General features: G+C 40.8%; 2 protein-coding genes and 1 long non-coding RNA gene across 3 annotated transcripts; all 3 read right to left on the bottom strand.

The window, feature by feature from the left end:
• Positions 1-24,785: 24,785 nt before the first annotated feature.
• LOC135281423 (fatty acid-binding protein 5) lies at positions 24,786-29,502 on the bottom strand. Its single transcript, XM_064390267.1, has 4 exons — positions 29,184-29,502; positions 26,252-26,424; positions 25,184-25,288; positions 24,786-25,050 (listed from the first exon to the last, which is right to left on the bottom strand). The coding sequence occupies exons 1-4, from the start codon at positions 29,257-29,259 to the stop codon at positions 25,000-25,002; spliced, it is 405 nt and encodes a 134-aa protein (XP_064246337.1). The 5' UTR covers positions 29,260-29,502; the 3' UTR covers positions 24,786-24,999.
• Positions 29,503-30,945: 1,443 nt separating this feature from the next.
• On the bottom strand, positions 30,946-33,236 carry LOC135281417 (uncharacterized). Its single transcript, XR_010348075.1, has 3 exons — positions 33,095-33,236; positions 32,562-32,685; positions 30,946-31,325 (listed from the first exon to the last, which is right to left on the bottom strand). It is a non-coding gene; the product is annotated as an uncharacterized LOC135281417 (long non-coding RNA).
• A 6,563-nt stretch (positions 33,237-39,799) lies between these two features.
• On the bottom strand, positions 39,800-43,123 carry MRPL53 (mitochondrial ribosomal protein L53). The gene is made up of 3 exons (XM_064390261.1): positions 42,966-43,123; positions 41,906-42,018; positions 39,800-40,221 (listed from the first exon to the last, which is right to left on the bottom strand). The coding sequence occupies exons 1-3, from the start codon at positions 43,052-43,054 to the stop codon at positions 40,094-40,096; spliced, it is 330 nt and encodes a 109-aa protein (XP_064246331.1). The 5' UTR covers positions 43,055-43,123; the 3' UTR covers positions 39,800-40,093.
• Positions 43,124-72,089: the final 28,966 nt, after the last annotated feature.

The raw sequence follows: 72,089 nt of genomic DNA, 5'->3' as shown, positions 1-72,089 counted from the left end.
GGATTTGGCCTTTGGCCCACGTTTGTGGGGCCTTTGTAAGTGCCAGAGTTCAGTCCAAAAATACCTATAGAAGAAGGAAATTTTTGGCATCACATTCTTATACTAAATGTCCCTACAGAAGGAACAGTGTCACCCATGACCTAGTGACCCATGTTTTGAGGGACAGTCACCTGCCCTGGCAGCTCCCCAGCCCACAGTGCACTCAGTGCCACACTGCCACAGCCCCATGGGCCTGCCAAGGAGCAGATTTTCAGACTCATAACTACTGAAATCAAGTCCAGTTTTCACTGGCATAGCATAAGATATTCCATTTCAATGGAGCTTATGTTTGACTCACTCCATTATTTTAGAATTTTTGGTCCAGATTTGCTAAAAAAAAAAAAAGGGCAAACATTGTGAAGTTATTTTCTCATACTTCCCATAAAACTCAGCCAACACAAAAGAAATACTAGCATGAGTAATGATTTTGTTTTTTTGTTTGAAAGTCCAAATTCAAGGCATTTGAAAATAGAAAGATGAATGTTTTTGAGAAGTAATAATTGTTCCCCTCATGAAAACAGAAGCATGGAATGGAAATGTATAAGCAACCGCAGGAGTTACTGATGCTCCAGTTACATTCCAGTAAAATCTAGGCAGATTTGTTGGCGTGCACATGTGTTAAATGAAACTTCAAGTGAGTATGCATTTTCCTTTTAGATAAATTTATCACCTTCCAGTAACATGTATTATTACCAAAGCAAACCTGATTATGGAAGAGATAAATATACTTTGCTGGTAGATTTCTCTCTAACCCACAGTGAGCACATTACATACACATCTGGTTTCCTCTTTCCAAAAAAATCAACATTCTTGAGAAAAAAACCCCAGTGTTACTTTATCCACAAGAACCTGCATGCAGCATGCATGAGATGTTTATTGACCTTCCTGCTGAAAGACACACAATTCTCCAAGGTGTCAGTTCCTGCATCAGTTCTAACGTTCCTTCCAAGTATATGTATAATACATGTGCAAGCTACTCATCAGCAAGGCTGTTTTAGAAATAAACTATCCCAGATAGTATGCCAGTGCCTAGAGCTATGTCTCCAACCCATTTGGATATGAATGAAAGGGATGAGGAAAAAAATGTTTGATTAACATTAAACTACTGGAATAAAAGATTGGAAAAAAGAAAGCATCTCTATTAGTGGAGGTAAAAATCTACTATTTTGTCACCTAAAATTAACATCTGAATTGCCATCAGCAATGCATTTAGTTGTATTACATGCAACCAATTTTATTCAGAAAAAAAATAAAGTTTTTTTTTAAGTTTAAAAATACTTATTCTTTATATATTATAATTATATCTTTACAATTTTTCATTTGGAAATGATATCTTGACATAAGATGGAGATAATTGTGTAATGGGTGTCTAGCTGTGCTCTGAATGTATAAATCCCTTCATGTTCTGCAGATATCTACCTGGTACAGTTTGTAGAGCCTGTGCTGCTGTTTAGCTGGCCAGTGAATAAGGGTCTGCTTTATGGTGAGATGAAACACCAGGCTCCACTGGCTGCGTTGACTTGAGGTTCATTTCAGGTGCCTAAAACACGCATGCAGTGCCACCACAGGTGCCTTGGGTACCTGCCTGGCCTCCAGCTGCCTCCAGCAATCCACAGAACTTCAGCAATTTCTCTGAAAGTTTCCAAAATTTTTATTCATTCTTGTAAAAATTGAGTTAGCAGAAAGCAAAATTATCTCCTTGATGTCCTAGGGAAAATTTCCTTCAAGAGAATCTAAATGCTCCATACAAAGCAGTAAAAAGACCCAATCCAACAATCTTTCCAGAACTTTACTGTAAATTTGGAATGCATTTTAAATACATTTCAATGATCTATTTTCACTTGCTGAAAATTGCCAAGCTTTTTCTCAAAACTATTACAAAGTAAGTATTTAACTTTTTAAGCTACTGCTTATGATATCATCTATTCCCCTGCTATAATACGAACACCGCTTTTGTTTTCTACCTGTTCCAGTATTGTAGCAAGGGGTGCTTTTGAAACATTGCAAAAGCCACACAGCTCAGTTTACAATCACACCCATTTAAACCTGCCATTGATTTTAATAGGCACCAAACAGCTTGCAGCCTGTTCTGGAGTCCTGAGATGTGTCTGATCAGTCACCCTCACTTTCACCATCCGAATTTACAGGTGGTTGCAGATGGCTAACTACACAGAAACATACTCCTTATCAAGGCAGAGTTTCTTCTTACATAAGAGTTAACCAAAAGATTAAATTTAAAGATTTTGTTAGAAGATATGGCTGAATAAGCCAGGTGCTAAACTGGAAGACAACCACAGCTTAGAAAGACGTTTCCATGTTTTGGCTGGAGAACAAATGTTATACAGAATAAATACTTTTGGAAATAAGTTGTGTAATTGCAAGTGGTTTTTCTCTTTGTTTTGATTTCTTTAGGAAAAATGAGTTTTGTCAAATAAACATGTAGATAATTCAGAACACACCTCCAAGAAGTACTCATGGCCTTGCTGGAGGGCGAAGGCAGTGCTGGCAGGACACAGGAGGCAGAGTGGGTGTCCTAGACCCCTGGGGCCAGGGGATCATGTCTGTGGACACAGGAGTGAGTGCACAGGCCTTGATCCAGTGTAGCTGCCTGGAGCCAGAGCAGTGGGTGCCACCAGACCTCCAGCAGCACCCAGGGCTTGTCCCTCTCCTGTCCCAGGTATGCCAGCCCATGGCAGTGCCTGCACAGGACACCCAGGCAGTGCCAGCTCCCAGAGCTCTCCCCCTGTGGATCAGCTGCAGCCAGAGGTGTCTCGGGCACCCACGGGCACAGCGAAGCCAGCGCTGTCTGGAGATCAGCTAAAATGCAAGGAGTGTTTGCTGGGGCTGCTGGACCAAGAAGGAGGTTTCCAGAGTTTCCATAGCTATTCAGTGGAGCTTGTGCTCTGGAGACCACCCAGCAGTGGGTGAGGGGCTCTTGACCCTCCTGCTGTTCCTTATTTCCAGGCCAGCATGCCGTCAAGAGAAAACAGGAGCCTGAAAGTGCCTAAGCAGGAGTTTTGGATGGTCTGTCTCCAGGCAGTCCCTCTGAGCTGGAGCTGACCCAAGCCCAGCTGTTTTCCCATGGTCTCCTCGAGGGCCGAGGTCCAGCATCCATATCCAGCATCCAGCAGCACACTAAGCCCTGCTGGTCTCTGCTCTGGGTGCAGCCATCTCCATCCACAGGGCTGGTGATTCCCCATGCCAGGCACAGCCATGTCCCTGAGTGCCAGCTGGCAGTAGCAGTCAGTTCCCTATTCAGCACTCATGTAGGCTTCATGCCTTTCCCTTCTCAGATGGGAAATGCCTGCATGGCACTGCAGCAAGGAGGGACGTGGTAGAAATGGTGCCTCCTGTTTAGCAGCTTTTCCACAGAAGGTTTCCACAGAAAACTACATGTTTCTGTCATGCATGGACTTGAGCACCAGTATGTGTCCCACAGGTCAAAGTGCTCCACAGCAATCTCTCTATGGAGACAACGGGTCTCCATAGGATCTCCTAAATGGGGCACATTGGCATGAAAGAACCTGCTCTCCTCTTTCTTCCTTGGATGCCATAGCTACACACTCATAACTAGGTACTCATCGTTTCATTTATGGATATTTAAATAGAATTTAACTTCAGCAACAGGACAACAAGGTTAAAAAATCTGAGTAAAAGAAAAAAAAATTTCCACTGCATAGACAGAAGAAAAAGGAGCTAAACTCAAATAGCCTTTTTCGAGGACAAATCTCAGTTTGAATGAGTTCAACAAAAGTGCATCTCCAGAGAGATTAAATGTTTCTTTCTAGACAGTAATTGCCTTATTTTTTTAGTAAAGACTGAGATTCTGGCATTACCATAAATTCTGACCAAACAAACCCCAAACAAAACAACTGAATAAACCCAGGTGACTTTTTGTTGCAATCACAGGAAATACTTCACAAATTTGCTTGTAGAAAGCAATTGGAAAATTAATGCTATTTATATTTCTCAGAGATCTGGTTGAAATTGCTACTCACTCAAGTTTTACCTGCCTGTGCCATAAAATGCAATGTTGATGAAAAAGTCTGAAAGATTGATTTCTGAGGCTTAGAAGTATTTTTGTGAAGGAGGTAAATCTCATTTTCATATCATCAAATTCCTCATTTTCTAACTTTTACAGGCCGATTAAAAATTAAGTGTTGTTTGAATTCAAAATATCAAATTAATTTGACACAGAAGAATGAGTGTCATGGCAAAACAGAGTGATCATTATAATTTTTATAATAAGAAATTATATATTAAAATATTCCTGAATATAACTATTTCAAAAAGTAAAAAAGCAACAAACAATATTTATTGGAAAAGCTGAGCAAAGCTATCTCCATCTTCAAAGAGGGCAACTTGGAGAACCTGAGAAAACACTGACCAGGCAGCCTCACTGCCATCCCTGGAAAGGAGATGGAAGAGATGGAACAGGATATTCTGGAGGTCATCAACAAGCATAGAGATGAAAAGAAGGTCACCAGGAGTAGTTAGGATGGATTCACCAGGGGGAAATCATGCTTGACCAATGTGATGGCCTTATACCATGGCAGGATGGATAGACAAGGTGGGAGCAGTGGATGTTGTCTCCTTCAACTTCAGCAAAGTTTTGACACTGTCTCCCATGACATCCTGCTAGGTAAGCTCAGGAAACATGGGTCAGATGAATGGAGAGTGAGGTGGATCAAGAACTGCCTGAATGGCAGAGCTCAGAGCGTCATGATCAGCAAAGCAGAATCCACTTGGAGGTCTGAAGTCAGTGGTGCTCCTCAGGGATCAGTACCGGGTCCAGCCTTATCCAACCTGTTTATCAATGGCCTGGTATAGAAGGCCTGATGGTATAGAAGGTACTCTCAGCAAGTTTCCTGGTGATACTAAACTGGGGGAGTTCCTGATGCACCTGAAGGCTGTGCTGACATTCAGCAGGACCTCGACACCCTGGAGAATTGGGCAGAAGGAAACTCAATGAGGTTCAGCAAGGGCAGGTGTTTGGTGCTGCACCAGGAGAGGAATGACCCCAAGTACCAGCACAGGCTGGGGGCTCACCTACCAGAGAGCAGCTCTGTGCAGAAGGGCCTGAGAGTCTTGGATGGCAAGTTGACCATGAGCTGGCAGTGTATTCCTGTGGCCAGGAGGGCCAGTGGTGTCCTGGGGTGCCTCAGGAAGAGTGTGGCCAGCAGGCCAAGGGAGGTGACCTGCCCAGCCCTAGCGAGGCCACATCTGGAGTGCTGTGGCCACTTCTGGGCTCCTCAGTACAAGGAAGACAAGGAGCTACTGGAGAGGGTCTGGCAGAGACCACAAGGGTGATGAGTTTTTTGAGGGTGTTTTCTGGAGCTTGTCTTATGCAGAGAGACTGTGGAAGCTGGGCCTGTTTAGTCTGGAAAAAACTGAGACAAATCTCAATGATACATACAAATACATCAAAGGTGGGTGTCAAGAGGATGGTGCCGGGCAGTTTTCAGTAATGTCCAGCAAAAGGAAAAGGAGCAATGGCTACAAATTAAAACAAAATAAATTTCACCTCATTTCACTTTACATTGAGGTTGGCACAGCACTCGAACCTCCTGTCCCAGGAGACTGTAGAGTCTCCCTCTCTGGAGACATTCAAAACCCAGAAACCCACCCAGACACATTCTTGTGTCACCTGATCTAGGTAGCCTTGCCTGGGCAGGGTATTTGGACTGGATCTCCAGAGGTTCCTGCAAACCCTAACAGTTCTGTGATTCTGTGAAATTGTTTCTAGTCTTACAGCCTCAGTTTAAAAGTTAAACAGGCATAGGCCAGTTGTGGGGAAAGGTTACAGATATATGATAGCAGCTCTTCTTTTGTCCCTAAGATGGTATTCTTAATTTTGACTCCTTTTTATATTAGGAATGGGACCAAAAAATGGTCTATGTTTGTTGCTGATTCAGAAAATTGGCAATAACCTGAAGGCTTCAGGTATGGAGAGCAAATTTGAGAAGTGACTGGGAAGAGAACACAGTTTTACTCACTCTCTATACACAGAGGATCTTGCTGGGGCTGTATAATTTTTCCATATCACCTTTAAGATTAATTTTATCTGTGTTATGGAAGGCAATGTGTTAAGGAATATACACTTTCTGACTGGAAGAAATCTCTGCTGCCCAATTTTTGTGGAATTTGTGAAGGAAGATGAAAGTCATTAGGAACAAGAGAAGCATTCAGCAAGGCAAAACTGGAGTTTGAAGAAACCTACTGAAAGTTTTACATGTGACACACCTACATTATAAATGACATTTTTCGTTCACAGAGGAACACACAATTCAGTAATTCAGCCCCCTCCACCATAAGGCATTAGAGGCCAGCACTGCTTGTCCATTCATCCAAAAGTGCACATTCTCAGAAACTGGGAACTGTGTAGTTTCTAGTGGGCTGTCTGGATGATAATAGTAAGCTGTTTCCTTCTGAGCCCACTTAATGGCAATTAGTACAGTTTTGGGGATGGTGATAATAATTTATTTATACTGTTCTCCAGTGAAAAAAGAGCTTTTAATAGTATTTACCAGAGAGCAATAGCTGCAATAAGCGGGTTACCTTGGGAGACCTGCACCTCTTGCACAGACCCTGACTACAAAATGCCACAGAGTTTTATTTTGCCTAGAAGAACATTGGGCAGACTATATTTGACAATCCCTAGTGGCATATCACTTTCACAATAATTACCACTAACTACCAAACCTCCACTCGTCTTTGGATAAAATGTTCTCTGCAGGAAAGAGAGCTCTTGCTTCTGGGTTTGGCCCTTGCCTAGCAAATACAACTGAAGATGTTTCTTATACAGCATTGTACCTGCTGCCCAGCATAAAAACAAATCAGTCTGGGTGTATTCAAATGGAGTTACGACCTTGGACTTTTCAAGACCCAGCTAAAACAAATCTATGGCTGACTTGACACTAGTAATGTGGTACCAGTGGCGAGTACCTACTTCAAGCAGCAGGTTGGACTTAATGACCTCCAGAAGGGTATCCACTGCTGGTATGAAGCTATGAGATGTTCATAAAAGCCTTAGATATTTAGAACATTATAGTTTTGCATTTGAATTGGAATTGTTTTGCAACTGAACCAAGAACCTTGTATTTAATAATGTTGGTGCTAGTCCAACAGTGTGTTCAGAACTTCCGATTATACACACTGTTGCACATCATACTTTTGTAGCTTGCCTATGCATTCCATGGATTGCAGAGGTCTTTTGATTTCAAAATAGTAAAATGAAACATCAACAACTTAATATGGTTCCTCCCATGCAAGAAGGATGTAATTAACTTCAGTCACTGGCCTGACCTGAAAACAGGGGATCATGAATGGCATCACAGGAGCTTCTGGCAGTGGGTAGACTGGAGGAGGAACTTGCAAACAGCACAGAAGAGAGCAAAATAAGTTCTAAATATAGGTTAAGTAGCCTCCTTGATTCCATGAAAATGCTTTGAATTCTAAGTACTGTAATACCCCCATTGTCTTTTGATTATTGAGGTATCATGTGAAGTGCTAACAATGGCATCAGCCTGAAAGAAAAAAATGGTAAAGTCAAGATCCTTTCACACTGGGCACTTTTAGGGTAGTTTTGGTTTGGGCCTTGTTCCCTGAGGCTGTTGTGTCAGCAATACCTGGAAGCAGTACTGAGCAAGGGAAACTTCCCTTCCAGGAAAGCTGAAGGGAAAATTTGTAAATATAAAAACTCCCTTGTTTTTCATATCTAAATCTGAAGACAAAAAAAGTGTCTGTTTCTGCACATGCCAAATTAATATTTTAGTTAGTATAGGGGCAAAGAATATAATTTAAGGTGGGGCTAATGAAGGTGGGGGAGAGTTGTATATTTTAAATAAAATTACTGGGAGGAAGTTATTAGCATCGGGTTTTTTACAAATTACTAAGTTGCTCTCCTTCTTACAGCCTTTTCCCTCAACTATTTCTATGACCCCATTTTTCTAATGTTGAGCATCCAGTAAGTGCTTATGAGGTAGAGAAGTATTATGTCTCCCAGATTAGAAAGAAATGCACAGAGGATAAAAGCACATGTTAAAAGACACTTAAGCACATGGCTTTGTATGTCTATGCCCAAGTAATTCTATTTGCTGAAAGCAATAGAGAAGATTAGTGTCAGTGTCTTCCAGTCTGGCTCACTAATCACTTTATAGCATTCTCTTTTATTGCTCAGCGAAAGGACATAATTACAGGACCCTCAGTAGTTAAAAGCACTTGCTCATTTGTCGTTATGCTGAGTTGTTCTATTTATAACCATTTTTGTGCAATTTACTTGCAATAGGAAATATGCTAGCAATGCATTGAGAAATCAAAATCTGACCTTGTCTTGGCTCTTTTTCATTGTGTGAGTCTGCTCTAAAAGCCAGTGGGAAATCTGAGCACAAACTTTGCATTGTGTCATTCCCCAAGGCAAAGGCCAAGAGTGCTCCAGATTGTAACCCTGCAGAATTTAGGGCACAGACTAAATATTTCTCAAATTGCAGAATTACAGAATCTGAGTGACCTATCATTTATATCTTCTTTATACCAGTTTATGTCACCTATTTCCAGCAGGCTCAACATTTGCCTGTGTGACATTTCCCTGACTGGCCTCTGTTACTAAAACATCTTTTAGTTTTGCATCTACAGTATAACTTAATTTTCATTCTTGATTTTCATTCTTGATTGCAAATATTGATTTATATATTTTTCAAATCGAGTCTTAAAAAAAAAAATCACTTAACAACTGTCTTCAGAGGAGATATTCATTTTCAAGCTAATGAAGTGTAGCCCATTTATTTAATATATATACTCATCAATCAGCCATTCTTTGAGTCTCTTTAAATTATGTTTACATGTACCTGTGCATACTATCTTTTTTTCTCTGTATTTTTTAAAAATTTAATTCTCACTCATATTCCAAAACAGATTTGACTTTTTTATTTATTTATTTAATTCTCACTCATATTCCAAAACACTTTACTTCTTATATTTTCCCCACACACCAAGGCAAGAGCCTCCACACCTGTGCCATGTCAAGTTCTCCTAAGAACAGACATGCCTCCAAAACCTCTGTTCTGGAGGTGCCAGCTGAATCTAAATTTGACCCTGGTGTTTATCAACATCTGATACAACCCTCTGTGTTATATTTTGGCTACATCCTTCACAATCTTCCTCTGATATATGGGCATAATATTGCCAGGGTCGGCTGTTACTTGTCTCTGCCCCAGCACGGGAAAAAGTGGTTCTGGGCAGGCCGCGCTCTCGAAGAAGGAGTCTGGACTCTTGCTTTTAGGTCTTCAGTTGAGTTTATTATTTCTTATCTACAAAGTTTTTCTGTCTGTCCAGCCGAGGTCTGATCAGCAAGACAGCCAAAGGCACTCTCCCCCACCCACGAGGCGGTTGTCTCTTTTATAGTGAAAACTACGTATTAGATATTTACCTTTAATTCCCAATACTTTCTGCCCTTGTTGGCAAGTGTACTTTCTCTATGAACCAATCCACACATGCCAACATCATCCTGAACATGGATGCCAAGGAGAAGAAAGAAGAAGGACAGGGCATGCCCAAATTCCTCCATCTTGGGACTCCTGATCCATGCACAGAATTCTAGATCCCCCTGTACAACACATAAAATCCCTCTGTACAGTGCATTCTAACTTAAGTTCTAACAAGTGAATAACATCCCCTCACCATTCAAACATGAAATTCTCTCATTTCCTCACCTTCAGGTGTCATTTCTTTAAAAGGATCAAAGTCAAGCCACCAGGTACTTTTGGCAACATTCCAGGGCCTCCGAGCCCCCCAAGGGTTGTCTCGGTAGCTCTGGACATCTGGAGTGATGTACTGAGTTCTCACATAATATCTCTTGTGTGATGTTTCAGCATGAAAGACAGCACAGCCTCCTTACTTACTTAGGCGTGAAGAGACTCTGGGAGGTAACCATTCAACCACTACTCAAAATAGGGGCAGCTCTGTCTTCAGACCAGGCAGCTGAGGGCCTTGATCCATCTAGACATCAAAATCTCCAGGCTCAGACATCTTAGAGTTCTCTGGGCAATTTCTTATACTGCATGGCTGTTCTCAGAAGGGAAACATTTTTATTTTTATCCAGTTAGACACTGCCCTATTATGATTATGATAATTGCATTCATTATCCCACCATGCAAGTTAGTATTGAGATTGACTCCCTTTTCTAGGTAATCTCCTCAAAAATATTGTAAGGGACCACTTAGGTGCTCCCTAAGCCATCTCTTCTCCAGTCTAAACATGCTTCAACTGGGTTATGAAGTGCTCTAGCTGTGGGATTCAACTCACTTTCAAAACTCATCCTCTAAAACTTGGGTATTTCAGATAGGTCTTGTCTCCACCTCACCAGTGAAGGAAGAAGGAGATATTCTTGGGGGAATATCCTTTTACAAAATAGGTGTGCCAGGGAGATAGGATGAAAATCCTATCCTGTCTGCAGATGTTGGAGATTTCCTGCTGATAAGGCAAAGAGACTATTACTTAGCTAAAAGCAGAGAACTATCCAAATGGCAGGCTTCAGGAGCAATAAACCCTGCCAGCAGACACACAGACGCTCCTCTGGTGTTTGACTGCTATGTTAGTGTGGCACTGGCCAAGCAATGGCACATCTTCATTCTTTGTTTCCTCTCTCTTAGAAGAAGAGAATGATGACTGATTTCAGCCTTTTGCCAAGTGGTTTGATTTTCATACACAAGAAGTTCCACGTGAATGGAAAGGGCGCAGATCCAGGATGAAGCCATAGGGGAATGAATTACTGGGCAGAAATCATAATCCTTTTAAGTGGCACACCCCAGTGGTAGCAAAATGTAACATTCTTCTTTCTTTCAATTATTGTTTCTGGTTGGCAATTAGAAGCAGCATCCCTAAAAAAGGCCAGGCCCCATATGTGGAGATAGACATAGATTTCTGCCTGGCAAATGCCTGTTCTTCCCAGAGCACTGGGCAACAAAAGTCTTTCCTTGTTGCAAAGGTACCTCCCTAATCTTATCTTTGTCACTGCACCTATTACAGTTCAGGACACACCTTCATTTAAACACAAGTAAAGTTCAAAATCTTTCTGAATCAATCTGATAACTTATTTAAGTGTTGTAAGAAAATGATTCAACACTGCAATTACCTCTTGCCATAATTGATTGTATTTGTTTACATGGTAGGTTATTAACAAAATATTATCTGGAACTGAGCTCTACCTTTAAGCACAGTTTAGATTATTGCAGCAATACACCAAACATAATGTCATAAAGGTGCAGCAGGTGGCTACTTAATTACAGTTCATAATATTCAGCATTCATTCAAAATAGTGCATTTAGAACCAAATTAGCTGTCTTGAATGAATGATTAATTTGACTGATAGTGAACTGTATGGCATTAGTAGTAAGCATTATGCAGCTTTAGTAAGAAATAACTCACAGCTACATGATGATGTCAATCATTATCTTTGAAATACTATTTTAGAAAAGGGGTGAATGGTCTTTGCTTCTTTCAGGGTGATGCATTCTATTCCAGGAGCTGAGGAGCACTTTTCAGTGCCTAAATTCACCATCTGGTATAGCCCAAAGCCATTATGCCATCTTGCCATCTTAAAACAGCAGTATAATAGACCATTCCAGATTTATAATACTGTCTGTCTGTTTGGATGTCATGCAGTAATGCCACATTTGATCAAACCCCTAACTGCATGTAATATTTAAAATTACCGTGTATAAACTGTTCCAATTTTGAGAAAAATATTTTTTTAAAATATGGAAAAAAGAGGAAAGATATAATTCTGAATCTGCTCAGAACAGATCCATGGAAGCATTAAAACCTTTCATCAAGCCTGTTTCCCACACATCTCCCTTTATGCTATCTAACCAGTCAAAAATGCTAGAATAAATTATTCCAGTGATGTGACAGATAACAGGATACAGAGCCATTGGCATGCAGTTTACAGAGAAATTTTGAAATTTATGGAAAGGGTCTTACAGGAATTGAAGAGCTAAGAAGCACAGGGAAACACAAGAAATCCAGTCACTACTGCAGTGCCTTCAGAATCTTGCTGCAAAATATGGGATGATCTTGAAGATTATAATACCAGAAGCAGGATTGTCATTAGACTAATATTCATACATATTATATTATAATATTCATGCTCCTTTTGACAAGGACTCCTCCTTTTCTCATCATCTGTGCTCATCTCCTTCCACCCTGTGCCCTGCTGCAGCTCCAGACCTAACAGATGTAAGAAGGTGTCACTGGGAAGCTGCAAAGGTTTGTGCCTTCCACAGGACTCAGCTGTATTGAGGCCTTAGGTGGAAAGATTTGGGTTTTCCTCCACTTACATAGAAAATATTCTCTTGTGCTACTTGTTCAGTGCACAGTATAATGGTGCACTGACCCATGCCTCCAAAAGCACCAGAAGGACAGGCTGTAGGTGGATGTGTTACGTGCTAGGGGAGTGCTGGACGTTTGTTTTTAGGTAGAAAAGTACAACTGGAAATGGAAACACCTATAATTCAAATAAATAAACAAATAAATATATATATAAATAAATAAAAGAAATGTGGGTTAATGGGTTAAGGCTTTGTGACATTTGAAACAACTGAAATATCCTCTTCAGAACAGCTCAGTGTCTTGGGGTCCCACAGAGTCTAGTAGTGGTGTACTGTGGTTCCCACTGGGAAACTTGAGAATATATCCCCTCATCTAGTGTAAAATTCAAACTGCTAGGCAAGAATGATTGGTTAGTTTATAAACAGACAGGTTGGAAGTGGGGGAGGGAAGAAAAGAAATATATGTCTCTTTATTGGCATGTAAAACTCAGATTTAGTTGGAAAATTATCTAAATATAACCAAAGGATTGTTCTTTTTCTTAACCATAAGCTTTTTTCAGGGTGGAACTCTTTCTTTATTCTACTTCTATACACCCTGTTTCACCAGCATATTTCCTTGTGTTACACACAGTCTGCTGATCTTCGGATCATGTCCAGCTTTTTGGTTTTCTCTGGTTATCTGAATTAAGGCCCTTCCACAACAGGTATAGCTCCTTTGAGTGCTAAATTGTTTGCTATGAAATAACATGGATCTTCTCTCTAAGCACAGCTGGAAGTATCTGACTTTTTCATTACATCCAGCGGCCCCCACATACATGTCAGGTCTATATGAAAATTCTTGGACCCCTTGATTAGGGAAATATCAAGATGTCTGGACTAATATTTTAGAGGATTTTATAGTTTAATTGTGACTACTTGTGACACCTAGTGGTCCTGGCAGAAAAATGCAAATATTCTAGAGGAAGAGGAAGTAGGGGGTGGGTCAGTCAAAGGAGGGAGGGATTCAATATCCTGCTGGAAGATAGTTACTACCATAATCGAAGAAAACACACAGCTGAACAAAATCTGTCCCTGAGGATGAGGCACACCTGTCTGAGGCAAACACCCTTTGCAACCTATTATGTAAACAATGGAAAAATTCACCTATATGAAGCACTTCTGAGGTGGGGTGGCTATAGAGGGGTGGTTATAGAGGCTTGGGTAAGGTAGTCAGGCAATTACCCAAGTCCTTTTCATGAAACAGGAGGTGAGCACAGGAGCTGTGAGTGATGGCATCAACCTGGAATCAAAAAAACACTTGAGCTAGAGCAAAACTACCAAAGAAAGCCAAGGAAAGTGTTGTGCTCAGTTCATTTCGCTTTCTTTACAAAATCATCCTTTAAATGTGACACCCAACAATGTTCCATCATCTAAGATACTCTGTATATTCTACAGAAAAATGTGGGTGTTTCCCAAGGCATGAACTTAGAAGGACTCAGATGGACTGTGAAGAAGTTTGTGTCAATAGCTTAACAAAACCCCTTGAATTTATGAACTTTGCAAAAAGACCGGATCAAGAGCACACACCCACCTGATGCACAGAAGTGAACTGGGTGTCGTGGGTCAGATGCAGGGACAGCACAGCATAAACTGTGCTGGCTGATTGGGGGCTGGCACCTAGAGAGGAATAACCTGCTTGCTGTTGTAGGGCAAAGCTTTTCAACAGCTACCCAAGATACTGACCCAAGTGGACAAAACCTCAAAAACCTCCTGTGGTGGAGATTCCTAGAAGAAAACTGCTTTTGATGGTGGAGACAACAACATCTAGTGGCTTTTAGAAGTCTCTAAAAGAAATCTAAACAATGGAGTCCAGCGTAACACAAAACTCCTCAGAGACAAGTATTCATGTTAATTAATGACAGTGCCTATTTCTGTACTGCTGTCTGCTAACACAAAACACCCATCTAAAGATCTTTAATAGGGATAACAACACCAAAAACAATTGACTTCACAACTGAACAATTTTTGCACAGCTAGACAACAGCTCTACTAAAACACACCTTGCAAGCATGCAGTTCCAGCCATATACAGTTTGTATGTACTTAGTGTGACTCATGAATTGGAGCACGCTGTGTGATTCATTCAGCTCCTGTGAGGTTTGTGGGGTGAAGGGTAGGCTCTGTACCTCCTCCTGTGTCATGGCTTCTAGTGCTAGAGCGTACCATGTGTGTCCCTGGAAGACAACAAAGTGTATTCGCAGTGGGTGTGCTCAGACTTCCACCTGGCATTTCCAGGTCATGTCTGTCCTTCGTCGCCATGGCAGGAACAAAGCACCTCCAGTTGAGGTTTGGTGAGGTGAGTGTGACTCCACAGTGTGCCACAGTGGTAACAGCTCCCATAGCTCCCAATAAATGCTATTGCTAGGTTTGCCTATAAAGGAATAAAACTCAAATGCAGTAACTGCACTATTTATGTGTCTAAAAGAAGTACATGAACAAAAGATCCAACATCAGTCCCCAGGCTGTTCTCAGACTTTGCAAATTATAATTTTGCTTAGACTGCTTAGTTGTAGGTGCTTTTCTAAGAGAACATTTTAGGCATCCCTTTGTAGATTGCACTAAGAAAAATTAATGTATTTTCCTAGCAAATTCTTCTCATATGGAAAAAGTAAGACGTCAGATGGTGAAAGTGAAGCTCTTCAGGATTTTCTAAAGCACCATCTGTTTCTTCATCCCAACCTAAACAACAAACTGCAGTTAAAAATGGAAACTGGATTAATTCGTTCCACTCAGCACCACACTCCTATTTTCCCACGTGAATTCTGAGGCTTGCGGGGGAGCCAAGAAATTGCGAGCCCCCGGATCAGCAGAGAAGCAGAGTCACGGTGCAGAGCACAGCACCACCAGTGACAGGGGCAGCCTCAGCACGCTGCTGGGGCACATCCCAAGTCTGAATGGACTCTGCATTACGTAAACCCAGAGTAAACAGAACCTGGAGAAACAATCAGTCTTAGAGCAGGACCTTATCAGTCCCTACTCAATGTCAACAATGCAAATAGCAGAACACCAGAGGAGTTGTCCTGCATGCACAGGCAGAGCCTGTAAGAAAGACAGAAGCAAAACCATGGAGTGAAAAATCTTGAGGGGGAGTTGCCAAGAAAGCATTTGTCTAGTTGTGAAGAATGATTAGAATAAAAATACCTTAATCAATGTGTTGGCACCCACATTAACTTATGAAATAGAAGACGGGGTTGAACTTTGCAACAAGGGGAACCTATCTTTTTCCTTAGTTATATTACTATGGAAGAATGTGTGATCTCCATTCATGAAGTGTTTTAAGAATACCTCGACTGTTACTTCTCAGGGACAACACAGACATCATTGATTCAGGTGTGTGGTAGAAGAAGGAATTAAATGATTTGTGAAAGATCCTTCCTTCTTTTTATTATTTTTTCTATAATACACTTACTTGAAATATAAGTGGAATAGTAATTAAGAACAGTGTTCTTCCTTGCAACCTCAAATGTCTTGTAAAAGAAAAGGAAAACAGGGTAGGGGAGGGAGGGAGGGAAGGAAGGAAGGAGGGAAGGAGGGAAGGAGGGAAGGAGGGAAGGAGGGAAGGAAGGAAGGAAGGAAGGAAGGAAGGAAGGAAGGAAGGAAGGAAGGAAGGAAGGAAGGAAGGAAGGAAGGAAGGAAGGAAGGAAGGAAGGAAGGAAGGAAGGAAGGAAGGAAGGAAGGAAGGAAGGAAGGAAGGAAGGAAGGAAGGAAGGAAGGAAGGAAGGAAGGAAGGAAGGAAGGAAGGAAGGAAGGAAGGAAGGAAGGAAGGAAGGAAGGAAGGAAGGAAGGAAGGAAGGAAGGAAGGAAGGAAGGAAGGAAGGAAGGAAGGAAGGAAGGAAGGAAGGAAGGAAGGAAGGAAGGAAGGAAGGTCAAACTATTTAAAAGCATACAAGAAACTAGGAGATTGTTAACATCAGAGTCATTCCATAAAAAATAAAATTATGCATTTGGCTTCAGTAGAATAAAACTTCATTTGCACAATTATACTTGAGCCCTTTCAGCTATCTGAGTCCTTTCAGCTTTAAATTTCTTTCAATATTTAGAATAAATCTAGTATACAGCAGTAGAACATTAAATACTCATAAAGAATCCTTTGGAAATTCTTCTTTTACAACATGGGGATATTAACTACTAAAGACCTATAAAAAATGAAAGTTGAATTAATTTCACTAAATCCATCTTGTTACAGAACACAAATAAGCAAAAGCCTTTTAAACCGCCTTATATAAAGATAACCAAAATCAGTAAAATGTTCAAACTTATCTTTTGAAGGGTCCTTTCACCATGAAAAATGCTCAACCTAGCCTCACCACAAAAAGGGGACAGAAGATATGCAGTGGTTGCTTACCAACTCTTCAGAATTTTTTCCTTTTGCATAAATAAAACCTTTGAACAGTAAATGTTATTTTAATTCTGAGGGTCAGTGAATACTTTGGCATCTGTATCTGAAGGAGAACTCTGTGGTTGGCCAAATGACACCGGTCATTAGAAAAACCAATCACTTCCGAGGCCCACCAGAATTCTCAGGAGACACAGTTTTATTTGATAGAAAGGCAAAGTTACAAAAACAGAGGTTATGCTGCTCTGCCCTACAAGAAGTGTACCTGTAAAATGCACCTCTGAAGTGCACATCACATGAGAAAACTTGCACTGGTTCTTCTTGGCTTCAATATTAAGAGTAATTGTGTTAACAAAATCATGCTTTTATTAATACAACTTATTATTCTCAAATAATACCTGAAATTACATCAAATTACCTCCAAGTGTATGTTTCAAAGAACAGCTGGAGTAATAAGAGATATCTCATATAGCATAATTTTGCTGGTAATGAGACCTATACACTAAATAAATCTGGCTTTTCCAAATCCATTGGATTCACAGTAATAACATATAGCATAATGTTTTCCTTTTTCTCCTTGATGTATCTGCATGCAAATTACCATGCAAAGCAAGTTGCTCTGCTTATTAAATAACTGACATTTTATTATGTCAAGTTAATTTCAAGACTTACAAGGATAACTGCCCATTGTGTAAGGTAGTCAAAAATTAATTACAGCCTTCTTTTCTGTGACGTGAAGTAACTGTACAGACATGATGTTCTACAACGTGTTTTATTGGTGTTTTCTTCAAAAGATGTCCCAACAAGCATTAAATTAAAGAAAAAAAAAAAGTAGATCAAAGTTAACAGTGAAATGTTAACTGAGTATTCTGATGCAACTGCATAGTCTTTCTATTAAAATATGTTGATACTATTGGAGGCAAGTAAGGGAAATATTTTCTCTATAACAAGGTAATTAAATAAGAATAACACCAAGAGAATAAAATATGTTTCCTTCTCCACGTGCTACTCTTTATTCCAAGAATAAAACAGTGAGAGCATAATAAAACCATACCAGCAGCAGTGATCTCTACTTTCTGCTCTAAATATTAGGTTCATCAAAATAAATAAATGAAGATATGAATTTATCAAACTTTCTGTGCCACTCAAATTGTGTTGCCAGTGAACTCTATTCCCATCATAAGCATTACAAATATCAATAAGGAAATTTTTATAATTTAAAGACTCAATAATGTTTCTTAAAATTAATTATTCAGTCTTGATTTCTGATATTAGTTTTCATTACTAAAGCCTAATCAAATCATACTGCAGTAATGCAAGGCTTTCCATTGATATCAAAGGCTGTTGCTTCACAAGATTCTCTCAGTGCCTCTATAACAAATGTACTTAGCTCTTGATTTTAGCAGGAATCCAGCCCAGAAATCCTAATCAGTAAGATTCAGCCTCAAAGCAGAAGTTTACTGTCTAGTAATATCTATAGAAGAAATCATGGAAGAGTGCAAAGCATCTCCTGAAATTTAAAGACATGAGTACAACATGACCAGAGAAATCTCGCTGAATAGAGAAAAAATTTATTTTATCTCTAAGAAAATAGTCAGTTACAGTGGAATAAAGACACAGCTGACCAAAAGGATTATCACCTGGATGAAAGGGCAATTCTAATAAATGTCTGGACAACCTCTACACAGACAGTGTTTTTAATCACAAGGAGGGATATCTAGCTATATCCAAATAAGTCACTATCTACATGAATTAGAGCTATGGGGATGACCTGAGTTTTCACAACTTTGTCTAAGATGTTTTAAACATTCCTAAAGGTTTGGTATGCTTCATTTTCCAAGAATAGGTAGTTTTTCAGATTTGTGTTTTCTGTAACAGAAAAATCTCAGGGGAGACCTTTCTTCACAGACTTACTATTTTGGTCATATTATATCAAAGTGTATTTAATTTGAACTTTTCCTTCCTTCTTTTTCCTCTGCAGACCTATGACTATGTTTAAAACATTGATCACAGGGTAAGGATATAATTGAGTAACTTCCCAAAGTAATATATATATGACAGATATGACTAACTGGGAGCAGATCTAAACATGAGGGAAAATCTCAGAGTCCTGCAAATTAAGATTACAACAAGGCAGCAATCAAAAACTAAGCTGTAAACGTTTGCATTCCAGCTTGAAACTCAAGTTCCAGTTCCATCTGGATATGATGAAATTTGTCCCGGTCTGTGGAGCTTTAGCTCATAGATAATAAAGGAAACAGGTCTTTTCAGATGAAGTTGTTTACTTCATTTGATTATCACAAGTTTCATTCAGAAATTAGTAGCACTGTCAGTATTTTAAAAAATAAATTCAGCAGAGATTGGCTTTTTGGGTAAATATATCTATTTACTTTCTTAGGTCAGGACTATACTGATTAAATACTGCAGAAAATTCTGTTTGAAATCACTTCAGAACAAGCTTAAGAACAAAGAGCACGTGGAAACAATTAAATCTCTGGCTAATATTGCTAAGACATTTACTGCTTTAAAATCAGACTTTCAAGATGTCTGCCGTGGATGACATTGCATGTAGTTGGGGTGGAAAGTTGTGCATTTAGTTTTTGTCATTCTCTTGGTGCTGAAAAACAGAGCAAAGAAAACAAGATTTAAAAAAAATAAAAAGGGGGAGTCTGGACAAGATACACATATTAATTCTTATTTTTCTTAAAACCTGTTCCAGTTTACCACAACAGCTGGATGTTCAGAACCAGAGTCTGAGCGACCTGTTAATATTTTTTAAAATAGGAGAAAAAGAATAATCTTTATGAAGAAAGTGAGCATACAGAAGGATAATGCTCGGGCTCAGATAAGCATGGGCTGTGTTGTGCTAACAACAGGGGGAAGGAGAAGTGAGGAAGTTAAGGCACTGAGGCTCTGTGATGTCTGCTCTATTCAACTGGCTTCCTTTGCTCTGTCACAGTTTCAGAAAAGCAGCCAGCAGTTAAACTAGCCCTTTACAGCAGGACCACATTCCATCCAGTGGGCAATGAGTGGGCAATTATTCAAATACCCCCAGCAGAGAAATACACCTTGAATTTTCATTCTGCATCTCACCAACAGAAAAATATAAACATCAAAGAATAGAAACCTCTCATTTTCTGAATTTTATTTATATAATTCTGGACAAAGCAAGGTGGTTTAGGAGAATGAGATAATAAAAAGCACTCAGAGCAAATCCCAGTATCAGACCCTGCTTTACACAGTTTAAGAGATAGTATTAATATTTTGCCTTAATTACACTACACAACAAAATATGAATAATTCCTACTGGTATACTCTACTGCTACCTATAGAATTAAATTGCCATAACAAGACCTGGTCATATTCTAGAGTGAAGAGTCAGTCCAATTTGCCTTCAGCTCAACTTAGCATGTACCCAAGGAGCCTTTGCACTCTAGGAGTTTCCAGAAACCCCCTGTCATGGACTCTCTGATCTCAGTTCAAGGTTTCCCTGGAGGTCAAGCCATGCAGGCCATCCTACCTTATCCTGTATGCTTTTGAATTTGCTGATCACCACACAGGACTTGATCACAGGGCCCCAGAAGACCATGCCACAGACATTCAGGCCACAGAACACGAATGGCCCTGGGGTATGCATCAGCAACTCACTGCCTTCCCAGCTTTAAAATTGCACTCAGTCCCTCAATTTTCTGTTGAACTCTTGCACTGCACAATGAGCTCACCCTTAGGTAACACTTTTTCTGAAGGTAGACTCGATGATTTCAAGCAGGAATTTCCAAGGGAAGCAGATGCTCTGCCTGGAGGAGCAAAAAGTCCAGTCCTGGATAAGTGGTATGCATGGTCCTCAGACTGGGATATTTGTCTTCTGGTATTTAATTTCAGAGTGCACATCTGTGATTAATGACAAACATGTTATTTATTTTAAAGTGTCAACAATACTAATTGAGATTCAGCAGATTTTTGTAGGACATTATTTGAAACTTCTTCTAGGTTGCATGTGTTGCAGAAACTTTACATTTCTTCTGAAACTATAATGAGCTTTACATGTAAATATCTTCAGAATATAATTAGGACCACCTGGGAGAGGGAATTGATTTTGAAAACATTTTTGCTGGAAAGGAAACCAAATTCACTCTTGGGAGCAGGGTCTCTCATAGTGTTTCCTTTTCCTCTGAAATAATAGTATGAAGTAAAACCATTCTGGGAAGTGTCAACAAAAACTTAATTTGATGTGCAAGGGCTGAAAAGCCAAAGCTGGAAGAACCATGGGACAAAAATGTGTTTACACAGATGCTGGATTTTCTCCAAAACCTAAGAAAATAGTGCTAAATCCTCTCAGGGCTGAACAATGGGACTGAAATTAGGCATCAAAGAATAATTAATATATGTTAACTTCTTCCCACCCACTCTTACACTGGCTTTTTTTTCCCTTACGATCACAAATAATCAACATAGTGCAAAGGCTTCTAATCCATCCATTGTGTCAGCACATACTTAGGCAGGGGAGGAATCACCTACAAAGGTCTGAGTGGAACTGGTCTACATTACTGCTTTTATTTTTGTTAAACCATTTTATGTAGAATATAAAAAACATGGCAGTTCCTTTATAGAAATTAGTTTTAAGCATGAATTTTTTGGTAAAATCTGAAGATATCTGAGCTGGACACTTATCCTCTGATAACCAGCTCAGGCACAGACTGACATCCCAGGCTGAGCTGAAATGGGGCTTCTGGGCAGAGACTCAGCTCTCTCTTAGGACCCTGAGAAATATTTACAGGGCACTTATTTTCAGCACTTGACCTTAATAAGAGTTACTTTGAATGGATGCTTCATGAAGCAACAGAATTCATAGGACATAATATTATGTAGAAGTAGATAAGGTGGTTTATGCAATACTAGATTTTTAAGTCTTAACCTGAAAAAAAAAGAGTGTCTATTCAATGATTATTTTGCTTTTCAGATCTTTGAGTCTCAGTTAATACAGCCCAAGTGTCCAGTGGCAGAGCAAAACTGTCTTCCTACACTTGATCTTCACGCCTGAAGAAATAAGCACTCTTTTTTTTCTGGACAGCCGACAGCTATCAGTCAAACCATATTCTCAGAAAACTGAGATGTTTCCTACCATGGACTTTGTTTATTAAAAAACTTTGATCTGGAGGGCATATGTGAGGTAGGAAGGGGAGAGGAAGAGGAAAAGCCGGTGTTAATTGCAGAGATTGCAGGCAGAGTGGGATAACAATTCTGAAATAAATCATAATACCAAACCATAACAGGAAAACCCTTAATAGTCTGAGCATTATACAGAGCCAACAGACACTCCACAGAGCACAGTGCCATTTCATTAGTGTTCCTGGAAAGCTCAAACAAGAGACTTCCTAATGTGGTGGAATATCAGATCTAAATTACTCAACAACTTCATTTTCTACTCCTTTATCCCACTTCACAACCAAAAATACTCCACCTACCCACCCACTCACTGACAAAGACATCAACAGCAGCCTCTTCCTTGTAAACAGCAGAACTACAGCAATTTGAGAAGACAGTGAGATTTAAAGATATAAATTGGACACTGCTTGTAACTTTAAATAAATGTGTTTTGGACATGGAAATTGCTTCTCTTTGAGCAAGTTCTACTTGGCAGCTTCGTTTGCTAAACATGATTTTTTCATCCCTCCAATGTATTTAAAAAAACATGCACTAAAATGTCACAACAAAACTTGTCTCCTTATTTATTTCTTTAGCATTATAAAGCAGTCCTGGCTGGATAATGCACAACTTCTTATTTTTTAGTTCTACTCAGAAGTCTTATTTTCTGCCTTCATATGTGATAGAGTGAACTACAGCTATTCAAATGTCAGGACAATTGGTTATTTTGCACTGATAGGAATATTGCGTATATAAACTCACCAAGCATGAAGCTTTTTTCTAGTATAATAAATAATAGGAGGAAACTGGAAACTAAATATATTTTCAAGTCCTGAGCATTATAAATCTTGGCTTGCAGTACTATAGAACAATCATCATTTTTAGTGTATGGTCTAATCTAACACAAACAGGTTGTATATATGGTAGTTCTGGGTTACAGTACACTTACGTTGAAGTTGCTGGCAACTGAGGCTGGAGCTAACATCAAAATAAAGCAAATAAATATGTGAGGCTAAGTAGCTCTGGAGAATTAGCTCTAAAGAATTCCAGTTTCCTTTTGATCTGCCTCTTATCATTGGTCAGCTTCTGTGCTTAAGATAATTTGTCTGCCAAGAGCTCTTGCAATATTTTACTTCCATTTAATGTCCAAGTGTTACTTCCATGTGCAGTCTTTCCATCATCAAGGTACTTTAATGGTCCATCTCCTTCATCAGGCCACCTATTTTCATGACATTTTTGGAAGAATTGTCAGCTTTGGGACCTCTAGCCTCTACTTCACATGTGGCTGAATTTGGAGAGCACAGATACACAGACTTTATAAGCCTTGTTTCCAAAGGAAATCACTGTGAAAAGGCACTCTTCTGCCTTTTGTTTTACAAGAAGTGATCTCATTGTAATCAAAGCGGATGTCCTAGAAAAGACATTGGATTGTTTTTCCATTCAAATGAAAGATAAACAATTAACACTACCCAGGATCAGGAGTAAACAAAGCAGGGCTAAGTGATAGACCAGTGACCTCACAGAAGGCTTAATGCCCAGTTGAGAGCAGCAACACAGTCTCTTTAGGAAGGGAGGCAGGATTTTCATACCATGCCTGATGCTGTTTGGTGTATTTCTGATCTGAAATTTAGTAGGTCCCTTATCAGATTGGTTCATTTTCCATATTACTCCTGTGGGTAGGTTCCTTCTATTTCTAATGTCTGTGTAAGACTGCACCCTCTATTTTTAGGGTGCATATTAAAATGAGGAAAAATACTACTAGAAAATAATGTGGAAAAGGACAACCCACAAAAAGGAGTCACAGAAAGAAATTGTAAGAAATGTTCTCCAGGGAGAAATGCTCTCCAGAGAGAAATGCTTTCAGATGACAGAGGTAAAGGGAATGACATTGTAAGTAGTCATAAAATTATGAAAAAGATAAATGGTCCAAAATTATGGGAAAAGTCACTTTCCATGACACAACATAGCAGATTTTTCTATTTGAGTAAGCTCAGTAATATGATACATGCACTGAGCAGCTAAAATCTCAGAAGTAAGAATTGATTCTGCAATGACAGATGCAGAAAACAGGACCTGTGCAATTCATGATCCCCAAGGCTCCTGAGTTTATGGAAACATTCCTGTCACCAAATGGTTTCACTTTTAGGACATGCTTGTCTGGTATCACAGAAATTCACCTAAGCCTTTTAAATTTTTGTCTCATCTGACATCTCTTTGGCAGAATAATAGCATTATAGGCTCTGTTTCCCAACCAGTGTAAAAGTAATACTCAAGACACTGATATTTCTGATTATTTATTATGGCACTTCAAAGCATATATACTCCATTGCTAGGTGTTTCAAACAAGTAAAAAAAAAAAAATGAGGCTTTAGGTTTTAGGCAGTATTTCAGCAATTTTTGTTAAGAATTTTTATAATGTTACTAGACATGGAATAAGAGCTTTGCTAGGAAAAGTCTTCATAAAATAAGGCTTCCTTTCAAGAAAGTGTGTATGTGCTTGCTTAGATTCATCATGTTCATTGGCTTACTGGTATATCTTACTGTGGGTATTATATATTGATAAATACTGTGGTTATTATATATTGAAATTTTTAAAACTGTGGGTTTGAAACACAAAAAAACCCCAAATTAACCCTGAAAATCCATTCCTCTACTTAAACACCAATATAGGTCATCTCATATTTATACCCACACAATTCTATTTACTTTGTAACATGAGAGTTAGAAAAAACATTTGACGTTTGGGCTGTGGAGTTGTTCCAATTTCAAATTTTACTATCCTAGAAAGCAGGGATGTTTGTGATATATTGGCTTGTTTTGTGCTGAAGGCAGATTGTAGTAGAGCCTAAAACCAATATTATTTTTTTTTAAACCTCACTCAAAATTCCACTAGTAACAATGTTTCCACTTCATATATTCAACAATTTTATTTAATAGCCTTAGTTCAGAATAGTTACATAATAGTTACATCACGGCTTTTAAAAAGAATTGCACTCAGCTACTCAGTCCATTGAAATACTAGAAAACAGGGAAAAGGAAAATACGGAGTGAAAAGGAGCTCTGTCCACTGAACTGAGTTGTCTGCAGCAAGTTCCTACTGAACCTGAAGATGTCCTCATGCCTTCTGGTAGGTTCTAACACACTTGACACCATTCATGTCACACTCCTAGAAGATAAAGAGATGGATTTATTAATTTACCTCTCAATGCAGACCAACAGGGAGAAAAGACACGTTAGGAGTTACATTTCAGGCTACCAACCAGCAGCACTTGGGGACCAGAAAGTGGGACTGAACTCACCACCACCAACTGTCCATCCACGAGCTTCCTTGTTATTGTGGTCTTCTTGCCATCCCATTCCTGCTCTTGAATCAGTGAGCCGTCATCTTTTAAGCTGACAAGAGTCTGAAAGAAAAACCTGACCATCAGTATTTTCCCCATGACATTTGGGCAGCACTGAGGCTTTTCAACACCTTATTCCAAATGAAAGATTCCCACCCCAGATCACTCAATAATAATTTTATCATTGACAACTACAATGCCGGAAATTATCTTAAACATTTTATCCATCCTCTTCTTACAGTAACTAACTCACTGCTCATTCACTCGCTGCTCCGACACATTTCTGCATCAGACAAACCTTTGACAGCATCCACAATTTCAATTAACAGGAGCAGAAGAAGTTCTCTGTACATCTCTTTGTTACATGGGCTTTGGGCTTTTGTGTAGCATTATCTGATTGTGCAATAACAGATGAACTGAAAGTGTGTGGCTGGAGGGAGGGAGGTGATAAACAGAGAGCACTCACAGGAGGAAATTACATACATCCTTTGCTTTTTCCCTCCTTTGGGATAAATATTCTCCCTTCTAGGTGCAAGGAGAAAGTCTTTGCCTTCTAAAACTGGAGTTTAGTGCCTGTAATTCACATGGGTACTACCTCCTGTCTATGATCCCACCCCACACTGAACCAGGCTCTCTTGTAATGCAAATAAAAGACAGAGCAGAAAGGTTAACCCTAGGGCTGAATTGCCTCTGATTAAACATCAATGGCGTTTTTTTTCCACAGGCTTCAAATGAAGTGGCATTTGGCTTTAACAGGGATTTAGAGGTCTGTTAGTTTTACTAAAAAAATGCTTCTGCTACAAAATGCAAACAGCAAAATACACAAGACTATTGATTTCAGCACTCTCTCTTTGGAATTTGCTTAATCCATGTTAAAAAAAATATTTCAATGAGACTTACAGAGACAACTGCTCATTGAATAAAGCACTGTTAGTGTGGATGTCAAAATTGATTTTAAAATAGCATCTCCCTCTGTAAAACACCCAAAGAATTGCCTTTTTTCAACAGAAAGTCTAGTATACTGACCTGAGTTTTCCTGCCATCTAATGTATTTTCCTCAAATTTCTCACCGAGCTTGAAGCTGAACTGTGAAGTTTTGAAGGTGCTTTCTGTTTTCATGGTGATTGTGTCCCCATCCTGAATAATGTAAACGTCTGGTTTGGCCATGCTTCCCATTTTCCTCATAGCCATACCCACACCTGCAAGGCGAGAGGCACAGAGTGTCACAAAGTCAGTTAAACCCTCGGGCTTAGGGCCACATAAGAATTCAAATACCTAATTCCCATTTAATTAGGCACTTAAGTACACTTGAGAATCAAAGCTCAAGAGCCACAAAGAAAGAGGATGTTTTAAATTTTCCACAGATGAGGAAGGAAAAAAAGCTTATTTGCAGAGTTACTCTTTTGTTTCCTTAGAGAGCTAAATTTATTTTGCCCACTAGAGGATTTCTAAATATCCCAAAACTCAGCACTGATTTTTTTTTCAAACAGAAATAAATAGCAAAAAGGAAAACAAATACAAAAGCTTAAACCAAAATAAAATTATTCTCTTCAAATTCTGAGCACTTCAAAAAGTCTATAAATTATTTTTATTGACAGATTAATCCATTTTATTCAAACTTACTCAATAAATACCCTTCCATCAATTTGTACACCATTGCAAACATGCAATTTTAAATTAAATTTCATATTTTACATCCTGTTTATAAAGTATGGAGTTGTGAATTAGAAAATCATTATCACAAAAAAAAGTGCTTACACACACACATTCAAAAGACAGAGAAATGGAGAAATGAGCAATTTGCAAATGGCTGAAAATTCATGATCTGGAGACAGCAGCCCTCAAAACTCTTCAGACACACCCTGCTTCAGCTGCTGCTTGCACTGTTTGGCTTGAATCTTTTTGATCTGAAGGATGAAAACACAAATAAGAGGGTAGCAGGCACCAAACATGAATCCATCAAACTGGTAAGTGCATATCTGAGCCATGAATTGATATGCAACCAAATGGGGCAGAAAGCACCACCAAGTCATTGAGTGCCTGGGTTCTGCAACTGGAATAGTTAAAAAATATTGTCAAGTATCAGCACAGCACTCCCCTGGTATGTGGAGGTAAGGGTTGAGTCCTTGAGAGGGAAATAAAGTCCTTTCCAGACGCTGCTTCTCCAGACTCAAATGAGATTCCACAACTGAGCCTTAAGCTTAAGCTCACAGAGAAAGAACAGTTATCCTCAGTCCAGCTTTTCTGATCAGAACTGGAAATGATTGCCACAGTAACCTCCACACACATTCTGTTGCTGTAGTCCAGGCCAGAGTAATCAGGGAGTTATTTGATCAGCTACAGCTTGGGAGCCAACTCAACAGAGATGAGCTGCATGTCTTCCATATGGCAAGAAGTGAAATTCCAACTTCTTTATCCTCAAATGTTCTTTTGCACAGAATGAACAGAATCTGCGTGGTCTCATTTATGGTGCATCAGTAGGATCAAAGGCAGAGTTTCACAAGTAGCCAGCAAGGGTGAAATCCAGTAAATGACTGGCTCCTAAAATATGACTTGTTCTAAATTTAATTGCCTAAATTGTAAATGTAAAATGGAAAAGTGACTGGGTTTATTATTTCAGTCTAAAACCAAACAACAGTCTGGTTCTGCCTACACATGGGAGGTGCTCTGCAGTTGCAGCACCTAATTTCTACTTTGAAGTTGCAACTTGGCACACGCCTAGGTCTGGCCATTGGACATCAAGGCACCAAGGCATCCTAATCCGTGGCTCACCCAAGATGAGCTTTAAATTCTTGAATTTCCTCCAAAGTCTCCCACAGAGTTCAGTCCAAAAGGCTTTCTCATATCATACATATCACATACTGACAGGCCTCCCAAAATGTAATTACAGCCACCACTGTAATGCACTGTCTGCAGAGTGAAAATGCAGTGATGCTTTTTGTATTTTACATGAAGAACGCAAGACCTAAATTCCTTCATCTCCTCCCTCTAAGGATAAGCCTACATCTTCTGTCTCTTGAGAAAATATCACGGCTTTCATCTGTGAATAAATCGCAGAAAATAATAGCTCCTGGGCCATATAGACACTGCTAGGTATCTATCACCTGTCAGCCAGGATGCTCAAAGTGGCAAATCAGAGCTTGCAGATGAGGCTCCTGGTCTGCTAGGTGTGTTCTTCATCCGGTACCTTCGTGTTACAAAATGTAGGGCAGCCTGGACGCAGGGCTAACAAGCCAGGACCATCTCCCTGAGATAAAGGTGTGACTACCCACAGAAGCAAACAGGCAAACAGCCTCCGGCAGGGCAGCCGGTTACCCACAGGCAGCTGATCCAGTTTGTCTCTCTCGGGAGGAGACACCCAAGGTGACTCGGCGGGGAGGCAGCCCCGGCTCGGCAGGTCTGACCCGGCCCGGCCCCGCTCGGGGCCGGGGCAGCCCGAGCCCCCGCAGCCCCCGCCCGAGCATTAGCGCCGAGGGAGGGGCGAACCGGCCTAATCGCAGCCGGGCTGCCGGCACCAGCTGCTAATCCCGGCTCTGCGGAGGGAGGCGGCGGGGAGGCGCAGCGCTGTGCGGCGGGAAGGTGCCCGCTGGTGCCGGCACCTGCCCCACAGCAATTACGATGCAAAAAGGGTCGCTAACATCTTTAGGACGCGGAGCCAGGGGCGGCAGCAATCCCGCCAGGAAAGCTCTGCCGCCGGCCAGCGCTCCGCTCCCGGAGCCGAGAGGGCGCGGAGCCCCGGCGCTGCATCCCGAGAATGCCGGCATCACGCCCGCAGCCGCCGCCCACCCGCGGCTCTCGGCCGGGCTGCATCCCACCCTCGGGCCCGGCTCCGGGACCACGTTCTCCGCGGACCTTGGACAGAGCCTCGCCGGCCGGCAGCGACAGCACATCCCCGGGGCGGCATCCCGGCATCCATCCCTCCCTCCCTCTCGGGGGCGGGGAGCCGCCGGCTTCTTACCCAGCTCCTTCATGTACTCCTCGAAGCCCTCGCTGGAGACGAGGCACCATTTACCCAAAAACGCGTCGATGGCCATGGCGGCGGCACTGGAGCTGATGGCGTCCCCGCAGAAACGTGGAGGCTGAAGGACGGGCTGCAGCGCGGCCGCGGCCGCCTTTATAGCCGGGCCGGCAACATGTGCTGCCGGGAAGAGCCAATGGGGCTGCCGGGAAGAGCCAATGGGGCTCCCGCCGCGCCCCGGCCCCTTCCCCGCCGAGCCCCCGCCCGGCGAGTCCCGCCCGCGGCGGCGGCGGCAAGAGCGGGCACGCCGCGGCACTGCCCGCCCTCCGCCCGCACACACGCTCACGCACACAGACACACTGACACAGACACACTGACACAGACAGACTGACACACAGGCAGACACACTGACACACAGACAGACACAGACACACTCACACTCACGCAGACATACTCGCACACTCACATGCACAAATAGACACGCACGCAGAGAAAACGCAGACTCACTCTCACACACACGGACTCCCAACCCCTCTTTGCACCCCAGCTCGGGAGCGCCCAGGAGCGGTGGGACACTACCAGAGCTGTCCCGCCGAGGGATGTTGTGGCCTCAACGCTCCTTCGAGCACAGACTCCATCCGGCGTGGTGAAAGAGTCCAGCGTGCTGAGTGCCGGTGCCCATGCGCTCCTAACTGGACTCTGAATGCTAAATTATACTGTTTATTACACGGCATGGTTTTTTGGTTTTGTTTTTTTGGGTTTTGTTTTGTTTTGTTTTTGTTTTGTTTTTGTTTTTTTTTTGTTTTTTGGGGTTTTTTTAGGTTAATTTTAAAAAAAAACATCATACGGCACAGAGACAGAGCAATAAGGCACCAACACCCCAAAGCAGTTTATTGGGTTTGATTGCCAGCCTTCTCAACAGCTCGCCAACTCCCACTGGTACATCACATATTATTGAACTACAACAATCCATAGTTACTGTGACCCGGGAACAATCCTTCTACATACACACAGTGGTCAGTTTAGCAAACAAAATCAATGAAAATACAGAATTAATGTGGGCGCTTGCAGTACTCAGGAAAAATCAAACCTGAATGCAACCTCATGCCTTAGCAATGGAAAAAATGGAGATATGATATTTTGGTTTTAGTCCATCTTGAACGGCAATTCCTACTTCTTAAAGGAAAATGCTGCAGCTGCCACTACTGTACACTGGCACAGAAGTGGCATTATAAAATACACTCTCTCAACAGGCTCTGTGAGGTTTTGACCAATCTCTTGTCAAATTCCCTCAGGTAAGTGATTTACTGTCATAATCTGTGAGGAAGCTGCTATTATTAAGTCTCAAAAAAAAAAAAAAAATCCTGATTCCAATGTACCCCCAAAATTTGTTTCCAACATCAGGGTTATGCCAATCTCTGCCTCTTTTGGTCTTATATAACACCGGATTATGTATATCACACAGTTACTTTCTCCTGTCTGGAAAAAGAGAAATGTGAAGATACATCTGGTATCTCAAGGGGGGTTTTTTATGGAATAACAATTACTGCACTTCTCTGCTGGTACTTTCATAAAGGAGTTTGAGATGAAGATATCAAACCAGAGGAGACAGCAAGGCAGGTTCTGTGCTGGTTCCAGCATTTCCCAATATGAGAAAGTCCCATAAAGCCAAAAGTTTTGGAGCAAAGAGGACCTTTTCCTTTATGCTTTTTTGTGATACAACTTCGCACAGCAGCTAGAAGCTTCAAGACTTTGTGGAAAGTCAAATTTGTCATACACAAAATAAACAGATAATGTTTGAACTGATATTTTAAAAAAAAAAAATTCCTCTAACTATCCTTCTCTACAGAGCTGTCTTTAATTACTTTCTGCTTCTCTGACTGTATGCTTGCTTTTAATATGCAAACAATATTATAGCCTCTGCTCATAAGACAGCAAGTCACATTGCTTTTTTTGTGTTATTAAGTAGGTATATTGAAACACAAGACTTTCAACATTCTTCCACTTTTTTTTTTCTTTAATTTAATTTTGTGTGTGTCTTGTGAAAGAGATTTCAGAGTAGATGTTAAATTAGGGTGATCTTTACTGACTAATTCATGATAGTTGAATCAACATACTGTCCATGCTGCAGTTCTCTGGTTGCTTACAGAAAGGATAAATGAAAAGCCATTAGATTAGGGATCAAACAGAATCATCCTTCAGGAATTAGAAAGTCTTCAGTCTTGTAAAGCAGGGACAATTTCTAGAAATAGAAATCTTGGCTTTACTCCATATGCACTAGCAAATAATTTTGGATCCACATTTCTGCAGTGCTGCCTGCAGATGGCTTGTGATATGCAAATGGTAGTCAGGTATAAGTGCTGATAATGCAGCAGAAGATGTAAAATCCACTATTTCCATCTAGTGGTGAGACAGTATTCCTGGATCTGAAGTACCTGAAGATCCAGTTACCCACCTGTGCTCAACACTGCTACAGTTTTGAATCCTCCCACAAGTCATTTGGTCTGATTTATTCTCCTCACAAATTTTTCAGGTCTAGGCATGTAAGTTCATACAAGACACAAGAAAAAATATACTCTTATCTCTCTTTTCTGAAATGCAGATTGTTAGTATGAAAAAATCTCACTCAATTCTTACTAATTTTTAAGGTTTTGCAAATTAATCAATCCAGTGATATGGATTACTGGCTGGGATGTATCAATGCCACATCTCAAAACTTCTTTGAAACAGAATAGTGTTGAAACTGTCCGTGTAGCAAATAAAGTATCTATGGGGGCCAGAGATGTATTCTTCTGGGTAAGGTACAAGTGGCCTGGGCTACAGAATATACATTGTTTCTTAACTCAGCAGTACAGTATATATTTGCCAAATACCACTCCTACTGTGGGAGGCAAACTAAAATGTTCAGATATCCAGAGGTGCTTGAGCCACAGGGATTCAATCCTGTAAATCTCAATTCCTGCCTGATATGAGGCTGACATCATAAGCAAACCTTTTGTGTTTGTGTAGTCTCCTCTTTAGATACATGAAAAGAGAAGCAGCAAATACATGCTACCCTATGGACAGTGTTGAATCCCTATGCCACGTATTATTGTTTCAGTGCAGACAGAATACATTCTCTGAAGTTTTGCTCATTTTCACAATGAGCTATATATTGTCCAAGAAAAGGAGAATCAAATTTGCAATGAGAAGTGTAAATTTTTCTGAGGAAATGAGCTGCACGGCAAGCACGTAGCCACACTTAGGAGCAACCACCACCTTGGCAGCTTGAGCCTAACCAGGGTGAATGCTTTCCTGAGGTAGTCAAACCCTTACACCTTGTAGGATGGGAGGGTATTACAGCTCTTCATTACCAAGTGCAAGGAAATGTGCACAGACCTTCATTCTTCTCCTTCGGGCAGGTGCACATCGTGCAATGATGCTTCATCCAACGTGGGAACTGCGGCCAGCAGTGTTTGAGGTTTCTCTTCACGTAGCCATAGATTCACCTCCTGCATGCAAGCTAAGCCATATTTTGTCTTTTGGAGTCACAATACCTGCTGCTTGGGCAGGGCACAGCACCACCTCCTCGTCTGCAACATATCACTAATCAGGCTCCTTAGGAGGTGTAACTTTTTCCCTAAACCTTTACTCATTAAACTGCCCATATGTTTAACTTGGAGGGAACCCAATCTGATAGAGCTATGCTCTACTGTGTAAGGGAGGATCTCGCTTTCCTTCTAGTATACAGACATATTGTGTATTCAGACCACCTTTTCTAAGTGGTAGTCTTCTTTTAGATAAGATAACCTCTTGAGAAAGCCTAAAAAAAAAGGTCACGAAAACTGGACATCACTGCCAAAATTTTACTCTTTGGCTTATCCCTAGCTGTCGAAAAAAATTAAAGCAGTCTATGAATAATAGCTACTCACCCTCAAGGCATGGATGGGAAAAATTGCATAGGTAGCAGAGTTTTGTTTCTGTTTCCTTGTTGTACAAGTGTGGTTTTCCCTTCCCAGCCATGTCATCACCAGGCAGGCATGATGAAACACGTGCTACAGTTGCCTGGCTGGCCTAAGGAAGCTTTGCCACTCAAGAGATGTTTGCTTGGGCAATACTAAAGCAGGGATTATGAAGCAACAATGCACGAACCTGCAAGTTTTCCTTGGTATGTCAATATGCACAAGACCTCGTGGTGTATCAGCATTTCATTACCTCTGAGCTAGAAGAGCTGGGCATAGCTTTGTTTTATCAATGAGCTCTGTGCAACACATCTGGTTTTGAGTCAAAACAAAGCCATATTGCTCTCCAGCGTGGAGCATGGGTCCAAAGAATCCTTGCTGTGGATCTGGAGACTGCTGCATCTGCCCTGGCAGCCAGCAGCTGGGGTGGACAGGCTCACGTGTGCCAGCGCCGCGGCGCTGCTCCTGCCACAGAGCATTACTGCATTACTGCATTACTGTAATGCAATTAGCGCGCTGCCAGCCTGAGCCCAGCTCCTGCACGTTGTCAGCAGCACGTTCAAAGCAAGGTTAAAGGGAAATGCTTCTAGGGCAAAGTTTACTGTGGCAATGGTGTCACAGCTCACCGACTGAAGCCTGCCTCAGTGATGAGAGAGAAAGCTCCAGAAGCCTGCAGGGACTTGGAAGAGGACTCCAGGACTCATTTTCCTCATTCCCAACAAAAAATGATTGGATGTCAGATCCAGCCCTGGTCACAGTGACTGCAGATGTGTCAGTTTGTACCTAACTTCAGAAGCTTTGAAAATTCCTTTTTATTTAGCAGCAGTATCTACCCTGAACAGTAAACATCCACATATAAAAATAAAAAGCATTTTTATTTATCTTCAGAATTTTATAATCAGCATAGTCATTACAATGCTAAAAAAGATATTAGGGTGACTACAAATCTTCCATAGCTGTAGTTTCAGCACTGAAAAAGCCTTTGATTCATGTAAAACAAAAGCTCATTAGCAAGGAATACCTGCTCACAGAAGAGATTTTCACAACTTTCACAAACACTCTGGCATGGCTTTTAGAAACATCAGATGTACAAAAAAAATCATCCCAAATTATGTCTCTGTAAATAAAGACAAATAAAACTTCAACTTTGTCCTTCCTGTGCAGTCTGGAACAATAAGGACATAAGGGAAAAGACACAGAATGTCAAAATTATTTGGAATAGGTAATAACAAAACAAATATTTTTACCAATGATAAATAATTAGATTATGAAATTTGGAATCAATAAGGTACAGATGTACCCACTGGATTTTAAAAGAGTATATAAGGCTATAGCTTTTTTCCTTGATTGCATATTATAAGTAGAGTTCCATTACTGAGGATATTGATCAAGCACTGTGAAGGGAATCTCAGGAAAAAAAACAAGGTTTCATTTATAGTTATAACCATACTTCTCATTCTCAGGATGTCGCAAAGGAGAGCATCATAGTACAGAAATTTGAAGGGCAGAGCTTGACACTCACACTCTACAGAGGAAGTGTCTTCTCATTGTGATGTGGATACCAACACCTTTCCCAGGAAAGCTGGAGAGGGGCTGCAATTGCTCCTCTTCCTGTTGGCCAAAATCATGTAATAGGGTACTAGGAATATGGGTAGGCTGTCTACCTGGCCAGGGCTCCCAAAGGACTTCATCCTGGGATGAAAAGGGCTTAGGTGTAAAATGCCTGAGGCGCAGTTGATGGGGGTTCCTTTCCACCAAACAGCACAAGCCTTCTCACACCTGCACAAAGCAGGAAGAGAGAGGCTCTCTGGGCTGCTGCTCAATGTAAAAAAAGCTTCCAGTTCTGACTTACTTTTCAAGACCTCCTTTTTCATGGACTGTAGAAGAACATTGGGGGAAAACCCTTTGGAAGCTAAAGCTAGTTTTTACTATTAACACATTCCCATTGCCAACATGCTAGGTTTGCAAAGAGGGTTGATTAAATGACTTGTGTTCAAAAGTCTTCTAAGAAAATTCTTGCCTCTGGCATCTCAAGCTACCATGCAGGACAAGCAAGTATTTTCCAGCTTGCTCTTCTAGACTTGAAAAGTCTCATGCTATTTGGGTTTACATCCCTGATTCCATCTCAAGATTTGATGTTACATATCTAACAACCAGACCAGAGAAAATCTGTAAGGAAGTAGGAAATTACACTAATTACACTGCAGTTCTCTGATTTGTTCCTATGCTTCTGCCAAAAGTTTTTGGTACTGACTGCCACCTGTTCTTTCATGTGTAATTTAACTTGATACCAATCTAGCTGTTTGAAGGAAAGAAGTAATCACCTGATCCTTAAATTTCTCATTCACAGTAAATACTCTGAAATTCATTTGAGCCATGCATTTTGAAGTTAAGTTCTATAAATCTTCATCTATAAAAAGATACTTTAAAAACTCCATTAAAATATTTATTGTTTCTTTTATTCATGCAAGTGACTTGAACCATTCAGATTCCCCAATAGTGAAAAGACAATTCCGTGCATCCATGCAAGAACTGTGTTAGAGAGGACAAATTTGCTGGCTTTGCATGCCAACCATGTTATTTTTACAGCAAGGTTGGTCTTTGACTCCTTGTTGAAAAAGGGTGGAGCGTTCAAATGAAACAGAGGAGTAGTGCCTGAGTAAGGAAGGATCCTGCTGTTTTGCCTCCTACCTGTCCTCTGAACTTCCTGCAGTCTGAATTGTAAAAATCTGTCCGCTAAGGATATCTTTCCCAGGCTTTGCTCCTATTGACCAAGCATCCCCTTCACAAACATGTATGCTTTGCACCAAAACATGGCCCACTTTTCCAGCTATTTTGCCTTAAAAGAAATATTCATTCATATGGAAACAAGTCAAACTCACCTCTTCCAGTGAAGCACAATGCAAAGATCTCCTTTGATGTGCCATTAACCTCTGCCATTAACACTCCCAGTATGTAGGAGACTGCTTTAACAGTCAAACAGAATCTCTAGGCTTGCCTTAACCCTGCTTTCAAGTACCACTTTGGAACTTCAGGAGTCAGGATCAAAACAGGTCAGCAGCTTCTTTGCCTTCACACCCCTAATATCTGTCCGTGGGCGCATCCTTAGTTTTGTAAAATCCTGAGAAGACCAGCTCAATGTAAAGACCATTTTTTGTTAACTTAATCAGAAGCCAATACCACCTCTAGCTGTTCATGCTGCTCCATCCCAGCAATCATCAGCTTACACAGCAAGGCTGAGCAGGAAGCAGAGAATACAGAGTGGTCCACCAGCGGCAGAGTACCTTGGCTACTGGAAGCTACTGCATGCTCTTGGCAAACAATAAAAAGGGCTCAGAAGAGTGACTCAGGCCTTCCAAGGGGAAAAGGGGAGCCTGGATGAGATCAAACAATACCAGTAAGGTAAAAGACCATTAGGCCTAGAGATGGAGAAGGCAGAGAAGTGCATCTGGAAGAGGCATCACTGATAGGAAATGTGCTGGTCTCAATGTGACTCCAAGCCATTCAGTGGAAAGGCAGGGCCTGCATCCAGGGAAACTGGTTGCACATAGAGTTGGTGAGGTGGGCAGTGAGCCAGCAATTCTTAAAACTGCAAGGAGTGTATACGTGTATAGGAGATACACTTGAAAGCAAGCATCTTGAGAACTGTTAAACACAGTCCCAGGATATTCAACTTTTGAAGGGTTTTTCTGGCTTCCTTATACCACATAAATGCCTTGGTCATTTAAACTTCAAACAAGCAAAGGTGAAGAACTTGCAACGTTCTCTAACACTGCTGCTCCTAGTTGAAATCTTTAATAAAAATACCATTATCTTGTTCTAAAAACAGTGCTGCAGACACTTAAAAAGCGAATACCTCAGCCAGGTTGTGTTATCTGAATGGCATATTCATCCATTTCAAGACTCTTTTCCCTATGCACTGATAAGAATGTCTAAATAAATAGGTATTTGTACAATGAAAAGATCTAAGATGATTCTAATAATTGCTAAATCTCCAGGCATTAGAGATTTAGTCATTTTAGTGTCATCACCTGCTATCAGACATTCTATGTGGCCATGGTATTTGCATGGAGGCAATCCTAGTTTTTTAGGGTCTGTTCCAGTTCCTTTTATAATTGGGCAAGCACCCATATTTTTGGTGGGATACAATAATCAAGATTAGTGGGCTAAAAAAATAACAGCATGCAAAGTCAATGCTCACCCAGACACGCTTTGTTGTGCATGAGTGACCTTAATACCCTGTACATCCCCAGTGCTGGCCTGTGCATGTCAGGAAGCTGTCAGAGCTTTGTTTCAGGCAATCAGCAGCAGGAGCTGGGAGTGCAGGAGCAGCTTGCAGCAAAGCTATCTAAATGCTCAGGGAAGAAAGTCATTACAGATTATCTTTAACATACTTGAAAAATAAATTCGTACCTTTATCTCCACGATACAGGGAGAGAAATTTTCTACATATTAGCATAATAATCATCAGAGGAGTGCCTTCTTGCTCATCTTGCTTGTTTATATCACTCCAGTATCTTGTAGTCTCGAGGATGCACATTTTTAGCTTGATTTTTCTGTCCTGTAGGCTCTGCTTTACACGTTGCATATTAAAAACCCAGTCATTACTTCTTTTTCATGCACGAAACGTATCAGAGCTTTATCACTGCAAACTGCAGCTCCCAGCACCCACAGCAAAAGCAGCACCAGCCTACACATCTCCTGAATTGTTGGTGATCCCTCAATAGCAACACCAGCCTACATCTCATCCCCTGAATTGATGGTGATCTCTCAATGGCAAAGTTGCAGGCCTTTGGCCCAACCTAAGCAGGAAGGTTGGGCGTGTGAGGATTAAAAATGAAAGCACTTAGCAAAAGTGTATGTTTTTACAGAGGAGAATGCCTATCCACGCTAGTAGTAAAAAAAAAAAACAAAACACCTTTCTTTCACAACAGAAGGGATTCATTTTGGTGATAAAAAACTAGCTAGGATCTTCATTTTTCTCTCTTTTCTATTCATATAGGCCCCAATCTTGGGCCAAAATAAATACTATACAAACTTAATTATTGTTAATGATTAATTATTAGTTAACCCCTGTTTAACTCTTTAAGCACTTACAGATGGCTATTTAAGATGGATATAGGCACCTCAAATTAAAAACAAGTTCTGTACACTGGTGTACAGACTGTCAGAGAAAGAAAAAAACCCTCAGCAAACCCTCAGAAATCATTGATATGCTACAATAAGAGGGCTTTTGAGCATATAAATACATGATTAACCAGGAGAAAAAGAATTGTGCATAGGTCTTCCACTTGAACAACTCTCACTTTTCCCACAAAGCTTTTTCAGATAAAGTCATGGTATATGATGTTATTCTAAACTGTGGGGAAAACAAAACAAAACAAAACAACCTGTCTTTTGAACATTCTTATTTCAATGTGGTCCTCTTCTATGGTACTCCTCTAGCTTGACAGGATTTAAAATCCTCTCTGTTTCAGGTGTTTTCATAACCCCTCTGCTGTAACAGAGCTCAGTAGCAGGTTTAGCAGCTCAGCACTCCAAAACCACTCTGAAGAGTTGGTGGCCTAATAAAAAAACAGGGTTCCAGTGCAGAGAAGGTATTTATCCCGGACAAATTTATTCACATCTCTTGTTCCCACATCCAAATTTCATTGAATTGTCTTATCTCACACTTTTCTCCTTGTTGCAAACAAATGGGAAACACCCAATGTCTTCAGGACAGCTCTCCTCCTCCAACACAAGATATCACCTTGACTTCAATATTCTAATGAAGAACTTGCAAAGAATTATTACCTTGATAGTGCTATTTAGAACCACCCTGCATTCAGAATGGACAGTGTCCATTTAATAATCTTGTCAAAAGTAAAGTAAAACAGTTTCAGATTTGTGTCCTAAATCTGCTGCCAACTTTGGAAATACTTGTACTAGTTTTAGAAAAATCAGGCTTTTGATTATAAAAAGGTAGAAGTAAAGCCTCTCAAGAGTACCACACCTGCAATCCTCAAAACTGGAACTACATTTTTGTTATGAACAAAACTGATGCACACGAAACACATGTGCAGGTGACACCTTCACCTGCACAGCCTGAGGAGAGATTGACCCTTCCAAACCCACAGAGCTTTGCAATACACATGAGACATCTAAGCAGTTACTTTAATAAATAATAGGGTTGGACATGGGACTATAAACACCAAATAAAGCTCTCCCTTTGATCTTTCTAAAATAGTTAATGAAATATCCCAAAAGTGAGTGACAAAACCACTACAAAACTGAACTTCAAAGACAGCCCTTTTCTCCAAATACGAAAAAAACTAACTTGAGCTAAAGTTAGTTACTTTTATTCAGGATGAGTAACTCTACTGTGAGTTGACAGTCCCATAACCTTGTTACTTTAATAGCTGAGCTGAATTTACATTTACCAAATTTCCCACTTCCTTCAAAAAAAGAGGAAGAAAATGTTAGGGACTTAGCAACATGATGTACTATAAACAAAGTAGCACAAAAACCACTCTACATTTGCAGCCTGCTGTCCCTCACCTAAGTCAATACTTCTATAAGTTTTCTTCAAATGTAATAAATTTAATAGCTTTCAAACAATAATAATAGCCTCTCTAAAAATGTTCTGCCTTACATTTACAGAAATTTCGTAGGAAATAATGTCCAAAGAGATCTGGCTTCATTGCAGTATTAATTTAATAGCTAATGTGCATTATTCACATTGAAATGCAAATACATGTGATATTAGTCCAACATGCAGCTGCTTAGAAAGATGCATTCATGCATCTTATTCCACTCTGAACCACTACTGTAAGAAGATGTGTTGATCTAGTATGTTCTCCTTCAAGGGAAGGCAGGGAACATTTAAAGTCTTTTGGCCATCTCTCACATTTTGTTGCATAGGAAAAAGCCTTCTGTGCAGACTGCTGTTTCTAACACATGTCGATGCAAACACAGCTGGTTTTCCATTCTTCAGGGATTCTTCTTCTTGCTCTTCTGTTCTTCCTTAAGGTCTTTTGCATTACATCTGGATGCCAATGCTGTTAACATTTCCCCTGTCGTCAAGTGGGCTCCCTTCATTATCAGTCGATCTCCATCAGCTACAAATGAAGAAAACCTTGAGAAGTCACAAAGGGACAACTACTCTGGTGTGCAGTTGTTTTGTACATATAAATCCAACTACAGTTCACCCTGTCTGATTAGAAAGTGCTCCAGCTACCAAGCAACATTGACTATGCACCACTGCCAAACAGACATATCAAACTGCACACAATATGCGTTTAATTTTCACTTCTGCATTGCATTATTGAAAAATGTGAAGCATTTCTCTAGGTATGCCTATAGTAAGAACACATTTGATAAGAATGGCTCACACTCTGCTCCCAAAGTCATCTCACAAAAGGCAAGTAAGGCATTGGAAGGCACAATTTCCACACATGGCTAAGCATTTTAGTAGCCTGTTGTCAGTGGTCCATTTAACGTGCTTTTTCAGCCAAAACAATGAATTGGTTCACACAATCCTATGATTATAATGTGAAAAAAAAAACCAGGAAGCACTAGGATTTCTAGAATTCTGAAAGAATTTATTTTAAAACAGGCAGGGAGCAGTAGAAGGTGAATATTACCCAAGTTAATTATTTTGCAAGATTTGCAAATACAAAACTGACAGCCAAACCCATATAGTGAAATACCATGCCTGGCATCCACGTTCCAGCCTCATTTTTGCCAACTACAAGGGCTACCAACACTTCACTGGAGAAAAATCAGCTTTTAAAATATGAAGAGTTTAGAGGTGTCTTGGCATTAATGAAATAAACTGGTTTGGGTTTACACTGTGAAAAAACACAGAGCTTTACTGCTTTAGTCTTAATACTTCATAAGGATGAGAAAAAAAGAGGCATAGGGGAGAGAGAGACAAGGAATGTTAACATTGAAATAGGTAGACTTTCCTGAGCACAACAAAAAATATTCAACACTTCTGACATTTCCACCAATTCACTAAAAATATGGAACTTTAAACATAGGAGAGTAGCAGAAATCAATATTAATGAAAACTTTAATGGGCTACATGACATATTGGTCCATTACAGCACAGCAGGAAAGAAGATGCAGCCAGAGAAAAGGACAAAAGCAGATTAGAGCCATCTGTTCATAGCCTGGAATCTGGGACGCTTCCAGAACTAATGAAATTTCCACCACCAGTTCCCTGCCTGCTCCCTACACCCTCAAAGGAAACCAAGAAATTTGTTGTACATAGTTGACCTCATTCTGCAGGTCCATCTGCACAGGTCCATCCTCAGCCATCTGAGCAGTTCCTTCAAATTACAGCTACTCAGTTGCATAAGCAAATAAAGGTATTCAACCTTCTGTTCTCAAGACTGAGAACCTGTGCTCCACCACAGGTAACATAAAAAAATTATGGAAAGAAAACAGATTATTATATAAAAACAGAGCTACATTTACTTTCCTGGAATTGTACCTGACTGCAAAGTCACATAAGTACATCACTCCAGAAGCACACTCAGCTCCAATGTTGTCAGTTGTTGGATCTAAGACCCCTTAGAATTCACAACACTAGAAACATATATATATATACATTTTATCCAGACATCAGGCTGTTAGTTACACACTCTTTCTTTTTTCCCTCCCAGCTGTTCAACATCTAGTTATGGACCAGAGGAAGAAAAAAAAAATCACAGTTAAAAAAAATAAAATATAGAATACAATAACATTGTAACAACACAAACCCAGGGTTTTTTGTTTCTTTAAAAACAAGCTCCTTACCAAATGTAACATCTACAACTGGTTCAGATCCATCATGTCTCACATCAGCAGTCACTTCACAGTTTGTGTTAGTAGCTTGGACTTTTTTATGGTAAATACTTTGGAGAAATTTTCTGAAATATATTAAAAATATATTAAGTATGGTATAGACAGAAATTAAACATACTTCTAAAATTAAAGTAAACATACTTCTAAAATTAATTTGTACATCTTGATATTGCTGTGCAACAGAGTACAAACAAAATAGGATTTGTACTTAAGTTCAGACAGGTACTTCTTATCAGAGAATCACTCTTAAAATCCAAAAATCCAAATTCAGTATACATTCCTTATATACTAATATGTAAAAAAAGCCTACCAAAGAACTTTGTAAAACATCAGTGTATACACTTTCTGTGTTTCTCTTAGCTAGATTAGTAACAATAATAAAAAATAAACAGCAAAAGCATTTTTGCTTTTCTTTATGCATCATTTGCTCGCCAATGTTTTCTTGTTTGGGTTTGAGACAGCATTTATTTATATGACATCTTTGGTCTCCTGTAGATTTCTGAAATGCGTGACAGCTACTTTAAGCTGCCATTCTGGCAGTTTAAAAATATTCTAAGTTAAGCTGTGTTACTAAATTAATTTTAAAACTAGGTGTGCCTGTAAAGTCATTGCAAAACAGCATTTTGGAACTGTTTGGTGCAGAACCCAGAATTGTTTGGAACTGATTGTTCTCCAGAGCATCGCTGGGGAGACGCACAATCCCTTACATTTCTCCAAGGATTAATTAGCGGGATAGAGGAGCCGCTGTTGCCCCAGCGCCTGGAGTGGATTCCCACCCTCACTACAGACCGGCTGCTGCGGGGCTGAGTCCTCTGCCAAAGCTCGGGGCACACGCCAGAGGGGAGCACGGCTGGGCCGGGCCCCTCGGCACCGCGGCTCGGGTGACCCGGCCCGCGCCAGCCCAGCCTTGTGTCCCGGCAGGCCGCAGGAAGGGCGCACGGAGGGCGCCGGGGAGCCTACACACAGGGAGCCCGGACAGAGCGGGCCGGGGCCGCGCCCTTGGCCGCCTCACCTGGTGCTCTCCACGTTGGGCTCGAAGGGGCAGAACCGGACCACGATACTCTTCACCGGCCGCAGCACCAGGCTCACCTTGGACGCCATCTTCTCCCCACGCCCTACTACAGCTCCCAGCAGCCCCCGCGCAGGGGCGCTCGGCGGCAGAGGCCGCGCCGGCCCGCCCCGAGGGCAGCTGGGAACTGTAGTCCGTGCCGCGGCCGTGGGGAGGCCCGCGGCTGTGCTCCCTTTGCTGGGGCGGCTGCCGGGCCCACGAGCCTCGTTTGATTGCCCGAGGCATTCGGGGCCAGGCTCCTTCCTGTGTCACAGAATCATTTTCTGGGTTTGGGTTGGAAGAGAGTTTAAATTTCATGTAGTTCAAATCTCCCCTGTGCAAGGGCACCTTTCACTAGACCAGGTTGCTCAAAGCTCCATCCAACCTGCCCTCCAAGGATGAAGCATCTGCAATTTTCTCTGGACAATCTATTCCAGTGCTTCACCATCCTCACAGCAAAGAATTTATTCCTGATAATTTAATCTAAACTTACTCTCTGCCCCCTTGTCCTGTCACAACATGCTCTTGTAAAAAGTCCCTCTTCTGCTTTCCTGTAGGCTCCCTTTGGTGCTGGAAGGGAACAACAAGGTCTCCCCCAGAGACTTATCTCCTCCAGGTGAACAACCATGACCCTCTCAGGCTTTCCTTGTAGGAGAGGAGCTCCATCCCTCTGATCATATTCGTGGTCCTCCTCCGCGCCTGCTCCAACAGGGCAATGTCCTTTGTGTACTGAGGACACCAGAGCTGGATGCAGCAGTCCAGGCAGGTTTCCACAAGAGTGGAGTACAGGGGGAAGATAAGGATCAGCAAAAGATAAATTAGATGCAATGTCTTGCAATACGTCAAAGAGGAAAGAGATTTGCAAGAGGCACTGGTGCTGGAAGTGAACACATTTGGTTTTTCATTCGTGACTGGTTATGTCCAGGGGCTGCTTCCCAGCCCTTGAATTAAGCCTGGAGGAGACTCAGGGTGACCTGATCACTCTCTACAACTCCCTGAAAGGAGGGTGTAGCCAGCCGAGGATTGGCCTCTTCTCCCAGGCAACTAGCTACAGGACAAGGGGACGTAGTCCTAAGCTGCACCAGGGAAGGTTCAGGTTGGGCATTGGGAAGAAATTCTTCAAGAATTGGAATGGGCTGCCCAGAGAGGTGGTGGGGTTACCATCCTGTTTAAGGAAAGACAGGATGTGCCACTTGGTGCTGTAATATGTGATTTAGGTAATTCGTGCTTATGTAGAACATGATGAGAATATATGTTCTAATGTTTGAAAGAAATATTTGAAAGCATTTTCAAATCCACGTGCGGGAGCAGAGGGATTGCCTCATACGGGAGACTGCAGCAAAACTGCAGAGGCACTGAGGAGAGATCTAATTTACAATGGAAAAAGTCTGGCTCTGGAGGAGATGGGTCGTTACTCAAGAGCCACCTGGACGATAAAATGCTAGACAAGTACCAAGATCAAGATAGCAGGAGCTATCGGGAAACTTGCATCCAAATGCCGGGTTCCATAATTCTACATCAGCATTCCTAGCTTGCCGGGAACCACATTGCCCATCCCAACATGGAGAAAGAAGACAACATGAATATATTTGACTATGAAAAGAACAAGAGAGACTCTGCCTCAGGCAAGAAAAAGTGTATCAAAACTGACTGTACCAGACTTCGTGAACAGAGATGCGACAGAGGTCGGATCACGGTTCACCCAGCGCCGATCCCGGGCTCGACGCTGTCCCTTTGATTGTGGCTGTCGAGACTGTATAGCGGTTGCGCAATAAATTCTATTTTTTTATTTGATTATTAAATTGGCTTGATCAATTTTTTACCTACAACAGCGCCACGTCGTAGTGGACAAGGCGGTGTTTGGCCGCAGGTTGGTCCCTCCAGCCTGGCAGTCTCTGTGAGTCTGTCTGGGTGCCGATGTCCCCGTGTGTCCCGGTGCCACTAGATGGCACAGCCCTCCCTGGCAAATGGCACCGTGCCGGGGCTGGGGCGGCAGCGGCGGCGACATTGGGAATTTCTGTGCCATATTCCACAGAGACCCACGATCCCGACCCGCGGGAACTGCATTAAACAGCTATCATCTCTTGGAATGGGTAACCTAAGCTTAGCAGCTTATCTTTGTATGTTCCAAGTTGTCTTCCGAAAAAACTCACATTTTCGGTAAAACCATTGTTTTCAATGAGATTTGGGCCAGAAATTAATTAACTAGGAAAAGTAAGCACAATGGAGTCAATATAGTTGTAATGTTTAAAGTCTTTATTCTCTCTCTCAAAAGAATAAAAAAATTACATCTAGATATTTATATATGTTATATATAATGATCTTCCCTTATGAAAAAAAAGAGAGATATCTTTTAAATTACTTCCCTGTAACCAATAAAGAGCTGGTTTAAACAGGACTTTTTCCTATATGATAGGCTTAGACACAAGGCCAGGTAAAGAGAGTATTTTGCATTTGGAAGGCAAAAGTAACTTATGAAATTTCAACATCTCTTTCTTCGTTACAACACAAAGAGCTCAATGCATTCCATTTGAAATCTGTGGCAAAATTTCCATTGACTTCAGTGGTAATACTGAAGGAATAACACCAGTAAAGGTCAGGGGAAGAAAGAATGATCACTGATTTTTCTAAGAGCTTAATTTTTCACACTGTTGATACTGAGGCACTCACAGACTTGAAATATGCATGACAAAAACAGTTTTCTATTTGCTCTTATTGCATTTTGTTAGGAATTTTAAAAGAATGTTTAGCTTATATTGCACAATTAAATGAAGAGAAAATTTTGTTTACTCCTTTCCACAGTCAGATCAGTTAATTTTTTTACTTTTATTGTCAGCAGTAAAATTTGCATCTTTCCCCTTAAGCCATCTGTTCAGAGTAATTGAAAACTCACTCTGATATTTCAAAGTAATTTTTAATTTTTTGAAGCCTGAGAGATTCACAGGGACACCATACAACAGGTATCTGTTACGGAAGGGCTCTGTGTTCTACTTCTCCCTTCAAAGAATAGTCAAGAATAGTCTGTATCTGTGGTATGAAGTTCCTGTTCATCCCTACAAATAGGAATATCTCTTCCTTGATGCTAGCCCTACTTGTGGACAACCAAGTCTTTCTTGACACCTACTCTAAATGTAATAGTTTAGGTGATGATAATTCTGAATTATCAGAATGTGAACTTCTGCAGCTATTGAATTAGATAAATCAGCAGTAAAGTGACACAGCTATTTAAAAATAAACAAAACAAAACAAAAAAAAACCCCAAACAAACCAACCCCAAGCAAACAGCAACAACAAGAAACCAAAAAAGCAAAAAACAAACCAAAAACCCCCCCAAAAATCAAAATAAACAACACACACAAAAAAAAAAAAAAACCCAAAAGAAACAACCAACCCCAAGCATTTCCTCATCTGCCTTTAACACCAGGTGGAGGTTAAGCATGATAGAATGGGCTACCCCCAGTTTTACCAGAGTAGCTCCAAGTGACCTCTGCCATTTCAGGATAATATTTCTGTGTAAGACCTTGAATCAGTCTCTTCCAGCTCCAGCAAGTAATCTGGGAACTCTCAAGTGTCTGTATTTGAGACTCTTCTTCAAGGACATCCTTGGGAGTCTGAATGATTCATGATTCTTATACCTAGTGATAATCACACACATTCCTAAAGCATAGTAACATGAAGAGGCATCAAAAGATACGTTATTATAATGGAAACTATTTTAGTATTCCTTTCACTCAGTGGATCTTTTTTATTATAAATACTGCCTCATCCCAAGTCTACACACTTTAATGTCATCAGTTTCACTGAAGTGTAGCCACGAGCTCATAAATGATTTATCTCTAAGTACTATATACAGCAAGGAAAAACTGCAGCCATGCTTTTTACACTGCAGTTATGCAGAAAAGAGTTGCAGAAAAAGGTCTATAATGTTAATTATACCACGTAAATTTTCCTCTTTTCTCATTGATCATTTCAGATCTTTTAGATCCTGGGAAGATTCTTCTGTTTTTCCTCCTGTTTCTTACTCAGCTGCTTTCATTTTGTGTTCTGTTTTCTGACTACAGAAAGGCCCACAGTTCAGAACTCTTGAAATCTAATTTCTCCGTGGTTTGGTCACACCTGTTTTTAGCACCTTAGCTCTGGCTTTTGACTGCTCTTGAAATGCTGCATGAGAGAGGCTTCTCAGTGCTGCATTTCAGGTGTGGTGTAACACCTCGCTGTGTTTATTGGGTTCTGAAGGCTTGGATCCTTATCTCTGGCTGTCCTCAGCTAATTGCCTCCTCTGCATCTTTATCCTTTTTCTGCTGAGTCTTTCTCTGAGCCTTGTCACAAACGTCAATAAGCCTGGAATTTAGCAATCAAAATGTCATGTCTGCACATCCAGTTATAATGCTGTGTAGTCCAGGAATAAAACTTAATGCTGCCTTCAGGACAGTAGGCAGTGCTGAGGGGAAGTGAACCAACACAAAGCCAGCAGCCTGCCAGCTCTGCACTGAGGTCATGCTTCCAGATGACCACCCAGGAGAGGCTCTTTCAGAAACACTGTGTGCTGGGCCTGACAGGAGAAGCAAATTATGTCTGGGAACAGAAAACCACTCTGACAGGTGCAATATCATGGAGCATGTCTTCGAAAGAGCAATGGACAGAGAGACAGTCAAGATCACAAAGGACTTGAAGCAAGTCATTATAAAATCCTAGTGCCACATTGAAGGACATGCTGGAATGAATTCCCTGCCATACTGGAGGAACACTGCTTATAGTCATAAAAATATAAACCAGTCTGTGTTTTCTATCTGGCTTTGTTTCTTCCTTTGAACTGAATATTTTACACCATATGTCAGTAACTGAATTTTAAAAATATTTTCCCAAGGAGAAGAGCTGGTAAAGGTCCTTTATTCTCTGAAAATTATGTAAGTCAAGCATAGGTTTCTACTAATAGTACAACAAATTTTGCATTTTATTTATAAACCAGCTAATAGTTGTATGCTGTTAATGTGGTTTTCAAAAATAAAAACAAAAAATAAAATCAACCAGCAAAGCTGCCACTTACAATGAGCCTGCTTTATAATTAATTCTGAAATAATAACTCTGCGTATCAGATCAGAAAAGCTCTTATGGGAGTGAATAAACAGATTCCCTAGTTGCTCTTTACTCCTCTGCAAACATGCATTTCTATTGCCTGAGGTTAACAACTGCCAGCAGAAATGTTTGCTAAAATAATATGCAGCATTTAACTGGCTGAGAGCATACTGTGCCAATTCCTGACTTGTAATTTAATTTCTTGAGGATAATACCAAAAGCTTTATTTTGTACATTTTCTTCCCCATCTAATAAATACTACATTAAATATCTGCAATTATCCTTTGGATTTTTATGTTGATTCAAAATATGCACTTGCTTCCAGCAAAAAGAGTTTATTATCATAATAGCAAAGGGCACAAAGGTGAGCTGAAATGAGTGATAACAACTCAAGGTTAGCACCTGAGCCCTTGAAGTCTGGGATCTGTTCTTGAAGCTCCAGGTAGATTTAATGTGTGTATTTTTACTTTAAGGGTCCTTGCACAGGTCACAGGCACAGTCCCATTTAACAGATCTGACTCAGAGTCATTAATATAGTTTGAGGGGGAACAGATTTTTCACAAGTGCAGAATCTGGGGAAAGCAGTTGCATTAGAATTCAATCTATATTTTCAAAGACTTCCAGAAGGTTTGTCTGTTCTTCAAATAACTTGTTAGAGGTTTTGAGGAGCTCAGCAGCATATTGACATTTGTACCACTTTGCTAAGGGCATGCTTCAGTGCTGTGAATACCATAAGCAAAGCAGTTTGTTTTCACTGTGTTCTGCTAACAATAGCTGTGCCTATAGATTGATGGTTTAAGTTATTAGTATTGTCAGCAAAGTATAACAACACTGCTCAATTGAACGTGGTGACCAGCCAAGATAGTCTCTGTATGCTTTCATTTTTTTCCATGTCAAGAACTTTCCCTTTATTTTCTACAAGCTTATTTATGCACCTGTTTTAACTTCTCTTCTGTAGATTTCAAGAATATATGTGGGCATGACCTACTCGTAAGCCATAGAATATCTTCTTAACACAGATAAAAGTTGAAACATAAAGCGTCTAGACATTCAGACATAAAGGAACTAGATATCAAAATAGAAACTTTTATGCAACCATTGGCTGTAGCAAGTTTCATACAATTTAATCTATTTATTAACATAAATAAAAGGTCAGTGACATGCTACTACATTTAGTATTATAATTTCAATAAAAAGGTAGTTTGACTTACTGAGGGGCCATGATAAAAATACTCTTACTTGTAAATTTATATATGCCACAACGTCTTTCCTGTAAAGCTCATTCTACATTTGCAGTGCTATGCTCAGTTACCAAAAAAACCCACACCAAACCCAACTAATCTGTTGATTTTACCTTGTACTAGAATAAAAGAGGTAAGTTTTGTTAAAAGCCAACTTTTCACAGAAGAATACAATGTCGGTGGTGTCCCACAAGAATTTCAGGTGCAGTGTGGTCAGTGGTATGCACTGACTTAGTGCAGAAATTAACAGAATAAAGATCAGAGCCATTTTGAAACTTTTGTCAGATATCTCCTTATGTGATTACAATAGTAGTGTAATAATTACATTATTACTGTGTACTAATTGAAGCAACATGTCAGAAGATAGAGTAGAACAAATAAGATATTCCAAGAGTTGTTTGTTATACATACAGAAGCTACATTATAGAAACAACAGGCAGCAGATGACAATTTAGATAGATATTCCCAGGAAATTTATGTTATACAGATGAATTTAGGAATATGAAATGTCATATAAATAGCAGAACTGGTGAGTTTTATTCAGGCATATATTACCAGTTAATACAGGAATAAAGCAAGTATAATTTCTCAAAGCAATGGTTTTGAACTTATGGACCCTTAGTCTTCCATGGCCTATGGGTTCATGAAGTATTATTTTTAAAAAATAATAATTCTTACTCTTGGCAGAGTTCCAGTCAGGCTCAAGGAATCTGTCTCCCCTTGGACCTTGTAAGGATCTAGTGTTACTGATCTTTACAGATCAGTAAAGGCTGATCACCACAGTGTAAGTGGTCACTGTTCAGCCCTGTTGATAAGAGATAGCAGAGTATTGGTTACTAGGTTAGTTCCAAATGGTCAGATTTTCCAGCCAGAGATTCCTAATGTTTTAAAAATATCAAAGACGCTGCTCTGTATCACTCAAACCAGAAGAAATCATCACAATTTTTGCCCAGTCTGGAATTACTGACAATGTGTCCACATTTCATCCCTCTTGATCTACATTCATTAACTTAAACATCTTAGGACCTTAGGATAATCAATTCAGTTCTTGCCTTTATCCAATTACTTGTGTGACATATTAAACAAAGAACGTGCAAGCCAGAGATTTCAAACACTTGTGTTTAGTTTTGTGCATATAATACTGTTGTTCACCTATTGAAATTGCTGGATGAAACCTCACTAAAGTCAGTCACATTTCTCTCTGCAGTACTGATGGGTAGATGGATCAAAACTACTAAACTAGAATTATTTCCAATACATTTATGTTTATTTTTCTTTATGAATGGGCAGTGTGTAAAGAAAATAGATTAATAACTATAATATATGTAAATATATAAGATATAAAGAATATTTAATATCTGAAATATAGAAAAATATATAAAATATAATTTCTTTTCCAAAAATCATTTCTAGCAGTAAGAAAATTTGTCTTTTGTCAATGCCCCATTGAGTAACTTAGTAGAAATCAAACATTTGTGACTGGTATGACCGTGCCAAGCTCTAGAGCTCTGTAGAGATACAAACAAATATTTAAGAATTAACCCCTTCAAAATGAAGGAAGGGAAGCTATGAATTCAGATATTTTATTTCATCTCCATCATGTCTGCAATGAAAGAATACATTAATTTACTGTAATCCCTCCCAGCAAATCCATATAATCAAGCAAAGGATAAAACATCAGTTTCCAAGGCACCTTTTTCTGGCAAAATACATCAGCTCTGAAGAAGTACAGTAACAAAGTGAGGTTTGGGGGGCACAGGCTTTCCTTGTATCTGTGTCCCTTGTACAGCAGCAGCTGAGTTTGTCAGCAGTACTAAAATTCAGGTGATGTCTTAGCCTGCTCCCGTGCTACAGGCACAGAACTGATTTGTCTCCACAGACACTCCACTGTCCAAACTGATAAGAGTGATGCTTTTGCTGTGGCTGCACAGAAAGGAGCACAGCATTTGAGAGAGGCAGCAGCACACAGCAAAGAGGCAACTGCCTGTGGCTTCTCACCAAACACATTTATGACAGCAGACAGCTCCTGTGGAACAGTGGTGATGAGCCAAAGGTCTCTGTGCTGCGCCCTGCGCTGCCTGCAGCAGCCAACAGCACTGCTCTGCCTTTTGTAGGGCTTCACCTACGTGTCTGTAATCAAGCAGATTTCTTCTCCCAGTCTTGGACAAATATATACATAATCTGTTTCAGTTATTGATTTATTCTATTTGGTAGTGACACATTTAAGTTTTAAATCCTCTGTGCTTCCCACTGTCTAAATAAGCTGCTCCTGTCTTCCCCTCTCTGCAGGCTTTTGGGACACAGTCAATACCTATAAACTCTAAAGATGTGAAGGGAGGTTTCATCTCATTAAAGTGTTCCATAAGAGGAGATTTCTTTATTCCTTCTTGTGATTTGTGTCCACAATTTCTGACCTTTCCTATCCATGTTGTCTCACTCATACATTGTGTGTCCCTAGGGAATGTACTCAAGTATGTCACAGGATTTACTAGCGGATTTTTGCTTTATGTTATACACCTTCCTTCTCCCCTGTCAGAGTATCCTCATCTGTTTATAGATTGTGCAATAGCTCAATGGGTAAAATCATTCTTCTAAAAGACTGAGTTCTGGGAAAATTACTTCTATTGCTTTCAGATATTGCTTCTCTACCAGATTTTCCACTGCACTTATGTCAATAATGCAATTTTTTACTCTTTAATGCTACAATTCCTCAGTAAAAACCAATTATCTTTAGGAATATCATAGCTGTCAGGGCTTTTTTTTCCCACTATGCCTATCATACCTGAAATTCTGTCATGTTGCTAAGGTTTCTGGAAACTGGGTTATGAGTCAATCTCTTTCTCCCTCTTAGAGCATCTCCGAGAGGCTTAAAGTGAGTTACAAAATAAAAAAATACAAGTGAAGGAACAGTTACTCAGCTTTCTAACCCTACACAGAGTCCACATACTTCAAATGTCCAGGGATTGTGGGAGTGTGATGACAATAGTTTCCCAGGGCATCCCAGTGCTGCCTTGCAAGCCAGCAGTGTTGGCTTCAGAACACTCCCATGGATCCCCTGCTTCTAAATATTCAAGCTGGCCCCATGGTAGAACAGCCTCCCCCAGCTCACGAATGCAGCCCCAGCATAACAAATTACACTTGAACAGCTTGAGAGCTGCAGGTGGCTAAAGAGTCCCCAAACTACCACTCACAATCTAAGCAGCCAGCAGTTTCCAAATTTGTTGTAAATCCTTGCAGCTAGTAACTACAAACATTCATCTTTTTCTCCATCTAAAGAAATTATGCTGCTGCCTTCTCATCCTAGAAATGTGGGGAGGGCAAGTCAGAGGAAGGCCCTGTGGTTGAAGGAGCCTCACAAACACAAATGGGGCCAGAAGGAGTCTGTACTCAAAGAAATGTAACTCTAAACCATTCTCCATTCTCTGTGTTGCTAAAATTTCATTTTACAGAGAGAAGTGTCTGATTAGGATTCTGATCTTCACCAGAAATTTGATGAAGCCACGAAAAGCTTTACTAAAATACTAATCTTTGAGTGACAGTGCACACTCTTGCATAAAAATGCTCCTTCTATCGACATCCGGTTTGAATATATGCATAACGGGCTCCACATGACTTGGGAATGATCAAGATCTTGGAGCAAAAATGAGGAAACGCCATAAAGCAAAGTGCCACGGGAATGACAATGTTGTATGTGTTTATGAAAATTCTTCATCAGGAAAAGTAGTCAAACATGAGGCAATCCTAGTCTGCTTTTCCACAGGATTTGCAGAGCAAAAGACTATGCATGAAAACACATAACATCTAGATGAAATAGAAAAGGGATATCCAACTCTTTGGTTGGCATCCATCCATAAAGGGATTGCTTTGCCCCTTTAGGAACCTGGTATGGTCTGAGCAGCACTGGTCATCCTGTGATTGAAACCTTGGCTGAAAGCCTTGGCTCATGTTTTGTTTTTTTTGGTAACTATTCCAGAGAAGCAATGGATGCAGTGAGCGGAAAAAGTTATTATTTTTCAGCTCATTCAATTCAATTCAGCTCACTCAGGTGATGTTAAATAAAGACATGTCTCAGTTAAATAAGCACACTTTAAAACATTTATGTGTTGCATCAATCAGAGAATCAAACTTAAGAAGTTGCTTGAAAACTACCGATTAATTGTAAAAGTTAGTGCTGGTGCAGAAAAGAGAAGTGAGGGATAAACTCCCAACCTTCCATGGGGAAGTGACTCCCTGGATGAGCCTCTGAATCCATGGGATTCATAGTGTCATCATTTTGTGCAGGAAGAGCATTTGGGTCCACTGCTTTCCAGTGCTCAGGGAGTGATTTTTCTGGGCAAATATGGGAGAAGAGATAAATCCAAAACCTTCCCCAAAATATTCCCTGCATCTTAAACATTTAGGCATATTAACCTGTCTCTGTGCTTGTTTCTGGGATGGTACTGATCAGCGGCAAAACCTGTGCTCAAAGATTTCTTGCCATTAAATTGATCCAGGAGACATTGGTTCAAAATTCTTGTTGAAATTTCTGAATACAGCTAAATAAACTGTCTCTAATGCCAGAATAGCCTCCTAACTAATATGAATTTAGTATGAGTGCCACAAAAATGGTGTCTGTGTCTAATTGTGCCAACACTATGTAGAGCTCAATTGTATGTTACAGCTAGGCAAGTCATATCAGATTTGCTTTAAAGAATTTTCAAGAAAGCATTTTCTCAAACTGGTGCACAATTTAACAACCAGAGCTTGTGTAATTCTTCTCTTGGCTGTTTCACAATGTCATTTTTTGGTCTTCTAAACATGAGACTCCAACTAAAGTAACAGAGCAAGTAATGTTGGCAATAGAAGCAGGTAATGTGAAATTCATACCTCACACCTGCTTTTCTATGCCACTTTGTCTGTGCCAAAATGCTACTCTCTTGTTGGAAGCTAAGCAAATATCAGATGCCTTTCATTTCCCAGACGTGTGTGCCACATGCCACAATGTGCTCCAAGTCTTATTTGCATTTGAAGAAGAAAGAATCGGTCTTTTGTGTGCTTGTATTGCAATCATTGCAGTAGTAAGGATATCTTTTTTCTGGCAGGTATAGATTGCTTAATTGGTCCTGTCTGTCCAAGTCTCTGCTTTTTTCTACATTATCATCTTGTTTGTAAGACTTGGGCTACCCTGATTTCTTTTCCTCCTCGCCTAAGCATGTGTGACAGCAATGAAAACATGTAAGTTAAAAGGACTCCACATTCTATTTTTTTGCAATATTTCTTTCTTCTACTACTGTGTGCTGGCTGTTTTGCTTTGGGGAACGCTAGCCAGCAGAACTCCAGAAAGTCTTCTATGAGCTTAAACAACAGCCAGTGCTGTGTGTTATAAGGATGCAGGACTTCCCTGCTGCCTCCTAACTTCCCTGTTTCTTACAGACACAGGCAGGCTGGAATAATTTTTGACTAACTGTTGCCTTTGAATTTCTTTGGTGAAAGATGAATGATGGCAGGAGAAAACTCACTGATCACAGTGACATCTCTCTCTCTGCCTTCATTTTTATGAATGGGTTCATTTCTCTTTCTGCTGAACTCATACAGAGTTTCAAAAGGATCCAAGTCAAAAACCTGATAGATTTTTGCACTGGACAGGATTTATCTGTCTTTCCACCTGTGCTTACTGTTATTTAAGAGAGTGGGTGCTTCCTGCCTGTTCTCCAGCTGCCCACCTTGTGGGAAGGTCCAGCTTTTCTCCTAAGCCCAATGTCATGTCTGCTAGCCCATGCAAATGGCTTAGATATCTCAAAGTACCTCCAAAGGATGTCTTAAGAAGTGCACTTACATCCCTGGATTCTGTAAGCATAGCAAATATTTTAATTTAATTCATTGGATGTGGGAATAAGTTTGGACTGATATCACAAAAATCATGGCTCTCTTCAGTAAGGTTTTCAAGATTCTGGTATTAGGAAACCAAACAGAATTAGGTCTCATTAACCATCTATCTGCCAAAACCTGCAAAAGAGGAAACGGAAGACTATTTTACTTTTTTTTAATGTATTTTTCAATTTTGCTTTGGAGTGTGTGGCTTTTTTTGTGAGTAGAGATCAGCATACTCAATAACAAAAGGGAGATGGAATATGTTTTAGTTTCATTACTGTAGTGAAAAGTCAGAAAATTGATTGTTTGCTTTTAAAATCTTCTTTTATATGGGAGAAAGAAAGATCAGCAATAAATAATTTTAAGTGAGGAATGCAACTAGATTTAGTGAGTGTTCTGGAAATATGATTTACTTTCTCCTGCTCCAGCCTAAGGAGCAGAACGAAAGCAAACAAATGGCATCAGCCCATGAGTCAGATTTTAGTCAAGTCAGTGGTTGACAAGTCATCCTAACAGTATTGCTAGAATTTAGCTGCTGGATGGTGTCAGAATGGCTGAACTTGCTGTCAAATTACCCCAGTTTATCACTTGCCTCTCCAGTTAGACATAAAATCTATTAATTCCTTCTTGCCTGCCTGGTTGAATTTCATACTCTGTTATGATAAAATAAGATCTCTCCAGCTCCAACAGGAGCCCATCTTTAACCTGTTTGGGTTTTATCTCCATGAACTGGCCCAGTTGGCCATTGTGGCCATTGCTGTGCAAAATAACTCACTGAGGTATGAGTTGGTGAAGCTCTGGAGCAGTGTGGGCTCCACCTGCAAGACAACTCCTAGCCAAAGGCTCTCTTGGGACACGCCCAGAGAGTTACTACAGGGCTTTACTGTGCCAGTTATGGGTTTGTCCTGCTGACTAAAAGCTTTGAATATTTCAATACAAACCAGTTTAAAATTTTTTCAGAGGTGAACTTCAACTGCATGATGTTTCATTATAATGTGGCATCAAAAAACTTTTTTTTTTTGGAGATATGAAGCAATTACATGGGTGTTAGGAAAGAAGAAATCATGATACAGATTCAACAGAAAGAATAATGGTATTAACTACCCCATCATAAGAAACATCCTTCAGACTCTTTTGGCCTTTTCAGATCTAGCATCAAAACAGATTCAATGCAATGGTAGTAGTAAATAGGCTTTAAGGGCATGGAGAGAAGAAACACATCTTTCCTCATTGGACTACTCCCAAAAAGATCTCAGTGTTGTTGGTTGCCACCATGAGAAATTATCTTAGGGGAAAGGTGCAGAAATGTCCTGATGTGCCTGGGAAGTGCTGCCCTGCCCTGGGACAGCAGTCCTTCGCCAGAGTGAAGCAGCTCCTGTCCTAAACTGTGTCCAATTCATGGCTTCACATTTCACAGCCTTCTTCATTCGGCTCTTATCCAGCAGGTTTTTGTTATTGTTATAACAAAGGGCTTTTGTACTCTTTGGATTTAGCTAAACAATCTGATAATTTGATGAAGCACTGTAGGTGGAAACAATATGAGTTTTTTCCCACTGCACAGTGCTTAATAATAATAATAAATAATAATTATCTGATAATTTTTCTTTCTTCCTTCAATTTGCTCAAATGAATGTTCCTTAGATAATTAGATTGCCAGGATCTACTTAAATGTGGATCACTCCAGTGGCTACTTCAGCTGTTTGGAAGAAGCACACAGCAGCTTCACACAGAGAGGGAAATAATATCAGCTTTGCTATCCCCCAGGAAACAAACACAGAGGTTCTCCACTTGAAACTAGAGCAATTTATCATTTCCTGCACACTACAAGACTGCTAGTAACAAAAGGTAAAGGTGGAACACTGAAACAAAAAGGTAAAAGTGGAACACTGAAATAGATCTGGAGGACTTTAGATGATACAAAGCAGAAATTTGTGCTGCAAGGCACACACAGAACAGGAGTAGTGTTTATTTGTTCCATGTCAGTATTTAAAACCAGAATGACAGTGGCAGTGTACTGGTACTGTCTGGAGGGGAAAGTTTCTGTAGACAAAGGTAAAAATACATGGTTTAAATCTTTTCAGCTCCCACAAGAAAAACTTCAACAGATTGATCCATATTTGGATGGACCACATCTAAAGAAACTCATGTGACTAGCTGAATGTCATTGGCTATTTTCTGTTCATGGATTGTTCACATTTCCTTAAATTTATGTGACAAGTTCTTTAGAGCTTGACTGTTGAAATTTGAGTGATAAGATTTTGTTATAATTGATCAGATTTTTCCCAAGGTATTCTTCATCTTGGTGACATAGCTATGAATGCAATATTTCAATTACATAGATACTTGTGAAAGAACAGCTTTGAAATACACTCTCCAAATCTCTCTGCAGGCAGGTAGAAATGTGTAGGGCTCTTTTCAAGTTTCATGGGATGGAGCCATAAAAGTGAGCTTAAAATTATAAACTACTTTAAAACAGGATTAGGAAAAAATATGAAGAATAGGTTTATCAGGGGCTGTTAAGTAGAGCAGCTTTACTTCAGCTCTGCTCCCTTAACCCTTGACTCCTGGCATGAACAAGAGCACAAGAGGGATCCCTCAGTATTTGTGGCTTTCATTTATTTCATAAACTCATAGAATGCCATGTTGGAAAGGACCTCAAGGATCATCTTATCCAGCCTTTCTTGTCAAAAGCATGGTCTAGCCAAGATGGCCCAGCACCCTGTCCATCTGGATCTTAAAAGTGTCCAGTGTTGGGGAATCCACAGCTTCCCCATGCAGATTATGCCAATGGCTGATAGCTCTCATTGTGAAAAAATTTATTTCCAGTCAAAAGCTCTCTAGTAGTAACTCATACCCATCACGCCTCATCTTTTGCATGTGGCTCATTGTAAAAGAATGGAGTCTCTATCTTTTTGGTAACCACCTTTTAATTACTGAATGATAGTGATAAGGAGTCCCCTATGTGGTCTTTCCTCAAGGCTGAGCAAACCCAATTCTGATTTTTCTGATATGACAGATTTCCCAGTCCTTTGCCTGATGTGGCTGCCTGGCCACAGCTGAATTTGGAACTTGCTGGAATCACAGCAGGGATGTACTGGGCAGAACTCGCCTGGGATCTGGACAGTAACAAAGCATTAATTGGTAAATGTTAATATTAATGAATAAATTCAGGATGATTTTGTTACTCCTCTGTGCAGCCACACCAATCTGTTGTGTGTATGAATACGTTCTTTATGATTTACAGTCATAACAGCTACAGCAAAATCTGCACCTATTTTTTCCCTCTAGTTACCTATATGCATTTTGATATGAGGTTTTGAGTGAGATGCTTACTGCTGGAGAAAAGCTGTGTCCTTCTGCGAGATGCAGCAAAATTGTTCTTGGCCTGAACTGTGAAAATCAGGTCTCACATTGACACTTGAAGGCCATGGGTTTAGAGGTAGACCTTTGCCTGGTGTGTTACATCCATCTGCCTTGGTCACTTAGCCACAGGTGGATCTTTGGTACTAAGCACAACTAAGCAAACAGTTCTTTGAGCAGCAGAGCTCATGTCTTCCTCATGTCTAAGAAGATATAAAAGTATATATCCAAGTATTTTCTGCACTTGAGGCAGAATGAACATTTCTTTCTGTGGACTCTCTAAATTAGCAATACAGTTACACTATTCATATTCAAGTCATTCCTGTAGTAAGGCTAAGAGCAGCTTGTACCTCCCATCCTGCTGCTTATCTCCATTAAACCCATATGGATTTAAATATTTCTTTGTACCATGTGCTTCCAACTGGGCACTGTGTTTAATATAAAAAGATGGGGCATTACAGGCAGACAGGCCCTACATGAAGACGACAGGAACACCAGAACCTCATTTCTAAGCCAAAGTGAGTTTAAAATGTCACATAAGAGTTGTGTTTTGACTGTTATATATAAGCATCAGAACTGCCCCAAAAATTCAGGATCTGACTCACTATTTTGATGTTAACATGAGATAGCACAAATCTCTGTGCCTGCAGAACCTTTTCCTTCCTTATCTGCTTTAAACAACTGTGATTTAGTGTGTGGTAATTTATCTCTGAATAAAGATGAAAAGTTGAAATCAACTCCTCTTAACTAGAATTTTTTTAAGTGTGCAGAAACTAGCACATGCTACAGCTCTAATTGGTGCTTGAGTTGCAGTCAGGAAAATACTCTTTGAATGAAATTTGGATTCTTAAGTATTTCATGTCAACCAGGACTTGAAAATACAGCTCAATGAGCCATTACAGTCCTGCTAATTAGGTTCCTGGTTACTCCAGAGAACCCTCTGGAGGGTTAAAAATTAATTGACAGCATAATATGAGTAAAATAAGACTATTGCTAGAAAAGGAAAAAAAAAAAGGAAATGTGATTTATTTATACACATAATTGAAACATATTTTTGTATGATTTTAGCTTCAACTGATCATTTGCAATATACATATGGAGTGAGATAAGTAATTTACATAGTCATCTGTTTTATGGAGCATTGTGTGGCATAGGTCCACACATTAATAAAAAGACTACCACAGAGAGTCAGAATCTCTGCTTTTCCTTATATATCTTTACAATGTCTCAATGGCCTCTCTTACAGCAATTAAAAATATCCAGTGTCACAAATATTTTTAACATCAGCAGTAAGAAGAGACTTCATTTATTGGAAGGAATATATTTCACATTCACAAAGGTCAGATTCCATTAGAATCACTGGGATGTATCCTGTGTCCCAGGATCCAGACCAATGTTCTGCTGTACCAAGGCAGGTCACTCAACCCATATCCCCCCAAACACCCTGAGTAAATTATGCTGTGTGCAACAAAAGCCCTCTCACAAGGAAAAGCCACTGGGATCACACAATAGGCCCTTGACAAGGGTTCCTTCTGTGGTTTTCCAAAGTCAGGCCTAACCCAGCTGTTACCATCTGCTGGGAGGAGTTTTTGGCAGGAGACACCTTACAAACACCAGTCGAGCACCAGCCACGCGGCAAAAAGGACCAGCCTAGTTCTCTGAGGAAGAATTCCCCCTGGAGATCTGTGATCTCACTGCCTGGGGACACTTACTGGTGGTGCTGGCTGCCCCTCTGTCTCCAGGAGGCTGTTGGATGGTAGGGGGAGACTTTTATGGACTGAATCCATAAAAGTGAAATAGTAATTTTTCATGGGTAATTAGGAAAAACTCTTTCAAATTTTAAACACAGATACTTTCATCATTGCAAAAGCAACACCTTTTTTGGGACACTTAATTTCCTCTAAGCCACTTTAATAATCATTTTCTTTTATTAAATTTCTAACCCTACTATTAACTGTTTGCATTGATTTAAAGAATAAATTACAGATTGAAATTTTTTCCATCACAATTTCATCCTAGTCTCATTTAAATGCTGAAAACTGTCAGGCTACCAGCATGTAAAACAGTTAATCTCAGACTAAAATTAGACAGTTTAATTTATTTGCATAAATATAAATCGACACCTTTCATCCCACAGGGAAAAGTCTGTATTCCCAATACCAGATCCTGTCATTTAAGACTGAATTAGTGTTGAAGTATGAAGATCCTCTTAACATATGATTTATTTTAGTGCTTTCACTGAAATTATAAAACTATCATTTCTCTTCTACTTCTCTTTCTCCTAACATTTCTCTTCAATGAATTTAGGATTTTTTTTTCCTTTCCAGCTGCACATAAATGCTACATAAAGACTCAAAAATGTTAATGCATCACCTCTGGAGTAGTCTTCGAAAGAATAAATGATTGCTCAACTGGCACTCTAGGAATTTGCCTTGGAAACACCCAGATAACCTAATGTAAAATTCATGAGAAGAGGAACAGATAGCTGTAAAAGTAAACCATGGCATAGTCCAAAATGAAAAGTTCACCACATATTAAAATATAGATTGATATTTTATGCCTCCATAACTTGAATTGCTTTGCATTTGTTTGTTTTAAATGACAGAATTTAAGACACCAAGTTTTGAGTCTCTTTGGGGTATAATGCCAGTTGTAAACTCTGTAACTAAAATCTTGATTTCAATTCCTTGTGATTTATATACATGTAACTCCTTTTTGCATGACAAGTGTACACACTGCTTTGGTACTTATATTTGTTCCAGCTCATTAAACCCAGCTGTTCTGTACCTTTCCTCTCTTCCCCTCATTGTTCAATGGTTAGCAAAACCATTCTTCCCAGGCCATAAGTGAAAAGCACAGAAAGCATTAGCTACAACCAGCCAGAAAAATACTATTACCACTTTTCTTGATTTTCCATGCTTAAGTGTAAATTGATCAGGGAAATATACTCATTGCACAGAAGCAGAGCCAATTTTACTCAGGAATGCTAAACCATGCACAGAGCTATGCTGGCACACTTAACAGCATTGCAGTGTTACATTCTGGTCAAAATGACAATGAAGATGTTCTCCTAGACAAACTGAGAAATCCTGGTCATATGCCAGCTTATATCCATTACTGATCCATTACTACCCATGCAGTGAAAGCATGATTGACAAGTCTGATTCTTATGTTCTCACATGTATTAATGCAATCCTGGTTTTTCTCCCAAAGGACAGCTCCTTACCTAAGTTTAGGTAGGCAGAAGAGAATCAAACTCATCTCATCCATATGAGCAGTTATGTTCCCCCTCTGCTTTAATGAAAACTCATAAACCCAAGTGATGTTACTGTGGCATTCCAAGGCTGCCCTTGGTGTCCCAGGACAAAGCATGCCACATGGGCTATGGTCAGATTGATGCTTAGGTATTGTACAAAAAGTTCCTTAAAACTGTCACTGCTCTCCATGTCCCATGGAGAAATAGGTCTTTTTTCCTGTGGTCAGTGATTTAATTACGTTTGTGTGTGACTAAGTAGGCACCTTGTTCCCCTCTCCCTATGGTAGAAACAGCCTGTTGGACAGGAGGCATTTTTGCACATACATGATATAAAGAATTCTGCAAGTGCCTTTCACTCCCCACAAAAAAATCTTTCCTCAGAGCCCTTGCACCTGAATGCACAGGTGTGGTAAGGCCTAGAAAGGTGGCAAAACAGAGAGATGCTGTGTGGGAAAATAGACCTAAAATCTTGTGAAAGCATTATGACTGAAGCTTCCCTGTCCACATTGGGTTATTTGTAGTGTTACCAAGGGCTTTTGTTTGGCTTTTACCCACACTGCATTATACCATCTGTCCATAAACATAGACTTTGTTCCAGGCTGCTATTTCAGGCTGCCTGCAAGCTAAGACATCAGGGATCATTTCCCTAACATAAGGTTGCCAAAGGCTTCATCCAGCATGGGCCCCAGAGCCATATTTGATGGCTGTTGCAGCCTACCTGCACTTCTAGCTGAGGATGAGACTAGCAGCAGTCCTAAAGCTCAGGCAGCAGAGGAAGCAGGATTGGATCTCAGTCTTTTGGGCCATTTGGGTAAAATTTAAGAACAAAGCAGAGAAGACAGGAACATTATCAGCACTGGAGTCACAGCTGATGCCAAGTTGATGTTGCCTGGAGAAATATTCCCTGTAATCAGTGAAATTATTTTGGTAGCTTCTGTTTGCTATGGGATGGCTTTTGTCTCAGTCAAGGGAAGAAGTAATGTCTTCCTCTGCCATCGCTAGCAAGAGCAATCCCAGATGGAGAGCTATTATCCAACCCTGCAGCTAGGGATTTTTTTTTCTTACTGGTCTTTAATGAAAAACTGCCTTTTCAGTATTTAAAATGGCAGGCAGCAGAAGTGACTGTGGATCTGTATTCTGTCTAAACACAGCATTCCCTGAGTTTAGGACATTATTGCCAGCATCCAGATGGGGTCCTGGATGGTCTCTGCTACAAACTCTGTTGACTGTGCTCACTGGAAAAGTCACTAGAAGGGTACCTGGTCCCTCTGTGTGCCCCTTGAATGTGGGGGTTAAAACACAAGACAGAACTATTGTGAACAGGCTTCTGTCCAGTCTTCAGTATCCTGTTTATATTTGCCTTTTTTTTTTTTTGTTCTTGGCTGATGAAGCCCAATGTAGTCACTGCAATTTTTATCCCCTCTTGTATCTTGCAGCTGGTCTTCATCCACTCATTTGCTGCGCCACCACCAAATGACAAAAGGCTTTTTAGCACAGAAACACTTTTATGTGAGAGCTGAAAAAATATTTCCTTTTCACACTTAGCACCTGCTAATAAATTAAAACCTGGATGCACTGTGATATGAAGATCATAACTGCTAGAAGAGGTCTTGTTTGAATTTGGCCCAGGCCTTCTGCCAAGCTAAAAACTATTTTCTTAATTTTTATAATTATAACTGAAATTTCAAACCACTGCTATTGTTTTTGCTATCAAATAACTTAGGTGACAAGCACTTCTGATAGACACACATTGAAAGAAGAAATCTAGTCATAGTGAACAAGTATCTAGCTGTAGGAAAGATTATGAAAAGGTATTTTCTTTTATTACTTTTCCAGGACAAAGAAAATACTGTGATTCCTTTGTTGTAAAATAGGATCTGCACTTTTCCTAGGCTACAACAGCCACTGAGGACTTTGAGGAAGAGGACCTCAACCACCAGGGAAGAGGAGGAAAACAAAGAAACTACAGGAATGTAGAGGTTGAGTCTGAGCTCAGAGACTCTGTGAACAAGGAGCTAGAGGAGACAGGGACAGGTTGCTGATGGCCAGGGAGGGTAAGGTGGTATCAGAGCACCATGTGTGTAACTGAAGGGAGAGCAAGCACGAGCAGATCTCTCCAGCTCTACCAGCATTTCTTTACTATTGCACTCCAACCTGAGAAACCCCCTGGAAAATGCTGTGGTGGGCAGGGGTCCATCAGGACTCTGGCACTGGCAGGGGCTTGGGGCTCTTTCTCTTCTGCCCATTGCAGCAGTGAGGGGAAGAGCAGAAATGCTGCTAACATGTAACCCCATCACTGGAGAGTGATGCACAGAGCTGGGATCCTCTGCACAGACAGTATCACAGGCACTTTGCTGACATTTGCAAAATGTGCTTGCTGTCTACTTAGTTCTTAACAAAGTTATTTCATTCTTTGTTTCATTTCAGGCTTTACTGGCTTTAATGACGACCATAGTTCCACACTCTGCTGGCAGATAAGTACTTAAGGAAACACAAGAAACAGGCAGGCTCACCCAAACTTTTAATAGATTTCAAAATTGCATAAAGCAGTTGCCAGTTGGCACGGATGTGGCAAAGTAATGCAGCATCATATTTCCTTACCCTGTCTCACTGTGCACTGCTGCTTGCCACACAAAGCTGCAGGCACACAAAGCCCTTTCAATACCTACCTCTTCTGGACTGCTCCCAGTGATGACAGATGAGCTCTTTAGTTGCCTGTGCCAGGCCTGCAAACTGATGGTGCTCTAAGCCTGTGCCAATGAAAGCTCTTTGCATTTACCCTTGTAAACATTGTGCCATTTACCTCCCACCCCACTACTTTGAAGAGCATCAGGCTTCCTGGCACCTGAGCTGGGTTGCAGGTAGTGTCCATTTCGCTTTCATTTTGCCTAAAGCTGGTTCTGCATCCATTAAGCAGAAGATCAGTGCACAGCTGAACCATCTCTTGCCAGGTGCTCTCATAGCAGGGAATGGCCTCATCAGCCAGACTAGTAGAGGGTACACTGACCAACCCCCCCACATCCCATATATAAGCAGGTACTTATATTTTTAAAAGCAAAAAGATGTTTTCATATTCAAATAGGTCTGGGCCACATAGTACCATGCACACTGCCGAGGTATCCCACAGCAGGATTCACAAAGCCTGTGCCTATAATAATAAATCAGATGTGCCTAGGAATGCTCCCAGGTGCAGAGGCCAGCTGGCATTGAGTAGCTCACATCTATGCTAATAAATTTCCTCATCCTCCCAAGCAGGGTTGCTGCAAGCAAAGCACCCACAGTGCTCTGACCGTGCTCGGAGGTGTGCTCGCTGCCATGGCCAGGGATGGGTCCAAGGCTTTACCAGGAAAGGTTCTGGGAGCTGTGGGCACGCTGGACACGCTTGAAACTGCTCACACAGGAGCAGCTGATTTTGCCCACCTGGCCAAATAAACCATTCTTAGTGGTGTCACTCTTTCACACTGATTTGTCCACAGAGCCTGTGTAGCCCAGCTGCTGTCCATGTAGGAAAGGAACATTTGTAAATGCCATCAGCAGCACCTGGTGAGGGGGACAGAGGGACTGTCCTCTCCTCGAGCAGCTCTCACTGCAGCAGTGATAGGAACACCAAACATTCTGCAGCCACAACACTTCAGTAATCACCTCACAAGCTCCCACCACTATTCCCACTTGATCAATTGTTCACTGGCTGCCATCAGAGCGACTTGATGCTGGCTTGTAATAAAGTCATTGCCTGCAGATCCCAATTGCAATCTGCCTGGGCTGGAGCTGCCTTTTTGCATGGTTCCATGAGACAGTGCTCTCTCTGCACAAGCTCTTCTGTCAGTTCTTGCCATCTAAGGTCTGTGGAGTACATTGAGGCACTGCAAAATATTAAATCAAGGAGAGGTTAGTAGTGAGACATTCCTCAGACTTAAGACCCATCTTCTTTAATATTTCCATTAGTGATTTCAGCACAATAAATATGAGCAGTGTTGGTGAGAATTGTTAAAGTTCTGAACATGCATGGTGACCTGAAAAGAGAGGAGGCTTGGATATCCTATTGGAGAGATAACTTCAGCACTACAGTATTAGAAACAGGATGAATCTCAATAAAATTAAAGATTATATATTTGAGAATAACATAACCCATGTGACAGCAAGGCCCTTACTGTTGCCATGCAGAGAGGAAGGCATGTGATTACAGATTGAAGAATGAAGCACCACGAGAGGCAATCGTGTAAAACAAATGTGGTTGGAGGACATGCCTGCAGCAACAGGGTGTTCCAAAGAGTCCTGCCTACTGGGCTGGCCGCTGGCTGGGAGAGCAGTTTGTAGTGGCAGGAGGGGCAGGGGAAGGGGCTGTCTCTCCTGTGAAAGAAGGCTGGTGACTCTTAACTTGGCCATCCTAATAATAGGAAAGAGTAGGAGATGTAGCACACTTGTTTTTGTCCATAATTGTACAATGGAGGTGAACCTTTTCCCTTTGGAAAAGGACAGACAATACAAGCCAATGTTTGCATGCTTGACATAAATACAGGTAGGCTGGGATTTAAAAGGTGTTCCTCTTCTCTAAACTATTCTGCTTTGGAGTAGCTATTCAAGTAAAGCAAGGACAACATAAAGAAAGAGATTTTTATTCAGTGTTTCTTGAGTTCAAAAGAACAGCACGACATACTCACCCGTGAGGGCAGAGAACAGGGCTGGCAATCCACATTCCCACTGCAATCCTTTTGTCCTACAACAGAGAAGCAGCAGTCTGTACTTAAGTGTTCACTTGTTCCTGTGGCCTGGGGAATGCAGAGGGCACCCAGAGAGGCTGCAGCCAGCGTCAGCAGGCTCCATCCATTCTCCTGAATGGCCTCTGTGTCATGGCATGCCCCACCTTCTGCTGTGCTCTAAGGATCTTTGCCAAGTTTCATATCCTTCATTTGCATCCATGTTTGCATAATTGAGAAGTTTTTCAGTTTAATGCTGTATATGATTAAATTCATTGGTGGAAAATGAGGAGAGCTCACAGCTGGAGTGCATTAGTTTGCCATGTCAGAAGACTGAGAAGTAACACAGAAACTGTACTGTGGGAGTAGGGACACAGAATATGATTCCCAAAATCTGACATGCCTGCCCAGCATACCAGTAGTAGCAGTTTGGACCTGAGGGCTGATTGTGGTTGGGAATAGGGACTCCTGTAGGCTGTTTGGCTAATTTGGTTCAGGGGCCAGGGAAGATCCTGCATGACAGCTGAAAGGAGACTCTGCTGGCAGTCAGGCTCATGCCAGCATCATGTGGAATCTCTACAAGGAAAGCAAGTGGGAAAAACACCTGCCCCAGTGGTGATCTCTCCCCATCAGAAAGAACCAAGTGTGTCTAAAGGCATAATTAAAAACCATCAGATACTCAGCAAAGCCCTGAGGGTCAACAGTATGAAGTATCATTAATTGATACAAATTGTTGAGTGGCTCATTTATCATGACTTGCACAATGCCTTGGAGAAAAAAATCCTTAAAGACAGAATAAAACCATTTGCCATAGTTGTGGAGGAGTGTCTGGAACAAGCTGCACAAATGCTTTCTAGCTCTGGTTGATGCCTGCCAGAGCAAGGCTTTTATTTTTGCTTTTCTGGTACTAGAATGGATGTGAAGTGAGTAACCACCACAGCTGGTAACTGATGCCAGTTCTGGCCGGGAGGGATGCACAGAGCAGAGTCAGGGGTGCATTGATTGAAACCCTCTTTGCTGACACTGATAGGAACACAGACCCTTCTGGAGGACAGCATCCACAGTGGTCCTGCAAGGAAAGAGAGGGAATGGCAGTGCCTGGAGCAGAGATATCCCAGCTGGCTGGTCAGAGTTGCACTGCTTGGGTTCTGTTCCCTCGTGCCCAGCAAGGACAGTGGTGCATGGCCAGTAATGGTGGCAGGCTCAGTCTCAGAGTTTCTCTGGTCAAGATGACCCCGAGGTGTTAGAAAGTCTCTTTTTCCCAGCCCAGAAATCGAAGAAGAGGTCAGGATTCCTTGGCTCTGGTTTTCAAGGTTGTTTATTTTCTCTTATCTAATACATTCTTTTCCTGACCCGCTGAGATCTGTCTAGCAGGTCGGTTTGTGGCACACTGACCGCCCTTGGGGTGGTGTCAACATTTTACACTAAGAATTATGTGTACTTTATTTACAATAACTTTCCAATACCTATCAGCTATGCTAGACAGTTTGTCTCTACTCCCAACCAATCTAAAAGTGCCAGTATCACACAGAAGATGGAGGCTAGGAAGGAGAAGGAGGAAGGATGGGACACACCTAAATCCCTCCATCTTGCCTCCTGAAGCCCATTCTAAAAACCCAAAATTCTACTTTTTCACCCAGTGACAAACTATTATTCTACTTAAACTGTTGTGGCTTGTAACTCTTCACATAAAGTTGGTAATTTTCTCTGTGGGTTAAAATCAAAGGCACAGGTGTCTTTGGCTTCATGCCAGAGTCTCTGAGTCCCCTGCCAGGGGCTCGAGTCATCCAGGTCAGCCAGAGGAATGTCCTGGGTTCCAACAGCTCAGTGCAGCCTGTGGGCCACCAGGTAGGTCTGTATTGAGATGGCTGGGGCAAGGAAGAAGTCACACCAGGAAGGGGGCTGAGCACAGGCTCACCTCAGCTAACCTCAGGAGTGAGGTTAGCAAGTACATGCTAAGTAAGGAGAAGTAATAGAAAGAGACTACTTCAGAAAAATCATTCATTGCAATCCAGCTGAAAACATGAAGGTTTTTAAGCTGTGAATTGAGCAGGCAGACAGCCTTAGTCATAGGTGTCTGTTTCACAAGGGACAAAGAACGCTGAAGCACCTAATTAATCCTGAGCTTCACTCCAAGAGGGAAGCCTGGTACTGAGGACAGCAAATTTTTTTCACACACTCCTGCTTCAGCTTCCAGGCCTGACAATCAGACATGCATCCTGGAGAACTCTACTAACCAGCAATCTTTTATCATTTCAGTAACACACCTGACATTTTTTGCAGGTAAATCTTTCAGGTCTGTAACCCAGCTGCTTCACTAGTTTTTCTCTGAGAGGTGTAGCCTGTCTCGGATGGTGGTGGCTCTAGTCAGTCACTGCTTTCTGCAGAAGGTAATTTGACTTTGAAGACTGCTCCAAACACACAAAAAACGTTGAACTACTGTAAAACTGGAAGTTTTAAAATTTCTGTTGGTGGTACACTGGATGGAGGCAGATAGTAATGTAAGTTTTGTTACTGATTAAGGCAGATATTTGCATGAGAGTCTGATCTGTTTAGTACCAGGTTGTTCCCATTATGAACTTGCACACATTTGTTATTAATCTGGAACATGCTGCTGCCCCTCTTTAACTGCAAATATAGTTTCCAGAACAGCTCTCTTACTGCCTGTGAGGGATTGCTTTCTGTTTCCCAGCAGTATCAGCTGAGCCTGAAGAAAGAGGATGGGGAAGAGCAGAATGACTGAGGATAGGGGCTCCCAGAGTAATCTCTCCGTGGTGAGGCTGGGGAAGCAGTTCCCTCTTCTCCCTCTCAGTCTTAGCCCCACCATCCCCTCAGCAGTGTCACCACATGTCCCAGTGGACCAAATGGACAGATGGACAGGGAAATGATCAGCATCAAAATATCACCTTTTCCTAGTGAGCCCATTTCTGCCACACCAGCTCACAGTGTCCTACCTGACAGCATGACCAAGGCTGCCTTTACAGTCAGTGCACATCCACAGGTGCCTGCCCTGCTGTCCCCCCAGCTCTGCCACCCTTTTCCTGGCCCAGCCCTGCACCCTCACCCCTTCTCTGCCTTCTCTGGCAGCAGGGGAGCCACAGTGGGCTCTGGGCTGAGCCAGCCCTGCTGCCACCAATGGAAAGGAGCAGGCAAGCTCCATCCCCTACTTTCCATTCTTACAAAGACGAATGGGAAGTCCTGAAAAGACCATGAGTTAAATGAAGGCTATGCTGATGTTTGGTTTAGAACCCTCAAGTGAGACAAATATTGCAGTTTTATGGCAGTTTAAGGTAAAAGGTGGGAGGGAAAAGATTTTATTTTCCCCTTGCTCACTGCCACTCCTGTGCTGCAGGTACCCACAGATTTGACACAGGGAAAAAATGGCTGTTTGGAGGTGGGAATTATGCAGAAGATGTGTGACTGTGCAATAAATTACAGCTTTCTATCATAGATCAGTTCTGGATAACTGATCACAGCACAGTGAAATGTTTCTCAGATTTCTGAACTTTGCTGATTGTAGGAAATCAGAGATAACATATCAGGGCTCAATATATTCACTTGATCTTGTGTGGGTGAGGTCAAGCTACCATTGCTGGTGAGGAGCAATTACTGCTGCAAAGGGAAAACCCTTTTTCACCTGCAGAGCTGTGTGTTGTTGTGAGCCAAGATCAAGATTTGAACTTAAATTGAACATACCGGTGAGAAACGTGTTAATATGAATCAGTCCTCATAAGCCAAATACAAATTGTAACAGCAATCATTAAAGCAACACAGAGTACAAAAATACTACAGCTATGAAGCCACATGTTGTAATTACTGGTGTTATCTCAGTGCTTTATATTCAAAGTTCTCTGTTCTGAATACTATTAATGAATATTGATTTGGAGAACAGAAGAAGAACTTCTCAATATTGAAAATGGCTTAGTTGTATTTAAACTGAGACAGTTCCCTTTTTTTTTCTGCCTTGGCTGTATCTTTCAACCCCCATCTAACAGCAGCTGTGATTTATTTTTAGCTTCTTTTTTTGCATATTTAAAAGGGTGTTTCCGTATGGTGTGAAGCATAAGCTGGTGTAGCAATTAGCTGGCAAAGAGACTGAGCTTTACAATTGTAAGTAAGTCAGAAAATAATTTTTGCTGTGAATCAAAGACATCTACACAAAGTGAACAGTACGCCTCGACTGTACACATATACTTTAGATCTCTTCATTCCATGGACCCAGTGGAGTATACAAACTGAATTCAAAGGAGGACATCTAGCAGCAAGTTTAAATGCCTACAACAAAAAATATAGGCTGTGTTGTAGAGCTGTCTTTTAATTCATGATAGACAAATAAAATATTGCAGAAATCAGCAATATCCTTTCAGATGTACTACCCTGTACATCAATAGAACTTGATCTAAAGGCTACATCTGCATCTAAACACAATGATCCATGCAAAAGATAGCTGGCTTTTATTTCTAAATTGCAATTAACATTTCTTTTTTTACTCAGAATGGTTCTCTTTAAAGAAAAGGAAGCTCTGTCTTCCAAGGGATGATGAACAACTGATTTCTTATTGTTTGGATAAGGTACAGTGATCCTGTCAGTCAAGACAAGTTACACATAAGGAGTTGTAAGACTGTGACTATATAAATGGCTTTCCCTGCCATCTTCAACTAGGGAAGCAGCCTCCAGAAAGTAAATTATGTGGGTACAGAGCAAACTCTTTTTACACTGCATCTTAATTAAGAATTAATTAACAAGTCCTCATAAAGAAATAATTAATTTCTGGATCTTATTTGCTTTTCTGTTGTATAATTCTAAACAAATGTCTAGAGTTTCAGTCCTAAAAGACAAAGAAAGCCTTTACAACCAGAGAGCATTTTGATCTCTTATTGGTGTGCGTTAGAATATAAATCATTGTTTGGGGTTTTTTCCATAGATATAAAACCCCTCAGACTTCTCTGTCTGGTAATTCTCTTTCAGGCAGTTAGTTTCTGACTTCAGTGGCCTCATCAGCAGGGATGGGGAGGAAGGGCTTAGCTTCCCTATTCTGTTTTGCTTATTTATGGTGGTTTATTGGTTTAACCCGGCAGGCAGCCAAATAGTGCCCAGCTGCTCCCTCCCTCCCCACTAGTGAGATGGGGGAGAGAAAAGGAAATAAAGGTAATAGCCATGAATTGAGATAAACAGTTTAATAGAACAGAAAAGTAAGGGGAAATAGTAATAATGATAAAAGAATATAAAAAAGAAATTATGCATAATGCAATTGCTCACCACCCACTGAAACAATGCCCAGTGAGTCCCCAAGCAGGCCACCTCCAGCCAACTCCCTCCAGTTTTATCACTCAGCAAGATGCCATATGGTATAGAATGTCCCTCTGGCCAGCTGGGGTCATGTGTCCCAGCCTCTTGTGCCCCCGGTGTCCTTGCTGTCAGGGCAGAATGAGAAGCTGTAAAGACCTTGACTTAGGGTAAGCACTGCTCAGCAACAGCCAAAACATCAGTGTGCTATCAACGTTATTCTCATCCTAAATCAAAAACACAGCACTCTACCATCTACTAAGAAGAAAATTAACTCCATCCCAGCCTAAACCAGGATAACGAGCACTTTAAAGTAGTTGAG

The sequence above is a fragment of the Passer domesticus genome, chromosome 1 (genome assembly GCF_036417665.1).
Source record: "Passer domesticus isolate bPasDom1 chromosome 1, bPasDom1.hap1, whole genome shotgun sequence".
In the NCBI taxonomy this organism is placed as follows: Eukaryota; Metazoa; Chordata; class Aves; order Passeriformes; family Passeridae; genus Passer; species Passer domesticus.
Note: the sequence above shows the minus strand (reverse complement) of the source record. Positions and strands in the feature narration are given on the sequence as shown.

Coding starts and splice junctions, on each gene's coding strand:
- LOC135281423 (XM_064390267.1), bottom strand. CDS start 29,259: ATGGCCATCGACGCGTTTTTGGGTAAATGGTGCCTCGTCTCCAGCGAG. Junction 26,425..29,183: donor GGAGTACATGAAGGAGCTGG/GTAAGAAGCCGG, acceptor CTCGCCTTGCAG/GTGTGGGTATGGCTATGAGG. Junction 25,051..25,183: donor TGGATGGACAGTTGGTGGTG/GTGAGTTCAGTC, acceptor TTTATCTTCTAG/GAGTGTGACATGAATGGTGT.
- MRPL53 (XM_064390261.1), bottom strand. CDS start 43,054: ATGGCGTCCAAGGTGAGCCTGGTGCTGCGGCCGGTGAAGAGTATCGTG. Junction 42,019..42,965: donor CCCAACGTGGAGAGCACCAG/GTGAGGCGGCCA, acceptor AATATATTTCAG/AAAATTTCTCCAAAGTATTT. Junction 40,222..41,905: donor AGTTGTAGATGTTACATTTG/GTAAGGAGCTTG, acceptor CTTCATTTGTAG/CTGATGGAGATCGACTGATA.